At 35.1% G+C, this 71,782-nt stretch overlaps 6 protein-coding genes and 1 pseudogene across 6 annotated transcripts; 3 read left to right on the forward strand and 4 right to left on the reverse strand.

Moving 5' to 3' along the window:
* The first annotated feature begins 3,993 nt into the window (after positions 1 to 3,993).
* On the forward strand, positions 3,994 to 7,517 carry LOC113779385. Its single transcript, XM_027324954.1, has 5 exons — positions 3,994 to 5,005; positions 5,114 to 6,230; positions 6,319 to 6,627; positions 6,698 to 6,797; positions 6,876 to 7,517. Exons 1-5 carry the CDS (start codon positions 3,994 to 3,996, stop codon positions 7,515 to 7,517), a joined length of 3,180 nt encoding a protein of 1,059 aa, XP_027180755.1.
* A 269-nt stretch (positions 7,518 to 7,786) lies between these two features.
* On the forward strand, positions 7,787 to 9,262 carry LOC113779386. The gene is made up of 5 exons (XM_027324955.1): positions 7,787 to 7,898; positions 7,975 to 8,231; positions 8,326 to 8,529; positions 8,778 to 8,879; positions 9,008 to 9,262. Exons 1-5 carry the CDS (start codon positions 7,787 to 7,789, stop codon positions 9,260 to 9,262), a joined length of 930 nt encoding a protein of 309 aa, XP_027180756.1.
* Positions 9,263 to 27,976: 18,714 nt separating this feature from the next.
* LOC113779849 (glyoxylate/hydroxypyruvate reductase HPR3-like) lies at positions 27,977 to 38,295 on the reverse strand. Its single transcript, XM_027325595.1, has 2 exons — positions 37,784 to 38,295; positions 27,977 to 28,643 (listed from the first exon to the last, which is right to left on the reverse strand). Exons 1-2 carry the CDS (start codon positions 38,201 to 38,203, stop codon positions 28,119 to 28,121), a joined length of 945 nt encoding a protein of 314 aa, XP_027181396.1. The 5' UTR covers positions 38,204 to 38,295; the 3' UTR covers positions 27,977 to 28,118.
* An 841-nt stretch (positions 38,296 to 39,136) lies between these two features.
* Positions 39,137 to 42,916, reverse strand: LOC113779387 (cytochrome P450 CYP72A219-like). Its single transcript, XM_027324956.1, has 5 exons — positions 42,637 to 42,916; positions 41,930 to 42,150; positions 40,240 to 40,484; positions 39,723 to 40,086; positions 39,137 to 39,562 (listed from the first exon to the last, which is right to left on the reverse strand). The coding sequence occupies exons 1-5, from the start codon at positions 42,914 to 42,916 to the stop codon at positions 39,137 to 39,139; spliced, it is 1,536 nt and encodes a 511-aa protein (XP_027180757.1).
* Positions 42,917 to 49,411: 6,495 nt separating this feature from the next.
* LOC113779389 (disease resistance protein RPM1-like) lies at positions 49,412 to 52,486 on the forward strand. The gene has a single exon (XM_027324958.1). The coding sequence runs from the start codon at positions 49,601 to 49,603 to the stop codon at positions 52,484 to 52,486; it is 2,886 nt and encodes a 961-aa protein (XP_027180759.1). The 5' UTR covers positions 49,412 to 49,600.
* A 1,218-nt stretch (positions 52,487 to 53,704) lies between these two features.
* Positions 53,705 to 58,609, reverse strand: LOC113779390 (annotated as a pseudogene).
* Positions 58,610 to 61,950: 3,341 nt separating this feature from the next.
* LOC113779391 (cytochrome P450 CYP72A219-like) lies at positions 61,951 to 69,157 on the reverse strand. Its single transcript, XM_027324959.1, has 5 exons — positions 68,878 to 69,157; positions 68,165 to 68,385; positions 63,084 to 63,328; positions 62,558 to 62,921; positions 61,951 to 62,376 (listed from the first exon to the last, which is right to left on the reverse strand). The coding sequence occupies exons 1-5, from the start codon at positions 69,155 to 69,157 to the stop codon at positions 61,951 to 61,953; spliced, it is 1,536 nt and encodes a 511-aa protein (XP_027180760.1).
* Between the last annotated feature and the right edge of the window lie 2,625 nt (positions 69,158 to 71,782).

Genomic DNA, 71,782 nt, shown 5'->3' on the forward strand with positions numbered 1-71,782 from the left:
GAAGTGATCCTAGTATGTTTGATAGTCAGTTGAACTTGAGAATTGAACTTAAACATTTTATTCCATGTATATTATATAGTTCAATAACAAGCATATGGTTTATAATGATGCTAAATTGATTAATGAAATGTTATATCTTAACCGTAATAGATTGTATACTAAAATTGAAAATGTGCATGCATGTATGAGAGAGGGAGAGAATTGGTAGAGAGGAGGAATGGCTTGTGTATTTGAGTAGAGATGTAAAAGAAAAAAAAAATGTATTTATCTGTTTGAAGGAGATTGGATATGCGTTTGAGGGAGTGTGTAGGTACATCTGTGTTAAATAAAAACACAATTTGAGTAAGCATTTGTATTATACTTGTCCATGAATTTAACAAATTAACTCATTAATTGATTATACACTTTTAATTATTTAGAATTGAAGTGATGCTTTAATGTATTTAGATGTAGGATAATGTGCAGAAAAAAAAACACATAATTTATTAATTTTAATCATTACAAAGGGTACATGTCTTTCCAATGAAGAAAAACTCAAGGCACTACAAGAAAATTTCCCTATTATGGCATACTTGTTAGGGCACTATTAAGCAAATGCCTCAAATAAACACTTATTAAGGCATTAGGTAGTTTTTGCCATACTAACACTTATTAATTAAATAAAAAAAGACAATGTATAAGGGACAAATCTTATAAGAAAAACTGAAAATAAAAGAATATAAAGAAAAAATTTGTAGAGGCATTTTAGAGATGTGCCTCAACAACTAATAGAAGGAAAAACAATCCCAAATTATCCACGAAAAGAAGCGGCAAATTGTTTCATGAAAAAACAGAAAAATGCTCCAAATTGGCGCCTAAGAGCAGCGGCAAAATTGTCCCAAATCCCAAATCCCCAAATCCCAAATCCCAAATCACAAATGCCGGTCTTTCTCCCTCACTCTCCCTCTCGGTCCTCTACCAATCTACCATCTCCAAAACTTTCATTTTTCATTGACCCATCTCTTTCCCGCACTCACTCTCTCTCGGTCCTCTTCCCTCAAACTATCTCCCCAAAGCTTCGATCTTTCCAAAATTGAGGTCAGTCATTCAATCATGATATCAAGATGGTTTACTTGGTTCTGTTTGAGTTTGTTGTTTTTGGGTTCCATGTCAGAATTTGTGGTTGTTTCTGTCTCTTTTTTGTTTTCCTGTCGGGAACTGTCTCTCTCAATTTCTATCAAGTTTGGTAATACAATTCAGGAACACGATTATTTATTTTCTTGAGAAACTGAAAACAGGGATATGATGTGAGGTACAAAATTTTGGAATATGGATTGGTTATATTTATGGAACTGATATTTTACAGCTACGCAGGGTGAATAAGGCCACTCCGTAATCAAAAAATGCTATTGCTAGATATGAAAGCATCAAACTATCATAATTCATTTTGGTTTATGAATTAGAATATATTTTCATTTATGTGCTTCTGAAAGTTTTTTCTCGGATAAGTGATGCATTTTTGGTTCATTAGCAAAAGTAAGCTTGTTGTGTGATTTGTTAGTCATTGTACTTAAAATACGAATAAAGTCATTGTACCTGTAACAAATTCTTGATCTGTTTGATGTAAAAGGACTCTCGTGTGTCTTGTATATTTTCTTAATACATCTGTCTACATAATTTTCTATATCTATATATATGTATTTGTGTCTGTGTATGACCATAGTGAGTGTTACCTAGCACTGGTCCAATCTTAATTTTTAATTAATTAATGTACTGTAGTTATTGTAGTTGGAGAGTACTACTAAATGCAAAGGATGAAGATGAGAACCCAATAAACTGCAGAGAAAGAGTTAAAGAATGAACCTTTAGCATTCTTCATCTTTAGCAAAAAAAAATCCTTGGCATACTATTGTATATAATAGAAGTTAGATCAAAATTCTACCAAAATTAGTGTACTGAAAACACATAATACTGCAGGATCTAAAGAAGAAAGCAGAGAAAAGGCAATAAAGCGCACTGCTTCCACATTGGGTAGAATGCTAAGTAAAGCATAAAGACTAAAAGAAGAAAAGAAACAGTACAATAGGTAGATCTGTCATGCTTGCTAGTACCAAAATTAAGTACTTACGCTAATTTTAAGTAGTTCTTAGGTGCAAATGAGAAGGCTTTAATTAAGTGGGTAGACTATTAATTAAGTTATTTTTCAACTATTTAAATTTGTATACCAAAAACAGGAAAAAAAAAATTTATTCTTCATCGACCACAAGATAACAGCCAATGTTTCAATAACGCCACTCTTAAATTTTCTTTCTGTACTCTTTAGTACCTTTTTTCTCTATAAGGTTAGACATATGCCACCAGACTAATATATCCGAAAGGTGACACCTTACACTCTCCTCTTGTCCAGGTAAATTTTTTGCTGTGAAATATATTGGAAATCTGACTAGCAAACTAGTTGAAAAAATTTCTCCTTTGAATTGAGTCATATAAGTTCATATTGTCCTATAACTGAGTTTTATATCTAACTTAGTATATAACCATTTCCCCATTCCATACTAATAAAAGTTGTACTGACTGAGAGTGTTGTTGATATATTGCATCCAAGATTCCTACTGCTAACAAACTATTTCCAAGGTCTTTTCGAAGCATTTCATCTATTTCTCAGAAAACATGTCTGATACCCTTTGTTTAGTAGCCTTTGCTTGTCTTTTGATTCCGTTTACTTTTCCTCTTTTATCTTCTAGGATAATTGCATATATGTGGCTAAACTTGTACAATTTCTAACTAGATCAATTGAGTGAGATAGGAAGACAAATGCCTAAACAAGACAATAGAATAGCCAAGATTGTGTGTCCCTCCAAAGCGATAAGGGCTGCTGGTGACATCGATTTGTATTCAGCCCTTACCTAGCTTTCCATGATGACTAGCTTCATACAATAAAAACTTTTAAAAATCAGAATCAGCACCCAGAAATCAGTATAAACCTGGTTCAAGCAGTTGCTAATGAACTTAATTAGACTGATTTTTGTTAATCTTTAAGTGCAGCACTTAATGGTTCAAGATGTCGAAGATAATTGATCATTTTTGGTTTCCAAGTGGCTTATTTTGCGCATATTTAACGATCCATTTATGTTGGTTGCCATGATGTTGGTTTTCAAAGTAAACTTAAGATGTCTCTAGAAATTTATGTTGATGATAGTTTACTCTTCTTTAACAATCAGTTTGTAGCTCTCACTAGCTCTCTATCCTCCCAATCTCTTTTCTTTTGATTTCTCCCAATCTCAGAGATAATCACTAGCTCTGATATTTGTAGCTCACTAGCTCTCACTAGTTGCAGCACCGTTAAACATATGAAATAATAGCCAAGGCAACAGATGCAATGAATTTTTTTAATTCTATATTTGTTTGATTAAATCGACCTAAGAAATGGATTAATCAATCTAAAGAATCCTAAAGGGGAACGGGGAGAAGTGAGTGCTAGTATTTTCTTTTACTTTTTTCAATTTCTTTCTATTTTCCTCTTTTCTAAACCGTAATTAAGACCTCTATTATAATTTGTTAAAAGCTTAAGCAATTGGTGTAAAAATGCAATAGGTCCTATTTTAAAATTTACTCAAGGTAGTTGCTTTTACTTTATTTTGGACAGGTTTATATTTGCTGGTAAGTATTTGACGGACGAAAAGTGCTAGACTTTGGCACTCTTGAGCAGGTACATTCCTTTATTGGTCTAATTTTATACGTTCACATGCCTGATTAGTCTTGTTCTAATTTGCTTTTGAATATAGCAGTTGGTAATTTATTATTTGAATTTTGCTATTAAAAGTGTTCATACATTACAAAGGTTTGCTGATATGAAATTGAGTATTTAAGTCTAATTTAATCTATCTTGCAATAAATTACAAAATTATTGGTTATTTTAGCTGTTATCTCATATAAAATGCATTATTTCAGGTACTCACTCATTGACACTCCTTTATGTTGTTTGATGAGTAAATATTTGATTACTCTAATAATATGGATAAGAGTTGGATGTGGAAAGATAGAAGAAGTGGTGAATTTGAAAAGGGTTTGGAATTATTCTTAAACTATGCATTTAAGCATTCAAGTCATGGGAATGGAATGATTGCTTGTCCATGTTCAGAATGTAAATGTGGAGTATGTGTGTCTAGGGCAGATGCAAAAATTCATTTGAAGGTGTTTGGATTTCTTAAGGGATACACACAGTGGGTAGCTCACGGGGAATTTGTATACTCTTCTGCACCGATACAGACCTCAGACAATGTTCCTCATAACGTATCTGATATAGGTGATGACATGAATGGTCTAGTTCATGAAGCCTTAGGAATACCTCAACAAGATCCTGCTATGGCTGGTATATTTGAATCTAATCAGGAACTACCGAATTCAGTTGCTGAAAAGTTTTATAAGTTAATTGATGATTCTCAACAAGAACTCTACCCTGGTTGTAAAAATTTTTCCAAGCTTTCGTTCATAATTCGCTTGCTTCACTTGAAGTGTCTGGGTAAATGGAGTAACAAAATCTTTGATATGCTTCTTGATTTGTTAAGAGAAGCATTTCCTGAAGCCATGGAAAAATTGCCTAAATCTTACTATGAGTCTGAAAAAGTAATGAAAGAATTAGGACTTGGATATGAAAAGTATGATGCTTGTCCTAATGATTGCACTTTGTATTGGGGGGTAAATGCAAAAAGAACTTGTTGTGAAACATGCAAAGAACTTAGATGGGAAGCATCAGAAAATGATCCATCCGGTGAGAAAAGAAAAGTCACACGTAAGGTTTTATGGCATTTTCCACTAAAACCCAGGTTGCAACGTTTATTTATGTCATCTAAAACTGCAAAGCATATGAGATGGCACTCGGAGGGTCGTACTAAGGATGGTTATATGAGGCACCCTGCTGATTCCCCAGCTTGGAAAACTTTCGATTATCAGCATACAGATTTTTCTAAGGATCCTCGTAATGTTAGGTTGGGATTGGCTTCCGATGGATTTAATCCATTCAAAAGTATGAGCTCTACTCATAGTACATGGCCGGTGATTTTGATACCTTATAATTTACCGCCTTGGATGTGTATGAAACAGCCATATTTAATGTTGTCATTGTTGATACCAGGTCCACATGCTCCTGGTAATGATATTGATGTATATTTACAACCTCTAATCAAAGAATTGAAAGAATTGTGGGAGATGGGGATCAATACATATGATGCATCTTGCAAACAAAACTTTCAATTAAGAGCAGCATTATTATGGACTATCAGTGATTTTCCTGGCTATGCAGTTTTATCCGGTTGGAGTACTAAAGGAAAATATGCATGCCCTGTTTGTCATAAACACACAACTTCACAACGGTTAAGGCATAAGGATTGTTATATGGGCCATAGAAAAATTTTGGATCCGGCTCATACTTTTAGGAAGAATTCTCGAGCTTTTAATGGAAAGGAAGAACATGGGAGAGCTCCTGAAAAATTGATGGGGTCTACAATTTTATCTGAATTGAAAAATTTTCAAATCAGATTTGGAAAATTAGTTGATGATAATCCAACATTGCCATTCAGTTGGAAAAAGTTGAGCATTTTCTTTGATCTTCCTTATTGGAAAGATAATTTAATTCGTCATAATTTGGATGTCATGCATATTGAAAAGAATATTTGTGATTGCATTGTTGGGACATTGTTGAATCTGGATAAAAACAAGGATGATTATACTGCACGCTGTGATTTACGTGACATGGGTATAAGGCCGGAACTTCATCCAGTTGAGAAAGAAAATGGTAGATTTTATTTGCCTCCAGCCTGCTTTACAATGGACAGGAAGGAAAAAGAAATTTTCTGTAAAGTGCTAAAAAAAGTGAAGGTACCGGACGGGTATGCAGCTAATATATCTAGATGTGTGAAAGTGAAGCCAGTCAAAATTTATGGACTTAAGAGCCATGATAACCATATTTTGATGCAGCAGTTGTTGCCAATAGCTTTGAGAAAAACATTATCGAAGGCAGTCCGCTCTCCATTGATTAAATTGAGTAGGTACTTTCGAAAGTTGTGCTCTAAAGTCCTTTGTGCTGAAGATTTAGTCCACATGGAGATGGAGATTGCTATTATACTTTGTCAACTCGAGAGAATCTTTCCACCATCTTTTTTTGTTATCATGGTGCATTTATCTATCCATTTGGCCACCGAGGCAAAAATTGGAGGGCCAGTCCATTATCGCTGGATGTATCCTATTGAAAGGTATGTGTTCTGAATTAAATTAATAATCTTAATATTTATTTATTTATTTGGGCACCTTGAAGTCTTATGATATCATATTTCTTCTAAGGTACTTGGGCACCTTGAAGTCTTATGTTCGAAACAAAAGTCGACCAGAAGGTTGCATTGCTGAAGGGTATATAGCAGAAGAGTGCTTGACATTTTGTTCATTTTTCTTGGCTGATTATGTGGAGACAAAATTGAATCGATCAAACAGAAATGAAGATGTCGCTAAAAGTTCTTCAACTGGACTAGATTTGTTCTCAATGTCAACTCGTCCATTAGGCAAAGGAATTCCCACTAAATTCAGTGATGAGATTTTGAGAAAAGCACATCAATATGTCCTATTCAATTGTGACCATGTCAATCCCTATATCAAGTAAGTAAATAATATTTCAAAAATGTCCTATTCAAAGTTATCTAGAGCTCATTGAATATTGTAATTGCAGCCAGCATTATCAATTGATTCAAGAAAGGAATCCCCGAGCTGGAAAACATGTTATTGAACTCATGCATAGTGAGAATTTTGCATCTTGGTTTGCCAATCATGTATGTTATTAAACATTGCTAGTTATTAGCTGTGTTTGTACTACAAATTTGTCTCTAATGTTCTTATATGTAATACAGATTGAGCACAGTATAGAATGCAAGGGAGATACATTACTTATGGATTTGAAGCAGCTTGCTAAGGGTCCAAATATTGTTGGGATACAATACAAAGGACTGCTTGTCAATGGTTTTCGATTTCATACAAGAGAGTTGGAGAAAAAAAGAAAAACACAAAATAGTGGAGTCATGGTTAATGCCACAACCTCGAGTTTTGCAAGTGCAAAAGATAATAATCCAATTTTGAGTGATTTGGATTATTATGGAATTTTGACTAACATCATTGAGTTAGACTACAGAGAAGGTCGAAAAGTGTTGTTATTTGAATGTGATTGGGTCTCCAAAGGAAAAAGGCTAAAGCAAGATGAGGATGGGTTCATGTTAGCGAACTTTTCGAATGTAAAGCGGCACAATGAACCTTATATTCTTGCTGTTCAAGCATCACAAGTATTTTATGTGGAAGATCCTCTTGAAAATGGGTGGCATGTTGTTATCACCACAAGACCAAGAGCTGAGTACAACATGGATCATGTGGGTGATGTGGACATGTACTTGCAAAGTCCAATTTCAAACATACAGTTGGAAGATGACAATGGAGATGTTAGCTACATCCGTGATGATGTTCAAGGAGTCGGATTGATTCCAATTAGGCCAAATTCATGATATGCTTCCACTGTAGATGCTATGTTTTATTAATTTGTTGCATGTAGACTTATCAAATTATCTCTGGCTATGCCTAATATTGATGTACCATGTTATAATTTTGGAACAAGATGCTGTTTACTTAGCTAGTAATGTTGTTTAGTTATTTATTTATTTTTTCTTACTTGCTGAAGTTTCATTTTTACATTGCAAGTGCTGAATTTTAGTTGTAGTTTATTAACTTTATTAAATTGACTAAATGTTACATGAATTGAGTTTGTTGTTCAGACATGGCTAGGACTAAGAAGCGAAGAAATTCCAGCAGCAGCCGACTTATTGATGAACCAATTGATGAGCATATGGAAAATCAGTCTATAAGAGTGGAAGAGCTTCAGAATACAGGTATTAGCAAGAGCATTTGAGATTTTTAAGTATATTATTGCATATACACTAATAAATATTGTTTTTATTTTTTTAGATGATGAGACTGATGGTGATGTGGAGGCAAAAAAAACACGAGGGCCAACATATATGACAAGTGTTTGGGGTCAGCCTACATCTCATCGTTATAAAGTTAAATTCAACAAACTTGGCAAACCAGTGGGCAAAAATAAATCAAGATTTACAGAGTTTTTGGGTACAATATCAAGAAATGGTTCATATGCCCCAATTGACGTCCAAGATTGGCGAAAAATTGACAATTCTCGGAAGAAAGACATGTTAAAGATTGTCAAGGTAATAAAGCTTAAATCAGTTAATACTTGTATCAATATTTGTTAGTTATTTATGATATGATGGGTGGAATCTAAGCACATGAAATATATTGTAGGAAAAATTTGATGTCCCTCCCAGTGCAAAAATTTGGATTCTTCGTGCTTTGGGCAAGTATTGGAGGAATTGGAAGGCATGGATTAAAGCAACATACTACAAGCCAAATATACAAGTTGAAACTCAAATGCTCAATTTAGATGTGAGAGTGGTAAAAGATCAATATAAAGTCATTGCTGATTATTGGGAGTTAGAAGAAACAAAGGTATATGTATATTCCCTTTATGTAATAGTATATCAGTATTTTAGAGTTATTTCTAAATTATTTGTATGTGATATAGAAAACTAGTGAAAAAAATAAAAATGCAAGGGCAATGAAGACCACGAATCATAATACCGGGAAGAAATCATTTGCCCAGATTCGAGCAAACATGGTAAACATTTCTGGCTATTCTATTATGCTTTATTTAATATTATTTCAATTTGTTTAAACAAAAATTCTTTTTGATACAGAAGAAAAAATTAGGCCGCAATCCTTCACGAGTTGAAATGTTCAATCACTGCTACACTGATAACAAAGGAAACCCATCTAGTAGTGCAGCAGCTAATATTATGGTAAGTAAAATCTTTCATTATGCTGTTTACTTGCTTTAAAATATATTAGAAAGATCTATCCATTACTTTCTAATCTATATTAGGATTGTACAAATGTAATCATTGTCTTACTCTTTACCCTTTTGCAGCTTGCAATGAATGAAAAGGTTAGTCAATTGCCTCCTGATACTGAAGATCCTATTGGAAAAAATGATGTATTTGCACAAGTAGTTGGGCAAGACAAGCATGGGCATGCACGGATGTATGGTTTTGGTATATGTCCAACTGATGTGTGGGGTGATGAACCTAGTCGAAGTGGATCTCAGCGACTAGTGTTGGATCAAAAACATGAAATATTAGAGATGAAGGCAAAATTTGCTCGCTCAGCAAGAGGAACAAATTAAAGATCAAGCAAGAGAACTTGCTAACCTGAAAGCTTATTTAGAGCAACAAAATGGTCATAACTTGCTGAATCAATCAAGAATCACTTCAACATCATCTAATCATATCTCAACCTCAAGTTCCAGTCTTAGACCTCTTAAAGTAAGTTTTTTAATATATTTGTTCGGTAATGCCAGCCCTCTTTGCTTGATAATGATCTGATATTTAGGCATGTTGTGGTATTACAATATGAAAGCAATTTTAGTTTATTTATTTTTATTTTTATCTCATGTTACTCTTTGCATGAATGACCAAAGATTACTAAGATGATGCTGACCAAAGATTACATTTCTCTGTGCTGTGTTTATTACTTGAACTGTAATGTTGAAGCTTTTAATTTCTCCAATCTGACTGAAGCGTAGAGTTGATGGAAATATGCTAACTAAGTATCCCAAAGGCTATTCGATAGACATTTGATATGCGCTGCTGGCTGTATCAACATTAGTAACACTTTTGCTGTTTTGCTTGAAAGGGATTTCCTTGAAATGGTCCGACCATGTAGATATGTTTTGCTATTACAATTTGAAAGCAATTTTAGTTTAGTTATTTTTATATTTGTTACATGTTACTCTTGAGTAGTTGTGGACTTTTGTAGAAGTATGGACTGGAATTTTGATGTGACTAATTTGCATATGGTTAGTTTTCTGATGTTTCGAGTTTTGCATTTTCATGTAGGAGGGAGACTGGATTTCTCTTTTTAGCTTAGATGAGCCAACAAAAGTTGTGGCAATTGGACGGCTTCAATCCCTTGATCCTTCTACAATAGTTGGAGGCCAACCACTAGGTTCGAATTGGTGTGAAGTGCTAGTTCAAGTTGTGGTTGAACGTGATGAGCATTTGATTAGGCCTTATGTGCCTTTGCAGACAATTGCTGATTCAATTGGTGCTCCTATAGCTTGGCCAACAAAACTAGTATGTTTTTCCTTTTCTAGCTTTCAAATTATGTTAACTGTTAATATCTCATATATATGTTTGTTTCATTTGATAATTACGATAGATTTTAATACATAATATACTTATGCTATAGGTAAAAATTTGCGAAGATTGATGTGCTGAAATTCAAAAGTGGACAAGGTGTTGCAGCATATGGATACTTATCCACTTATATGGAAGTGCTCTAACTGTAAAAGGACAAAGTGTTGCTACACATATTACAAGAAGTTGGTCTACTAGTGGTTTAGTTGATTTTAATTTATCTAGTGCTATTTAGGTGAAATCGTGGCAAACAATTAGTAGGACATTCTAGCTGTTTGATGAATGTTAAAACAAATATTATGTTTTTTTTTGCAAGGATGAAAGTTTAATTGGTTGGTTGGAAAACTACTAGGAGTTATAAGTACTTTAATTGTAATTATTGGTTATGGTGATAATTTGAAAGTGGATTTTCAATCAAATATTGCTGATTTTGGTCATTGAATGTGAGATGTCGAATATGAATGTACGATTATATTGACACAATAGGAATGTTATATTCACAGCAGTACCTGTGGCTGGGCATAAAAAAGAAAAAAAAATTCCAGTCTATTGAGGCACTTGAAAGTGTCACGATAAGGGTTTTTCGTAGTAGAAATTTTCTTTTTACATAGCAGGTTTTTGAGGCATTTTAAAACACTTTTAAAGGTTGATATAGAGGCATTTGCCAGTATCTACATTAAGCTATATAGTGGCATACTTGCATGCCTCAATAACAACCATTTTGTGACAAATACTACTATCTCAAGAACGGACTGTTAAGGCATTTTTAAGTGTCAACTTAAAGTTAAGATGACATTGTTTTGTGCCTCTAAAAAGTTGAGTTCTTGAAAGTTGAATCCCAATTAAAGGCATTTTTTGGTGTAACCATTATAACCTTGTGTTGGCACTTCTAAATGTCTGCATTGTTTCCTGTGTCGTGGCACTTAATTGTGCCTTAAAAAGCTTTTGTGACATAGGTTTTACATGGCACACTAAGTATGTGCCTCAATATATTAAGTGCCTCAACAAAGCGTGACTTGTGACATTTTGATGCGCCTCTATAAGCAGTTTTTCTTGTAGTGAGGTCAGATAATACTCAAAATGTGCTCAACGAATAACTAATTACAAGTTTAACTACTATGACTAATCTTTCCATAAAGCAAGTTTAGTTCTTTAAGGCCATGAGCAGAAGAGATGGGTGAGAAATGCAATTGAAAAAAGAAAAAAATTGTTTCAAGTTATAAATCTTGACTAAATTATCATATGTTGGTATTTTTGGTTAATTACTAGAAGATTTTTAGAAATTTGGTTGATGTCACTGCAAAATTCTGAATTTACAACTTCCTACGTAAAAATTACAAGCAACATTTGTTACACCTGTTTTCATACATAAAATTATCAGGTTATGTACTTAAAAGCATTTTTTAGTGCTTGAAGTTGTGCTTTTTATTGATGGATCCACTTAATTTAAAGAAAATAAATTCTTGACTGTGAGTTACACAATTATTGCTTATAGACATTGTCGAATTTGAGTTGATCAAGATGGGATGAATGTAATGAAAATTGGAAATTATAAAGCACCTATGCACATTTTTTTTTTTGCCAGAGATAAAAAAAAAGGTCACAAAGACAAACATATATATATATATATATACTTATACAAGTTATATAGAGATGAAATGCGGTGTATATATAATTACATTCTAGGATAGAGATTGCGAAAATGACACAAATTTGTCTAAAAGATAGTGCATTTTTAATATGGAAAGCCACAAATTTGCCGGTATATAGTACTAATGTGTATTGCGTTATTAAGAGTTATGATAATTAGAGACTATATAATTGAGTTTCTTTTTATTAAATCTTAACCTGGTAAATGTTCATAGTATTTTTACTTCATTTCTTTATTTTTTTGGTGTGTTTATATTGTTAGTTCAGGTTTCCATTTCATGAAATTTTATGAAACTACAAAAGAGTTACGTAACATGACAACAAAACATGCTTACAAACTTTATGATATGATTCTTTAATCCTTATCCACCCCTTCTACCAACTATAGAACAGCACCGACTCAATGATGAGGAGCATAAAGACATGATGTTGGGGGAAGTTGGAAAGAAGCAATAAACTTTATTTTCTTAATTACTTTCCCCCAAATTCATTATTCATAAAGACCTAATGCTGGTGGGGAAAGTTGAAAAAGCTGAAGCAATTTTTGTTCTTCTTAGTTTACATTGCAACCAACTGAATGGTGCGTCTGAAAGCTAAAAGCTGTTAGTACAATACTTTACTTTGTAAGGCTTAAATTAAACTGCATTTTGTCTGGTTCTTTCATATTCTATGTTGTCCCTGTGATCAAACTTCATGAGAGAATAGGTTTTTACACAGCAGCATGATCAGTGACAGTAACCGGAGTACTGGAGTACAAATTAGCCTTGTGGTTGTCAAGAGAAGCCAAAGCATTTACTTTTTATTTCATTTTATTTATTTTTTGTTGTTGATAGTGGATATCAATCTGGTCGAGTTTTTTTTGAGAAAAAAGATTGGGTGAATTTGACTCTAATCATTACCATAGGTCAGAAGATGTTCTTAAAATCATCGGTCGTTTACAGAGATTTTTACAGATAGTCTACTAACATAGCCTTTACACTAACATCGGTAGTGTAATTTTAATACACGATTTATTGTAAGAAAGTGTTCTGTTCTTACCAACTGAATCAACGTGTATTGGCGTTGAGTTCTATGAGTGATATTACCATTCTCAACTTCAAACTTTTAATTTCTTCCGGTGGAAGAAATCACTTATGATCACAAAAGAAAAATAGAGGTTACTTTTCTATCTTTGTTTTTCGTTTGATAGAAGAATGGAGGCTTCCATGAAGTTATTTGCACGTCTAAGTGATACAACTATTCAAATGATGGGATGATTATCCTTATATTTTCAACATTTCATTTAATTTCCTGCGATCCAATTAATGATAGTTTAAGAAAGACTATCAATGTCCATCTCAGGGACATCAAACTAGTAACAGAATCATTGTTCTCTTGCTTTTTCAAGGATTTACTATTTCATTAAGCTAAAAAGTATCGCTTTAGTTTCATTTCATAATGGATTACACCAGTGGACTACGTATGGTCCTCCCAATGAAATTATTCGGCTTGGCCTTTCTTTTGTTTCTTCTTGGTCACTTTTATCTGAAAAGGACCAACATGATAAGTTAGACTTGCTAGTATGTGGCTCATGCAGTTGGTACTTCGATAAAACTTACATTCTCAAATCATTAATGTTATGTTCATTGAATCTCAAATGCTTGTAGTCTCAAATCAATGTTATGTTCATTTAATCTCAAATGCTGTTCAGATTTTGACACTTTAAAATTAATTTTGGACGAGCAGGAATATTTTCTCTAGTATATATATTTTTTCAAAGAAAAAAAAATTCCCATGACAATTTACATCACTACCATGTAATGTAAACCGTCCGAGGTACAACATGGGATTGAAGCCATATCGTAATCTCTTACTGATAAGCAAACCCCACAGCTAAAAGACGCATGAAGGACCCAGATATTGGAGAATCCGAGGCCTGACCTGATTGAACCTTCACACGAGCTATACAGTTTTCCACAAGATGCCAAGATATTGAGGATCCTGCAACTGTGCTAAGGAGGAGCAAAGTTTAGGTACTTGCAGAATTTAGGGAAAGTTAGGTCATCTTTTCACGTTTTGTATCGTAAAATTTGCCAAAAGAGAATAAATGCTTACAGCTTTACAAGTTTTTAGGTACCATATGCAGAAGTGCAACTTCTTATTTAGGATCAAGTTTCCATATATATCTATATATATATATAAGGAAAAATTCTATGGTCTTTGTAGAGAACCATTCTCTCAATTGGTATCCATTAACGATACGATGGTAATGGTCTATCTTATAAAATATTGAAAATGTTATAATTTAATGCTCAAAAACATATATTTTAACATCCAATGGTACATTTAATCTAAGGATATGATATGTAAAGGAGCTGTAGAATCTCTCATACAGTATACGATGTCAATATTTACCATCCATAAGAACCCAAAACAAAAAAGTGAAATCTATAACTCACAAAGTACTATGCATATGCATTTAAAGAGATGTTACAAGCATTTAAAAAAGATGTAGCAGCAGTATTTTTCAAAATCTAATAAGTCCTCAAATGCTTCACTTCGCCTAATAGTTGTCTCCAGAGTTTGCACAGCCACAAAAGCAACAGTAACAGGACTGGACTTTCTCCTTTTCTGCACACTCTTCAGTCTTCAACCGTCCATTTCAATCCAAGCATGAGAGTGGGGTGGAATAATACTGCTGAGCTTCTTTTGTGGCTTTTGCATTTACTACCCCACGTACGAGAGCAACCTCTTGTTGCTACTGTTATTGTCATTTTCAGATAATGCAAAGTGCTGATGATATTGATGATTTCTGTCATTTTGATTTACTTCTTGAGTTGGGTGGAGGTGGGACCAAAATCCCAACATACACAATCTGTTCTTGATGGATGGATACAAATAGTTGTTGCATTTGTTGGCTGGTTCTCGATTTCCTGGGGCTTTTTTTTTTTTTTTTTTTCTTGGTTTAAGTTGTCCCAATATTGGAGTCTACATGGTATACTTGCTATTAACAAGCACAACTATTTTAATATGATAGGGATTTCAGACCGATTACGGCATATTGTTAAAGAACTTTCATTCGCTTAAAATAGGAAAAGTCAAATGAAATATATACATGAATAACGTTTAGAGGTTAGAACTAAGGGTGCAAACGAGTCGAGTTTCGGCCTAATTGAACCGAGTTTCAACATAATTTCACCAAACAAGAATTCGAACTCGAGTTTGGCGAACTCAAAATGTCAAGATTGACCTCGAGCTCGGGTTTAAAAATAAATAAAAATAATAATTTTCTTAACAAATGATAAAATGTTAGGGATATATATGTACTTTTACTATTAAAAAAATATAATTGAGATCAAGCCAACTCGCGAACTAACGAATTTAGTATTTTTGAACTTGAGTTCGACTTGATCGAGTTTGACTCGAGTTCGATGTTGACCAAGCTCGAGTCGAGTTCGGACTCGAGCCGCTTGCGATGCGATTCGTTTGCAGCTCTAGTTAAAATTATGAAAATAGGGCTAGTTGGATCAAGCGCCTCAGTAAATTGAGTCCCAAGAGAATTATATCAAATTCCTGCTTTTTTTTGGTTGGGTTTATTTAGTGTTAATATATAATGCATGCAATTCAAATAATTCGCGAACCTAATTCCTAATCTCTTAACTATAAATAGTTGCAAAGATTTAAAGTTTCTTAACGTGCCATTTTGGTAACTGATTCTTGTTCGTCTACAGGGTCTTACAAATCTTGAATAAAATTTGCAATCTTCAGAGACAAACCATTTATGAAGAAGAGATATACGAACCCAAAATCAAGATTAGTTTGTCTTTGAACTCCTCCATATGTTCAGTGTACTTAACCATGATTTTAAGTTTAAATGGCATATTATTCCTCACAATGTACTTAACATCAGATCATATCTAAGTTAATTGTTCCCATCTGTAATGATGGACACTTCTGTAGACAACACTACTAGTTGACCGTCGAACCACCCTGATTCCTTGGCTGGTTACATGCATCTCCCAGTTTTCTGTATCCTATATGATTGATTCGACCCTAGAATGAAATTGAAAAGAAACAAAAGTAAAACGAATAAAATTTTTTTGGGTGTGTGGAGTTTTGGTGAACAGTAGGCACGCTTCGGCATAATTAACACATGCGTTTGGAGGTCGGACCATTACGAGATTGGATCAAGAATTGATGTAATTAAGTACTAATTTGTTTAGTTAATCTTGTCGGATTAATTGTTGATTAAACCGGCCATCAAGTTCAGTGCATCCGACCATAGCTTGAATGGTTGACAACTGGTCCGTACACATTAAAATGCATTCTTACTGCCAATAAATACCCTAATTGGTAGGATCATTATCCACGTTCACATGACTAGCATCAAGGAATGAGCCAACAGTACCTAAACATAAATTTTATTCAGCAAGCAAAGTCTACGTTAATTTTTCAACCCCAAAAAAGGAAAAAAGAAAGAAAGTCAAAGTCTACCTTATTCATCAAATATTGTGATGAAATCTAAGATACAAGTCAACATCCATATCTCACTTAACAGCTACAGAGAGATTTTTTCCTAATTAAATTGAAGTCATCAGACCGGATGCAGATGGTTCAACTATTTATTCAACAGCTCCCAAGAAATGCGGGAATGTGTGGCTGAGAACAACCACTACTGTCTACTCAATGTTTTCGACAAATCAAAGTTTTGACTCGTTTAATTATTGATGAGTGATCAAGCTTGAGATTCGGAGTTAGAAATTCAGGGTTCAAATCTTATTTTGCACGAGTTTGTTCTCCTACCCTTTTGAATTTAGTTGTAGAGCTATTGAATTGTAATAGTTGTAATTCTGAACTTTTGCGAGGAAGTTATTCGTCGGTCGTTGATTGTATTACTCCCATTAGTGTTGATTGTACTTCGACACAAGTGTGACCCGTCTCTCGCAATGGAAGCTTAGGAAACCTAATTCGATCTGAATAAGTTTTGCACATAGTCATTTTTACCGTAACGAATCTTCTGTCCAACATCCTGTGCCACTTTTTGTCTCATTTTTTATTATATTGTTATTTCTCTTACATAAATACCATATTTTAATTTTTTTTTACTTCCTTAAATATCACTGTTTACAAATGAGCCTGGAAATTTATGAAAAATCAGTCAAAGAAACTCCCACGGTATATACAGAGCATTTTGTTTGGTCCTCCTAAATTCAAAAAAAAAAGAAAAAGGAACAAGGTTTCCGCCATAGTGTATAACTCTTTAATTATAAGCCATTTTGGTCCCCACGTTTCAATTTTTGTGCTGGCGCTGTTAGAAATTGGCCTTGTAAAAGTTTAAAGAATGTGGTGTGTGGTTACTTGTTAATTCATCATCCTTTTTTTTTTTGGTTATTTTTTCTTTCTTTTACACTCGTATGATTACTACTCAACTGGGTTTGTGTTGGCAACAATAATTTACAATATTAGTTTGACAAGAAACGGGTGATTGGGCAGTTTCAACTCCAGAAAAAAAGTTGGCTTTGTCCCAGCAGCAGTACAATGCACCCTCTAAACTAAAGCCATCAAAAGTTCTAAACTAAAGCCATAAAGGTAATTAAAGTGGTCTTACCTCTAAAACTAACTGTCGCATTCCTTTGGAGTCCACTTCCAATGAAATTGACACCTTAGAATATAATAGATTTATGATCGCCTGATCTCCTTTCTGGTGAACATCAAATCCTATGCACTGTATATTTTCCTTAATCTGATCTCGGTCAGTCTTCTCCTTTGTCCCTCTAAAAAGAAAGGTCACATTTGTAGTGCCCACTCCTCTGTCCTGTTAGGCTGTTACTTTTATGGGAAAATCGTTCAAAATATCCTTCACATTTTGCAAAATAACTTTTTTCGTCCCTTGATTTTAAAAATATAATTTTACGTTCTTTACAAATTCATATTGGTCAAATTTCGTCCCTACTTAGGTTTTCGACTAGTTTTTTGTCGGAATTCACCACGTGCCTTGCATGTAATCATATTTTAAGGGCAAATTTGTCAAATCAAATTTTATATAATTCGATTTATAATCCCTCACATTTTATAACATAAATTTTTTCCTCTTTCACATTTCACAAAATGAATTTTTTTATCCTTCACATTTTTCAAAATGAGTTTTTTCATCTTTTATTGATCATGTGTGTGAATAATTTTTTTTAAAATTCATGTATATATTTATTTGATTTCACCTGAAGAGTACGAAAAGCATGTGAAATCAAATAGAGATATATTACACACTATTCGTATTGCTCAAGTGAAATCAAATAGATATATACATGGGTTTAAAAAAATTGTTAGTTTTTCACTTATATTCATTTTCTTTTACTCGAAATTTAAAAATAAAGAAGGCATTTAATCCTAAATATTATCGAGTGTTTATATCGAATTAAATTTGGATAGAAAAAGTAAACAAAAGAAAAGTATGACAAAAAGAAATAAGTGATTGGCACTTTCAAATTTTAACAAAATCACAAGGCAAATAATTCAACTGTTGGTCTTAAAAGTGCCGAATAGAAATTTCAGATTTAAATTGAAATTTGTTAGCACAATTATAGAATTCGAGTTAGGACCCATTAATTAGATGACCTTATTATACAACTCAATTAAAAAATTATTACCAAAAGAGAAATGTCACAAATATTGAATAGGTTCAAATGGTGAAATCATATAAATATATACATGGGTTTCAAACAAAATTATTGGTTTTAAACCCCTATATATATCTATTGAATAGCATGTGTATAACTACGATTAGTATGCTTAGATGAAATTCAATAGAGATAAATTACATGTTATTCATACTGTTCAGGTAAAATCAAATAGACATATACGTGGGTTTATAGAAAAAAAACTATTCACATACATAATCAATGAGGGATGAAAAAATTCATTTTGAAAAATATAAAGGATGAAAAAATTCATTTTTTCAAATGTGAGGAAAGAAACAACTCATTTTGTAAAATGTTAGAGACGAAAAAATTCATTTTGTGAAATGTGAGGGACTATGAATCAGATTATGTAAAAATTTGACTTGACAATTTTGCCCTTAAAAAAATGATCACATGTAAGTCACGTGGTGGATTCCGGCCAAAAACTAGTTGAAAACCTAGGTAAGGACCAAATTTGGTCAATGTGAATTTGTAAGGGACATAAAATTACACTTTTAAAAGTGAAGGACGAAAAAAGTCATCTTGTAAAATGTGAGGGACGTTTTGAACGATTTTCCCTACTTTTATTAACGTTGTTATCAATAGGATTTAAATGGGACAAATCAGAAAAGTTGAAATATAAAGTGTCCAGAATGAAGGCCTTGTTTGGCAGATAAATTTTTTGCCAAATTTGTCTATTACAAGTTTTTAAAAAACTTTAACTACAGTAATCTCAAAAAAAATTTCAAAATTTTTAAATTATACACTTCAAAATATTTAAAAAAAAACACACTTCAAAATTTTTTTTAAAAACTTCTACAGTGAGTTACAGTAAAGTTTTAGACAAACACCCAAAAAACTCACTTGCCAAACGGAGCCTAAAATTTAAGGTACAAATTTACAGATGCAGCGTGGATCTAGTCTTACACTGACAGTGTAGTGTATTAGATGAATGATAATTATGCAAAATTTAAATTTGAAATTCAACTTTTGAACACATGTCATGAATCCAGCGATGATAGTATATACACTATTAATGTATATAAGATTTACTCTTTTTTTTTTTTAATTACCGAACGTGTTTATCGAATATTAATTAAACCTTGGACGATCATAATGAACAAAAAAAAAAAAAAGAAGAGACGATGCGTGTAACTTTATTTGAATGAAATTATCTTATTGTTTGCTAAAAAGAATAAGAGTTAGAGTACTTGTCATGCATGAATTCATCATTTGATTGATTTACTCGAGCTCATAGGATCTTGAGGATTGCCGAATAGATGGAAAACACTGCACTCACACGTATCCAAGGCTCCAAATCTTTTAAAGAACATTATTGTTATGGATCGTGATGTTTTGATTCAAATTACATATACATTTCCAACAATTTGGTTTAGTCTGAACTGGCCAAATGTCCATGCATGACTCCCTAGGGATTTAGTCGAAATGAGCACAAAGTATTTAATTCAAATCGAAATCTGGCAAGGATACGGTGGCGATGGACCATGGCCAAATGGATTAATCTGTGCAAATGAGTGCATATTCACCTACGGTTACATATATAATAAAGATCTCATCCGAATCAGACAGTCTTAATTGATATCATATATAGTAAGTATTCTGTGACAACTATTGCTGTGTTGGAACTGGGCTTTCGCTCTCTCCCTCTTAAATCATTGCACAACATTACATTTTCTTGTAGTTGAACTGACCAGTTGACCAATTAGGATGCTCCAAAAGCATCATCAACTGGCAATTACTAAGATTTTGTTGCTTCTTTCACCCTTGATTTCTTACGTAAATTAGATCTGGTTTCGGTTCCCGAATCTTGAACTTTAGCGGATCTTTATTGAGAATACATCAGATGATTCGATTCTTTGTAGGTTTAGACAAGTTAATTCCGATCCTATGACTGATGGTTACAGAAGTTCTGGTGAAGCAAGATTTGCTTGGATTAGTTATTCTGATACATTTTACTACTAATAAACTATGGGAGACAGAAATTGATGGTCACGTCACTTCGCTCGATATATATATATATATATATATATATATATTCTCTTATTTTTTGCTGCAGTATTGTTGGGTTGCATTGATAAAGACCATTTGATCCGGTGATCCTTTTCAAGATTCTGATCCACTCTATACCATGAATAATAAGTCTTTCTGAAAATTTAAGCCTATCTCTTTTACTTGTACGTAACTGCCACTCATTCAAAACTAGAAGTTGAGTTTTAGAACCAATTATCAAATATTACGGCCATGTCTTTCTTCAACTAGGTGAGTTATAGTTGGCAATTAGCCTTTTCTTTTTGTACTATTTTTTGTTGGAAAAAAATTCCAAACCTTACGAGGGAGGGAGTTAGCCACTTTGGTAAATGTAGTCTTAAGGGCAGTTAGCCACTTTTCTAATGTTAGATCAAGTTGTTGAAACATATACATTATTGGGTTCGCCTTATTCACTTATTCTATCAGCATCAAATTCCAAACGAAACTGTTTGCTGCCCATCTCTTTTTTTTTTTGTCACAACGATAAGATCCCTATAATCTAATTTAACCTAATCTAGAAAGGAAGACTCGATGTGAGTAGAGACTCCATCGAAGATGGTCAGTTTGCTGCCCATCTCCTTTAGTCCTTTTTTCCTTCCTTCTATTTGGTTGCAAAAGTACATATCAACAATTCTTTTTCCAGTTCATGTATATACATTTATGGCTGCCTTGTCAAATGTGCTAGCACAGGCAGGATAAGCTATACAGTTTTAGTACCTACAAGTACAGTTCCATTTCTTGCAAGTAATGAATTCAACTATTACTGCAGACCTTCCATTCAATCTTCTGCTGTATTTTCTTGTACAATCTGAATACTACAACTACTATGGTGTCTGTTTCGTACAGCCGAACAATCTTTTCGTGTAAGATTTTTGAACTTACAATTTTTAATTTCTTAAGATAGATGTCGTGTGTTGACTGTCTTGATTCTTTAGCGTGGCTTGGGAGTTAGGAGTTTAAAGCGGTTCTGCCGTAAAGCTTGAAATTTTTCCTTTTTAATTTTTAAAATAATCTTACGTTTTTTGCAAATTCAAATTAGTAAAATTTAGTTCTAACCTAAGTTTCTGATAATTTTTTGGTTTGAAATCACCACATGACCTATATGCAATCATTTTTTATTTACAAAAAGATGATATTCCACTTTTTTAGTGGCAAAAATAAATATAAATTGATCAAATTCAACTTTTTTAAATAAAAAAATAAATATGATTCAGATCAGATCCTACTTTTTTAGAGACAAAAATTAATATTGGTATGAGCAAAAGGTCGTCAAGCCGCTTAGAAGAAAAAGGACAGAATCTTGGGAAATAACGAAGGATAGAGAAAAAAGAAACGGATTAATAGCCCAATACGCTGTATCATGAAGTTGCAAATAACTGTCCTAGACGAATTTTTGTCTTTTTTGAATACAGAATATCAGGCTACATCACAGAACAAATTTGGTGTCCAATAAAACTAATGAAAGTCAAAAATCCCAAATTAGTGTAATGACAAATCTGCATTTTTTGGCCTTCTAGAAAAGTGCCCGAGTGCCAAGCTCCAAAAATCCAAATTGAAGTACCAAATCTAACAAGATTACAAGAATAAGAAACTGGCGAAATCCCAATTGCAGCTGGAGGACGGTAAAGACGGTCGTATAATTGAATAACACTACTAATTCGTCGGACAGGTCACCCTTTACTGCTTGTTTTAACTAAAGACAAGTAGATTATTACTTTGTCTGATCATCTCAGTAAGAGCAACCACCGTCTTGCACGTTGACATAATAAGAGTTTTTACCTTGGGATATTTAATGTTATAATGAGGCTTTTGTTTTGTTTTAATTAATCTTTTTTACACGAAAAATGTATGCATCAGCAGTTTTGAATGCAACAATTCAATTTAAAATAGAGCAAAAAACCTTGGCGGTCACTAAACAATTTGTCGGGGCAAGTTTTGACCACCAAACAATTTTTTATCACAAGTTAATTACTAAACTAACTAACATGACCATTGCATCAATTAATACTCGTAATATATGGAATAAGTAGAATACGTGGCATGATTTTGCTTTTAATCGCATAAATGGTAGACAAAACTGCCGCTACACTTTGCCATGTGTTTTACTTTATTTCATAGATTAAGAATATTAATCGACGCAATGGTCATGGATATCCTTATACTATATAAAATTGAGTTTTGGTCAAAAAGGGGGTTGAATTTCAAATGCATGGATAGGGATTTTTTGGAAATGTGAGATATTGTGTGATTTTGTTTTTTAGAATTTTTGGTACAATTGAGGGGAGCATGTGTTTGGATGTGTTTACTGAAATGTCCTTATTTTGGTACATTAAAAGTTTTGATTTATGTAGACATCTGGGCATTTCTGGAAGGTGACATTATTTTGCAACAATTTTTGCAACGTGTACAACTCATATATGCTTATATGTTGGTGTAATTAATGGAATGGTATTGTAAACACATTTAATTGAAATGTGGCTTTTGTTATACAATTAAGACAAAGACACGTTGCTATGACTACTCGTTTGAGGTAATTTCTTTGTTTCAAACAACTTGTCTGATCATTTCCCAACTCATATGAGCTCAGGTCTAAAAACAACTCATTCCTTTTCCCATTTACATCTCAATTAAATAGCCAAAAACGTGGGTATTCAATGAATAAACGGCTGAGAATCTGTTATGGTTGTTTCAATGCTTCCCTTTTCACCTTCTTCGGTTTCTTCCCTTGGTAAGGCAAGGCAGGAGAACGACTAGGATCTTATTGAGTTGTTGGCTTTCAAGCATTTTCCTTGCTCGTTTCGTTAGAGGAAGTGAACGGTTGGCTCGAAGAGGGAAGAGATGTGCTAGCTACTTGCTTTCTTAGAAAACTAAGCGACTACTTTACTGTTGAGAGGTTAGGAATTCCTACAACAAACTCTTTCTTTTTCTTTTATTCTTATTCTTGCTTGTGAGACTTGACATGGTGAACCTTCTTGCTAAATTAGTAGCCAACGGGGAATATCCCTTTAATGGGAATGGGGCTACCTGCCTTTCTTCCTACACTAGCTAAGCAAATTAGTCCTCAACCGAAAAAGGAAGGTTCTACCACTGTTGGGGTTAGCCATTTCTGTTAGCCTTGATGAGCTCCTTTTTGCCTTTAGATAACTGTAGTCATTGGCTAATTGGTTATAAGGGTCTTATCCTTTTTTTTTTTTTTGTCGACACAGGAGGTATCTGGGCCTTTAGCCCGACTATTTCCCCTGCGGTCCGAGAGGAGAGGCCCATTTCTCTCGAACGCGTTATCTCCGGGACTCAAACCATGGTCGTCATATCTTAAAGAGGAGCAACGAACCACTTGAGTTACCCCGGGTTGGGCAAGGGTATGCTTATCCACCTTGACTCATTTTCATAATTTACACACTTTTGTATTGCCGCTTCTTACTTTATGTAGGATGAATCCGATTAACTTCCTGAACTACTAGCAGTTGACTCTGGGCATTGAGTCCTTACTCCTTCCGACAAGAGCGCTTACTTCTATGACATTATCGCCGGTACCGGCTGCTCCTCCGCACCGTGCGCTGGATATGCCATTTAACATTTGTACAGCAAACACGTTTTACATAAAATATCAAACTCTAGCTTCTTTAATTATTTCTTCTCAAATTACCTCTCTAATCATAGACACCATATTGATTAGTTAGTTGAGTGGTTAATTTTTGACGAAAAATTGTTTGATGGTCAAAACTTGATCCGACTAATAGTTTAGTGCATGGCCACTAAGGTTTTTTAGCCTTTAAAATATAAGTTTTGTATATGTAGCATCCATCCAAATGCACTAATTTATACATATACATACATTATATATATATTGCCAATATAGAAAAGATTTATCCTAAATTTTTTTCCCTCTACAGAGAATAATAAATTGGATACTCTGACACACTGGATAGTGGAACAATAAGGCATTTATTTGCCTAGCAAACAATGGATGATTGATTAGGATGCTAAGAATAGAAGCCTTTATCTTTTTTTTTTTCTTTTCAAGAAAACTCTAAAACGCTTAGATGGTGTTTGTTTGCAAGGGAAAGTGTGGGAAGGAAAATTAGTTATTTTTTCCTTCGTGCATGTTTTGATTCGCAGGAATGTCGTAAATATTTCTTGCATTTTCCTGCATTTTGTGTCTTACAAAACTTGTAGGATTTTGAAGGAAAATAGTTGGTTACTCACAAAAGTTTCAATAACTGCTACTAACCGTTATTAACTTTCTATATTCTCTCAATATTTTTTTTTAATAACCAAACACATGTGGCAAACTTATTTTTATTTTTCTTTATCTTACTTTCCTTCATTTCACTTTCCCATACAACTTTCTTTCTATTCGAGCTAAAGGGAAAAAAAGGATTTTATAGTCGAATTGAGAACTTCTATCGTACAATTGACTAGGCTTTTGGGGACAAAACGCTCTTACTAATCACAAATCCAAACTCGATTCATATTTAATTCAGACCTAATTTTTAGACCCAAACTCAACCTAACTCAATGATAGGTTAGATTCATTGAACTTTTTATCGGACCGAACAGGCTGGACTCGAGCTCGCCTGACCATATTGACAGTCCTACTTCTAGAGCGTTGGGTTCTTGATTTCCAATGGAATCCATCTTGTAGTGGCAAGAAGACAAGCCGTGTCCCTTCAAATCATCGGAACCTTTTTAGCCCACCAAATATAATGAAAAACTTTTAAAGCCCAACTCCTTCAAATAATAGGCAGGCCTGCAGTCAAAATGCCCGTTCCATTGCTTGCTAGTATGTGTCAAATAACATCAACCTAAACATTGTACAACTGATCACGGGGAAAAAGAAAACATACTAGTCCACATCTATCTATGCCTCATCTACAAAAAATCACCAAGAAGCCACCGGGCAGTTTGATCTTCCTCGACGTCTAAATGAATTTGCATGTTCAGAATTTACATGAGCAATATTGTTGCATCACACATGCCTACAAAGATAAACAAAGATCAGTCCTCAAGAATATTTGCTAGGGGAATTGTATGTCATCAATGATAGCAACACTTTTTTCATTCCCCTACACTAACTTTATCAATAGCTTCAATCACATTGTTTGCATCATATTTGCATCTCAATGTTTTCCAGTCCCCTACGCTGCACCAGCTCGAAAGATCTGCAAGTTCTTTGGTAACTTTGGTTGCACAAAGAAGTCCTCGGGGCACAACATCTAGCTTCCGCCCGCATCAGTGTTTGTGTTTACATATCTCGAGCAAATTTTGGGTCCAAAACCTTGCTTTCATTGCGACTATCATTTCAAAAGATTTTCTCAGACATTTAGGCCTTTTAAGCATACTGCATACTCTTTGTTGGAAGAATTATTTGGGAGAGAAAAAGTTTTTGAATTCATAAATTCTATGACAATGTAGTGCCTATATATATATATATATATATACAAGGTATTATACAGATAGAGTGAATCTAGACTAATATTATACGAGGTAAGTTTCTAATTGTGATCCTAATTGATGCTAATAATACAAGATAATATCCTATTTTGTAATCCTAATTGATGCTAATAAATACTAATTGATACAACAAAATATTTTATTTACATTAACACTCTTTTTGTTCTAGGAAACTGGTATCAGGTCTCCAAGTCCTAGTCTACCAATATAGTTTCTGTCGACAATGTGATGAGTTTCATTCTTGTCGACAATGTACTAAAGCTTTCATAACATTCTTGTCGACAATGTGATGAGTTTCATTCGTATATGAGCAGCAAAGAACAAGAATGTCACTCCAAGCAGCAAGTTCAAGAATATTTGCATAACAAGGAAAAGGGAAAACTGGGTTTTGGGTTCCTAGAGCTGTAGGCAATGGTGGTGCAGCCGAATGCCTCAAGCCTTTTACTTACTCTGATGCCAGTATTTCCAAAACCCACAATTCCAACTCGCTTGCAAGGATGTACAGCATCAAAAAATGACGGCAACAAAACAAGAAACAATAATGTAAGCGGGACAAAATGATCAGATAACATAATTGAACATTGATTTGGCAACTCGTAAGTTTGCAAACGTGCTCAGTTTGAATAGTAACAATAAGGCAATTGAGTATTGATGAGAGTTCTTCAACTGCAGATTTATAGTTGAAGATTTTGGACATCAGTGTATGCTGCTCTCTAAACAACATCACGACGTTAATAGGCAAGAAGAACATTCAGATTGTTGAATGCATATTCATTTTGATACTATCTCCAATCCAATGCACAAAATACATCATCAAAAGATACGATAAGATGTCTTTGCTTCATTTTTAATGCTATCTATTGGACTGCTATTACAGTGATAAAAAAAAGATTATATTTATTTCGCCTCTTAAAAGAGGGTAAGAACAAATCATGGTGGCAAGAATAAATCACAAAAGCAAATATAATTTTTTTTTTATTATGGTGGTAACAATCCTACATATAGCGTTGAAGAGGAGGTAAATATAAGCTTTTCTAAAATTTTATTTTTATTTCATAATTTTTTATGATTTTATAATATTATAGTAATTTTATTTGAAAAGTTTGACTATTCGAGCTTGACTGACAAATCTAACGAAAAATCTAATAGTTTCACAAGAGGTTATTTAAATTGTAGGTTTTTAAATCACAAGGAACTAAAGTTTACGTAAACTGAACCATAGGAGGCTTTTTTTTTATCCTATAAATTATTATATCTGACTATTTGACCAGGGGAAGTCATCAAGCAAATTCATTGGTCTAATAATTCAGTCTGTAAATTAATGAGCCATAGATGTACACGTAGCCAGCTAGCTTGTAACCTTTATTTTTTGGGTGTGATGTTTAAATGGCTAGAAGTTAGCTAGCTAAATTTACATCGAATGGGTGTGATATAGTTTTTGAAGTAAAAAAGAATGACACTTCTAGCCCAAAAAAAAAAAAGAAAAAAAATCATTAACAACAAATTCCTGGCCATTTCATTTTTGATATGCGTATCTATCCTTTATCTTATCTGCAAAATAAAGTTTTCAGGAAGGCATGACGTTGGGACACCAATTGTAGTGTTTGATGCTGCTTTTTCACTACGAACTTACTAGTATGGAGTTTACCTTTGTCGGAATAATGGGAAGGAAAATTGGAGTATTTGATAGTATATTTCAGCACTAATTTAATGAATTCAGATCTTAATATATTCAAATATTTGATAATCTAAAACTGAACATTTAAATTAATTGAATGACACTGAATTTTTTAGATAAAATTTATTTTCAAAATTAAGTGATAAACTATCCACTTATCACTGAACGTGATATGCACTCAAATGTATTAGATTTAATATTTAACAATTCAATAATTTAATGAATTCAAACTTCAGTTTTATCAAACGCACTTATTCTTTAACCAGACGCAAAGTTCTTTAGTTGCATAGGAGTATCAGATTCTCGTAACACAGACGAGATACAATGGAGTCCTAGGAAGGAAAGAATCCAAGATAATCATTCCAGCTCAATCTCTGAAAGCAAAGGCTTATTTGCAAAGAAAGCTTCGATATTGGCTATCATGATCTCCTGTAACCGTAATAACGATTCTGGGACTGCACCGCCTCTATGTGGAGACAATACAACATTGCCCAATGCATATAGCTCCTGAGGCACCACAGGCTCGTTCTCGAACACATCAAGACCCGCTCCTCCAATTTCACCCTTCACCAACAATTTAACCATTTCCTTCTCGTCAATGAGAGATCCGCGGCCAATGTTAACGATGATCCCTTCCTTTCCCAGGGCTTTCATCACGTCTCTGGTAATTATGTGGCGAGTCTCATTTGTCAATGCCAAACAAACCACTAGAATATCAACGTTGGAAGCCAGTTCCTGAACGCTTGCGTAGAATGGGAAAGAAATATTGGCTTTTGGCTTCCTAGAGTTGTATGCAATGCTGCACCCGAAGGCTTGAAGCCTCTTGCTGATTCTCCTGCCTATGCTCCCCATTCCAGCGATTCCCACTCTCTTACCCCATACCTGCCATCAACACAAAATTTTTTGTCTCCCAAAAAAAAAATGTCTTTGCTAATTGACTTGCGGACCAAATTTTTCTACATAAATAAACTAGCTGAGGTTATTCAGTTAGACCATCTTCTTGGAATTACTCGAGAATTAGGGCTGTCAATAACCTTGATGAGCCTTATGTTTAATAGGACCGGACAGATATTGGCCTAAATAATACTGCACCGAAATTAAATGTGAGCTGAATTTAGGCTACACTGGGCTTAAGCCCGATTAAGGTTTGGCCCACTCATATGTTTTTGTCAAAGGTCAACTTCTATATATACATATAATTGCATATTAAATGATACATATAATACATAATTATGCATATTATAATATTAAAATATTAATAATTCATATACAAATTTATAATAATTTATAAATATTAATCATGTGGTTAATTATGAGTTTGGGCCGAATCCAATATGGACCCAAAACTCATATTAAATAATGAGTCAAGGTTGAGTCTTCTAATCTAGGCCCAAACCCAAAAGTCCAAAAGCCCGAAATCCTCATTTAGTTTTGAGTTGAATTTAGGCTTGCCAAAATTAAGTTGATGAAACCTAATTGAAACTCTGAGAAGAATACATGCCAACAATTAATGGGTCATGAAGATAGTTCATTAAGTTCTCACTAATCAATTTGCCACGCATACACACACACAACTAGCCATTATGCATTGAATTTTGCATGACTAAGGCTCCAAACAAGCTAAGTTGAGTTAGGTTCGACTTACATTTACTATGTTCCATTTGGAAAAAAGGAGCTAGTATGGTTAGGGTTTTATACAATTTGTTGTTATACCTTTTACATTATTTGGTATACAATTATAGCATATTATTGTACTACTAAAAAAAGTGATGTATACGAATAAAATATTTAGCTTACATTCAGTATATTACTATAATGTAGTTGTACGTCACAAATCTGAACAGGTACACCAACTGCACCAAATTGCATAAATCACAACCGATTATCCTGAACGAGGAGTAAATCACAACTGCCCCAAGCTCCAATCTGAACGAGGAAAATTGGGAATTAGTGAGCTCCCACCCAATCTTCACTCCCACTTATCTGAGGGAAAGGACACTGCGTGGACATGGAACGAACCTAGGAGAAGTAGACTCAAGAGACATCTTGGGAATGCTACACATGTGGACAATTAGTACCCAACTGAGCATCACGATGGATCTGGATCCATTCAACATGAATGGACAATTGCAAGGGAACCCAAATCATTTACAAAGGACTGAAGACGGAAGAAATGGAGTGGAAGACCGTCAATTAGCGATTGAAGAAGGAAACGGAATGGCCCTTCCAGAAACGGAATTGGGTTCAAACAGACATCATTGAAGAAGATGGGCAGGAGAGTCTCTTTCTCTATCCCCTTTAACCTTGGGAATAGACTGGCGAGAAGAAGCCGGGAGGTTCATTTTTCCCACACCCGGAGTCACAGGAACAGAACTAAAAATCAAGATAGACAGAGAAGAGGAGGCTCACCATATGGATTTCATAATGAGAGCCTGCCAATATTAGAGAGGTTCAGAGGCATAGTAAGGTAGAGGAGAGTGGCCAGATCGTGGAATCAAGGGAGACGGACTCTCAGGCAGGTGATGCATATACCAGGGGTCAATCTGCTCAAGAAGTTTAGCCAAATGAAGATTATCGCATGGAATGTGCGTGGTACTGGTAGTACCATATTCAGAAATCACTTTTTGGATCTTTGTGATATACATCAACCGGCTATAGTTATAGTGGCAGAAACTAAAATAGGGGGACAAACAGCTGTTAACATGTGCGAAAGCCTACCTTTTAATGGGTATGAGATTGTTGATTCAGTTGGAAGGAAAGGTGGCCAATGGCTTTTATGGAACCAAAACGATGTTCGGGTCAACATTATTAGTAAAATAGAGCAAGAAATCCACGCTACAGTCCAGGTATCATCTGATGCCCCCTTTTGGCTTCTTTCTGCAGTTTATGCTAGTCCAAATTTTAGCAATAGGATGATTTTGTGGGATAATCTGAAATTTGTTGCATCCCAGGACTCCCTTCCCTAGTTATGCCTTGGTGATTTTAATGAAAAACTTTCCAATGTGGATAAGAGAGGGGGTAAACCCATTAATCAAAATCATGCTTCAATATTTCAGAAGTGTCTAGACTCTTGTGATTTGTTAGACATGGGGTTTTCTGGCCCAAAATTCACTTGGCTTAACAAGCGTTTTGATGCCGGTTTAATCCTTGAAAGATTAGATAGAGTGTTTTGCAACCCTGATTAGAATTCATTATTCCCAGATTCTTCTGTCCTCTAGTTAACTAGAACTAGATCAGACCATTGCCCCATTCTAGTTAATCTATTCCAAAGTGTCAGACAAACAAAAGTCTTTAGGTTTGAGAAGCTTTGGCTGTTGGAGTCTTCCTTAAAGGAGGTAGTCCATCATTCTTGGGGAGAAAGTAGTAGTTTGTTGACTTCTATTGACAACTTCACTGAATTTGTCCAATCTTGGAGCAAAGCCACCTTTAAAAACATTTTCAAGGAGAAAAGAACCTTGTTAGCTAGAATCCGAGGAATCCAAAATAAGCAACAGCTTAACTTCTCTCAATATCTTGTTGATCTAGTAGCTCAGTTATTGAGTGAGTATGAGATGATCCTTTCTCAAGAAAAAGATCTTTGGTGCATGAAGTCAAGGATCAATCACATCATCTGGAATGATATGAACACCAAATTCCTTCAGGCTTCAACTATTCAAAGGAGGAAGAGGAACCGGATCCATTCTCTTAGAAACCAGGCTGGGGATTGGATTAATGATCATAACCAGCTTCGGGATCATATCTATGTGTTCTACCAGAACCTTTTCTCAACAGATATGATTTGTTCCTTTATGGAGCTTGATGAGTTTCCTGCCATGAGGAGAATTCTGGACCCTGACACCAAATTGCTCTTAGGTAGAGTGCCCTATCCCATGGAAATAGACCAAGCAATTGTTGACCTGAAACCTTTCAAGGCCCCGAGCCCAGATGGTCTCCCTCCTGCCTTTTTCCAATCTTTTTGGAGTGAGACTAAGACGTCCGTTTACAAATTGGTCCAAGAAATCTTTGTCTTATCTGATATGCCTGAAGGTGCTAATGATACTTTTCTCTGTCTTATTCCAAAAAGTAGCCATCCAGAGACCATCCGTCAATTTAGGCCCATTAGTCTTTGCAATACCCCCTACAAGGTGTTGTCCAAGATTCTAGTCAATAGAATTAGACCTCTCATGGATTCCATAATCTTTCCTACCCAAACCAGTTTTATTCCTGGTAGAAGAGGTTCTAATAATATCTTCATTGTTCAAGAAGCTATTCATAGTCTCAGGAATAAGAAAGGTAGAAAAGGCTTTTGTGCTTTGAAAATTGACCTGGAAAAGACATATGATAAGCTGGAATGGAGCTTTATCAGGGAAGCATTAAATTATTTTGATTTCCTTCCTCTCTTGTCTCATGTTATTATGAAGTGCATTTCCTCTTCTAGAATGGCTATCCTTATTAATGGTTCTCCTTCGGAGTGGATTATTCCTTCAAGGGGCATTAGGCAAGGAGACCCTATCTCCCCTTATATTTTTCTGCTATGTATGGAGTATTTGTCTCTCAGTATTGAAAAGGCTGTTCAACAAGGGAGTTGGGAAACTTTAAAAGTTTGTAGGGGGGGCCTAGCAATTTCTCATTACATGTTTGCAGATGATATAATCTTGTTCTCTAGCTGTAGCAATGATTCCATTTCTGAGGTAAAATCCATATTGGAAAATTTCTATCTAAAATCTGGGCTCACCATAAGTCTTGAAAAATCCAGAGTCTCATTCTCCAAAAATACTGATCCTTCTAGGCAGGATCAGATCTCTTCTTTTTTAGGCATCAGTACCACGAAGGATCTAGGAAAATACTTGGGGGTCCCTCTATCACATACCAGATCCTCCCCAAGGGATTTTGCCTTCCTAGTCGATAAAATCAGGTTGAGGCTTGCTGGATGGAAGGCAAAACTCCTTTCGTTTGCTAGAAGGAAAGTTGTCATTCAGCAAGTCTCCTAAGCAATTTCTTCCTTCTATGCACATTGTGCCCTCTTGCCTAAGTCTACCTGTGAGACCATTGATAGGATGCAAAGAAATTTCCTTTGGGGATCTACTACGGAAAAGAGAAAGTTTCATCTAGTTAAGTGGGATGTTGTATCTACCCCCCGTTCCTTAGGTGGATTAGGAATTCGTAAGACTACTGATGTGAATAAGGCTGCCATAGCTGGTGTCTGTTGGAGACTAAGGCATAAAAAAAATCAACCTTGGGCTCAAATTCTGAACCATGAGTATGTCAACCAAGATGGTTCTAATCAACAAAGAAAACTCATCTTGAATAATAGGCAAGTGTCTATTAATAAAAGGTGCCTAAAAATGGGGATGGATTTCTATAATAGTGGAACAAATTGGACTATTGGGAATGGCAAGACTGTGAGAATCTGGGCTGATGATTGGACAGGGCTAGGGCCCCTTCGACACCTTATTGCTGGCTCACTTATTGAAGGGGAAGAAAATATGGTGGTTTCCCAAATGTTTGGAGAAAGAGAGTCTTGGAACCTTAACATTATCTCCATAATACTCCCTGATTTGTTGTCAAAGTTATTAAGGCTATTCCTAGACAAATTATCTCTCCTGTAGAAGATTGTCTTAAGTGGCACCTTACCCCAAATGGACAGTTTAGCCTTAAATCAACAGTAGATTTTATCTGCTCAAATAACACCCTTGTTGAAAGAACTGACAGGGATTGGATATGGAAGATCATGGCCAGTAATCGAGTAAGGCATTTTCTATGGATTGCATGCCAAGACAAGCTCCCAACCAAGAGCAATTTGCTCAAAAAATTCATTATCCAAGAAGATTGTTGCCCTCTATGCAATAATAATAGAGAAGACACCTATCATGTCCTGATTTTCTGTCCTAGAGCCAAAGTTTTATGGAGAAAGATAGCTGTGCCTTGGAATTTTTGGCCTTTTGCAGGGCAAAATCTCTGCTCTTGGTTAAAGAAGATATGCAACATGACAGATTTATCACCCCACTATGGCATACCATGGGGAACCATCGCAGCATTTGGCTGCTGGATGTTATGGAAGAATAGGAACATGGCTCTGTTTGAACCTCAATCCTGCCCACCAAATCTTCCTTCAACAACAATTGCAAAAGCAGCAGAATTCCTAAGCATCAGACCCATAAGTAATAAAACCATCAGACATAAGGATCTTGTCATGATTGCTTGGGAACCACTCCCTCTATATACTTTCAAACTCAACACTGATGGTGCTTCAATTGGAAACCCAGGACTAGCAGGGGCTGGAGGAATCATACGCAATCACCTTGGGGAATGGATTAGTGGGTTTAGTAGAAATCTAGGGTGGACTTCAAATACAAGTGCGGAATTATAGGGGTTAAGAGATGGGCTTCTGCAGGCTAAATCTCTTAATATTCAACACCTTCATATTGAGATGGATGCTTCTGTGATTGTCCATTTGATCTCTACAGGAACTAATGATACTTACACCTACTCTTCTATGATTCATGATTGCAGGAATATAATGAGGAGCTTTATCACAACTACTATTAATGTGACAACCCTACCTTCCCCTAAGGCGAACCAAAGGGTTTGGTGGACCATCTGCCCAACTCTCGCCGGGATTCACTCATACACCTCAAGTAAAAATGAAAATAAGACCACCAGAACAGGTGGAACAATAATTCCAAACTTAAAACAAAAGGGATACAATTCAAATATACAAAGGTTCTCAATTCCTCATACATCCAACCCTTACCAAGCGTTAGGGCGAGAACCATTACAAAAATTCAAAAGAACTAAACTAGGTTAGTCTGTACAGATCTCTTGTCCTTGCTCGCATCCTCTATTAAGGAAAGAAAAACTAACGGAATGAGTTAAAAACTCAGTGAGGTTTCAAACACATAATCAACTTAAACAAGGACATTAATCATGTAATAACAAGTAATCCAGGAACATTTACAATATGAAATAATGATAACACATTCATTAAAAGGATACATGCTCACGTGGAGTCTTTCGTTCTTTCCTTCTCCTTTCATTTCCTTATTCCTCCAATATTTAAAATTTCATTTGTAATTGAAAATCTCCTTTCGTTCATTCATTTTATTTCTCCTCCTTCTGGACATTGGCCAGACTCCACTCGACAACGTGGTAATACTCGAGTATACCAAACTTTCACCCACGATTACCAAATCGCCCGACCGAATCCGCTTCTGACTCGAGTCGACCGGCAACGAAGGGTAAGAGTCCAGTTCAGCCAAAAGGCTTATATTCATGCAGAACTATCATTTAATCACTTAAACATTGAAAATTTCACATTTCATTTAGGTCGAGTGCGATAAAGTACACACTCACCTAGCAAAATTCATTTTTAACAAATATTTATCATTTAATCAAATATCCACAACAAATCATATAGTTAATGGAAACATAACAAATAAAGAACACTCACCTATTTAAGCAAAATAACGTCCAAAGTATCCTTCCGGATAACACCCTCAATCACCAAGGAATTCTAAGAGTAACCAAGAAAACACATTACAGTTCTACTATCAAAGATTTAGGTGAATCGAAGAAAATCCGAATAATTACTAGAACAATGTATAAACATAATTTTGGAAGTGAAAATGGTACATTTAAACCAAAGGACATGAGTAAAATATTTATAAAACTTATGTTAGTTCGTAAAACTTTGAAATCTCCATTTGAGTCGAAGAAACGAAGAAAACGTATTTCTATTAGTCGTAAATTTCATTTTTCCAAGGGTACAAGTTTCGGTCAGATTCTAACTTATATACCTCTAAGAAAAAGACTTGAATACCTTTGATGATTCAAATTAGTTTCATCATCAACCCTTACTCAAGTCGCGAGTACATCTACCTAACTCTCGAGTGCAAATTTGGACAGCACGCCCTTTGTATTTACCTATTTTTCAACCATTTATGGCTTCAGTATTTTCCTTAATCAGCCCCCAAAATCACACACAAATAATCTCATTACAATAGCCATTCAACAGGCTAAAAGTCATTCTATCACAAAATCAAGCTAGAAAAGTGACCGAAAATAAGGTTTAAGGCATAGAACAAAAAGACAGGTTTGATGTCTTTTAGCATATTAGCCACAACCGAAACTACGCTTATCGGATTGGGGTACAATTTATACTTTTTCGAAACTAAATCAAATGGCTACAATTTTGATGAAGATAACTCAACCTATTTCATTGTTTATCTAGGTCAAATTTACCGATTACAGAACAGAATTCCACCGTCAGGCTGGTTAACAGCACTGGATTCAAATGACAAGAACTCAGGCTACAAAAGTTCGATTGAGGCGTTTTCGGATGCGTTGGAAAGCTAAAATATAAGACTACAACTTTTGTGTTTTGGTCAATTTCTGATTTAATACGGATAAGGTGAAAAATGAAGCCAGAATGATGAAATGTCAAAACTGTCTGCAAAACTCTACTTATGGCAGTCAAAGGTATTTTTGTCATTTCATATGCTACAATACTCCGATTGAGCTGAAATTTTACAGACAGTTATAAAACATCATTTCCTACAATTTTTATGTTTTGAACTAAGTTCAATTCGACCTCCATCATGGCCGAATGAAACTGGCCAGAACAGGGCTTCTTAAAGATTTAAAACTGGATTCAAAGTATTCAAGTGATAATCTTCTTATTCATGTAAACAACCACTACTACCGCTCCCTATCTAAGTTTATTCACACCATAATCTATTTAAACAAGAAGAAATATAGCTGAACACTTCAAAACCCTAACTCACAAATCCAATATAATCATCAAAACTACTTACATAGCTATCAATAACCAAGAATATGAGTTGCTACACAACTTAAGTAAGACTAAGGGAAAGAACCATGATGGACAGCCATAATACCTGACTAAGATGCTTGCAAGAGATATACACCACCTCTCCTTGTAATCTTTTAGCACACCAAGCTTTCCAAGTGCTCAAAGAAAGGATTAATCGGTTTAGATTCTTGATTTTTCACTCAAATAAGCTCAAACTTAAGATGGAATTGAAGCTCTTTTCTCCCTTTTTTTTCTCTTAATTTTCGGCCACCATAGCTGTAAAATGAAGATAAAATGAAGTCCAAGAAAGATAAGAACCTTGGACTTGAATTTGGTCAAAAAGGGTTAGATGTTCTCCAAGATCTTCCTCAATTTTTTTTTTTTCCTTTTCCTTGGCTTTCTTAGTCAAGAATTTTGGCCATCACATGCTGATTATGGGCTGATATTTTGGCTCTAATAACAATGAGATTAAGTTAATGAAGTGGTGGTCAAGTGGTGTATTCAATCGGTAGTAAACGATACCCGTCGGTTCAAGCCGATTTTCCTTAAATCGCGTATACTAGGGTTTTAACTGATAATTCACTAACTTATTTTTATCACTTCCAATCACACACTTAATATCATCTAAAACTCACTCTAAATTACTAAATTTGATATACACTCCGTACCTAATAATTATATTACAAAAAGGCGTAAAAACCCTAATTTACGATAACTTAAAAACGAAAGGAAAAACCCTTGATTCTATGTTTATTTGTACTTATTAGGGAGTAAATGAGTAGTAAGACTATTCTAAAGTAATAAATTCCAAATAAAAGAGAATTTTAAGAAAAATATAAGAAAATTTTTCAGTCGTCACAATTAAGCATGTCTTCAGGGAAGCAAATTGCTGTGCAGATCTTTTGGCAAAATGGAGTGCAGAAACAGAGGAAGAAGGCCTCAAGGTGTTCAATGACCAACCTGCACCCATCGCAAAACTAGTAGAGAATGATTTAGGGCATTTTGTTTGCCCCGTTTTGTAAATTCAAGATCTTAAACTCGATCTTTTGCTCTGGATCTTGTACTAACTGTTTCAATTTTAGTAACTTCTTTCTTACCAAAAAAAAAAAAAACTATTTATGATATAGATGGAATAGACAATTTACCGTAACTAATAGATAAATATACTAAATAAATAAATATTATTAGGTTCAGAGGAGTATTATTAAGACAATAGGGGTGAAATTTTGACCTTGTAGCTTAACGGGAACAGTCCCTTGACAGCCCAAGACCCGGCCCGGACAAACCTGTCAGCCGCCGAGATTCGACGAAGAGTGTCAATTAACAGCCCAACCGCATAGTCCGCTGCGTCATCAGCAAAAGCATCACCGGCATTGGTGACCCTTATCCCCCGGCGGCGACACTCGGCGAGGTCTATATGGTTAAGGCCGGTGGTCGAGCCCACAACACACTCCAGGGATGGATACTTATCCAAAGTTTCGGAGTTAACCGGTGAATTTGCCACACAAAGCAGGATCCGAACTGTCCCGGCAAGACTTGAAAACGATGAGTCGGAGCTAGTATTCGGATTCAGGAACTGAAACCGGTCTTCAAGCAGGGGAAATGTTATGTCTTTTGCCGAATTGTTGAGATATAGGACAATGGAGGCCATATGTTTAATCTATGTTTATGTTCTGCGTTTTCTGGTGTTTAGGAAATATGGAAACTATTTTTTTTTTTTGGTGTTTTTCGTTATCTTCTGTTGTCGAATGGAAGCTAATTAATGTTGTTTTTGTTTTTGGTGTTTTTCCTTATCTTCTGTGGTCCAAGGGATGCTCAATGCTGTTGATGTCGACTTTGCAGTGAATACTGTGGAAAGTGGACACAGACAACTCAGGATTGCAATTTCTGGTCCAGACTAGATTGGAGTTGTCGGTCATAATGTAATTATATTGCTACTTATGATCTTGTGAAGGACTTTTTTTTTTTTTTTTTTTTCTGGTTTTTGCTTTCCTAAAGAAGTATTTCGCTGCATGGCCAAGGGGCACTAGGTGATTAATTCAGGAATGTAGTGTTGTACTTGAGATGATGCTTTGGCTGTTGAAAGCCATGATTGCTACGTTCAGAGGAATTGAGAGACAAAAGATCTCCAAAAAATAGTCAACGAAGTTAGGCTGCAAATTGTGGGGTGGGAGGTCAAGGGTTCAAACCTTGCCTCCCATCAATGTTCCTCAATGTGAGGTTTGTTCTAAATCCATACGGGTGTGTGGTGTACCCGTCTGGTCAGATGGTGGTTCAGTCCCCATCAGATTCGAGTAGGAGTAGGTTAGGCTAGGTTAGATGTGCCGTTAAGCAAAAAAAAAAAGGTTAGGCTGCAAATGGAATTAATTCAGATTCGTGGAACGCTTTTAAACTCCTAAAAATGTGTAAAAACTTGCACATTATATGTCCAAGTGTTACTTTGATATCATTGAATCGGTTTGAATTTTAGTTCATGCCGCTACAAATATTTAGTGTAATTACCCTCAGAAATGCAAAATAGAAATCTCCACACGATCACTAGTCACAGAGTATTATTAAGCTCTTTTCTGTCCCGAAAGAATCCTCAAATGGGTTTCAATATAATTGGAGCTCCATGCTGTGGCTGAAGAGTAAATCCGGCACAGGGGGCATGAATATATGAAGGTGAGAGCTTGAATGAAAAATTCTGCAAAATCATAGCCAGAGCCAATTTTGCTTCTATCATTGCAAGGTTTTGGGCTATGCAAATCCTAGGTCCCCAGCCAAAGGGATAAAATGCCAATTGATCCCCTGATGCCTTGGAAACTCCTTCAGCAAACCTCTCTGGGTTGAATTCTTCTGCATCATCTCCCCAGTACTCAGGATCATGATGCAACAGCGTCGTTGGTACATAAACTTCAACCCCTGCAGGGATGGAAATGTCCCCTACCTTAGTTCTTTGGACGGTATATCTTGCCAGGTAAGTTGCCGGTGGATATAATCTTAGGACTTCAAACAGCACCATTGTGACCTACAAGAACAATTTAATTCGACCGCATTATTCATAGAGGTAAATTAAGCAATTCTCCCACCATAGTAGTTACTGGTTAATAGATAGCAGCAAACAATACGAGACGATGGGGAAGATGAAAAGAATTGGACTGACTCAACAACAACATATTCACACTTACAATTTTGAGCCGGTTCAAGATTTCCATATCAGGGGCTGTCTTTCCACAAATTTGTAGAACCTCTTGTCTGGCTTTCTCTTGCCAGGCCGGATGCATAGACAGGAGGATAAGAGTCCAGGTAAGCCAGATAGCAGTGGTCTCTTGGCCGGCAAAGTAGAACATCTTACACTCCTCTATTACATCTTCAATTGTCAGTTCATTTCCCTTTTCTTCTTTGCATTGCAAAAGCAATCCAAGTAGATCAGCATTACCCGCTTCGCCATCCTGCATTGCCTTTTGCTTCTTGCAAATTAGATCTCTTAACATTGCTTTGATCTCTGTATCCACCTCATATCTCCTTCTATTCTTCTTAGTTGGTAGAAACCTGAATAAGCAACCGTTCGAGCAAATTTTAGAGATAAAATAAATGAAGATTCATCTATAGACTGCATTGATTTTTTTACCTTATGAAACAGAACACAAAAAGTTGAATTCGAGCTATGATTTGTTTCTTTCTAGTTTACAAATGGAAATGTACCTTTGTCCTGGGAGGTACAAGGCCCGATATGCTTCAGTTGCCAGCACAATTTGCTCTTTTTGAAGTTCAAAGATCTTCTTTCCTTCTTTATAGCTACTTCCGAAGGCTACTCTAGAAATCACGTCTGCAGAGAGACGATGCAATTCGGAATTGATGTCAATTTCGCTTCGTCCATCGGCTGCAAGCAGCATCTTCCATCGATCAATGAGATTGCAACAACTTGCTAAAACCTGTGGTACCATTCCCTGTTTCCACAATTACACTGGCATGAAGTTCACTTCAATTAATAGTTAAGTGCAAATTAAAAGTTTTGGACGAAGTGCAAATTGGAGATAATTCACAACTTGCTAAAACCTGTGGTACCATTCCCTGTTTCCATAATTACACAGGCATGAAGTTCACTTCAATTAATAGTTAAGTGCAAATTAAAAGTTTTGGACAAATTGGAGATAATTCATCAGTGCCCAAAATCCTAAAGGTTATTCTTTTCCCTATCTGTTTTATTTAAATATTTTAGAAGCGAGTTCAAGCGTTGTTAACCAACCCAATACGACTGAGTTGGTCACTTGGGAGTAGAGGTGTCAAAATGGGTGACTTGGGTGGGTTTGAATTGATTAAAATGGGAGATAGGTATGAGTGAATCAATCCATTTACACCTATTTAATTAGATGGGTATAAATGGGTAAGTCAAAAAATGAATTGAGTAAAACAATTATCCATTTATAACCCATTTATTTTATCTTTTTGTAAACTCATTTAAATCCATTTTTGCAAACTAAGTTATCAATTTATACTACATTTTGCACCCATCATTAGTTTTAAATATTTACTTATAATGCTCAATAAGCCTAATTACCAATTTTTTCCCATCTGTACTCTATGTCGCATAATTATAAACTATTTAATAATTGAACAATAAGAATATAAAAATTTGAACTAAGTACTATAAAATTTAACATAAAAACTTAATCCAAAAATTTTGAATTTCTAGTATTTTTTTCGTGTGTAAATTTAAAATTTCATATAGAAAGGTAGGAAAAGAGGCTACAACTTGTCGTAAATTAGTAATGTTGAAAAATGAGCAAGTTAGCAAACTGAGAAAAAATAAAATAATAAGATAAAACCAACAAATAATAATAATAATAATGAAATAAAAGTAGTTAATATCATGACAAAATGAAGAATCCGAAAAAAAAGAGTAGGGGAAGAGAGGAGGTTTGGAGGAAAACAATTTTAAATGGATTAATTGGATTTGATGGGTTATCCAACAATACCCATTTAATTGGGTTTATTGGGTAACCCATATATACTCATATACAAAAACTTAAGATACCCATATCCATCTATTCATGGGCAGGTATGGATAAATTTAATTAAATGAATTTGTTTGCCACCTATATTTGGGAGGGACTTTGGTGTAAATTGAGCCCGTTGGGGGATCTGAACCCCCGACTTGCATTTTAATTCAAGATTTTTTGAAATTTAATCAGGATGCATAGCATACTCATTTGGTTCGGAGGCAATTCAGTCCCCTTTGGATGCACCGTCCCATTTGCGTATGAGATTTTGTTTTTTGATAGTTTATTTTGTTTTCCTCTCTCCTAAGACCATTGCACATACAATGGAACAGTAAATTGTTAATTTTGTTGGAAGAATAAATCCGTTGCTTGTATCAAAAGGCAGAAACTACCTGTAGCTTCTCGTGATGGAATGCAGGGGTAATTAATCTTCTATGCTTGGCCCATTTCTCCCCTTCCAAGGCTGCGAGTCCCAGCGCCAAAAGCTTCACAAGAGAGTTCTGTGGAGATTTTTGGAAGTGACCATTCTTGTTATTCAGCACCAGCCTCACCAGCTCTGCCTTCCCCAGTATCAATCTTGGCCTTGTTCCAATCCAACTCAGACATACCTTTCCTATTTTCACAATTTAAACCCATGCCACCTTGATTGTTTACTCGTCAATGATGTTACAAAAAGTCAACTTAGCCATGATTTCTACTTTTGGTCGGCAGAAATATTTTTTGAGCTATTTGTCATAACATGCCGAATCCTACGACTATTTTTCACATGAGGTAATTTTTACTCATCCTCCATATAGTCAGTAAATACTTTGTTCTTGACCAGTATCATGCATGCATCAGATAAAACTAAAAACATAACAGGATAAATCCCTTATTTTCATACGTTCTCTTAACATTTATGCGTCACTTGATCACCCATAATACGTTTAGAACACATTCCCGATTTGTTCTCTTTTAATTATAATTATATTATATAAATCCTTATATGTTGAAATGGGAAGATCCATGAAAGTATCTCCAAGAGGCTAGAGAAGAAACTGAGTACCGGATGATTGAAAAAATCAGAAAAGAGTGCAGAGATAGACAAAGTTGATCTAACCATATGTCTGCACAATTTGATGAATGAAAGGATCGACACGAGGTATAATTTCGTGGTTTGAACTCATGGGGATGGACCATGCTTCTATCATCAGCTTCTCGATAGCTAGCTTATCTCCATAAAGAAAATTGTAAGAGGTTCCTCCAATTCCTTGTTGCTTCAATTCTCGCTCAATCAATTTGGGTCTCCACCAAAGAGAATAGACAAGTTTCAAGATACACAGAGAAGCTAAAAGAGCAGAAAAGGAAGCTACGAGGACCATCAAAGTGGGCGCTTCCATGGTGCTAACTACTTTGTGGATGCTGAAGCTTTGGGCGTTCTTGAGGGAATTTATAGAGGTTAATTCTAATTTGTATCCTTCAATTATGCCTCAATTCCTATTTGGTCCCTAAATTATATATTGGGATACTTTAGTTCTTAAACTATTTAACCGAGGGATGGCCTTGCAGACGGGATCCTTTATCTATTATACCTATCCACTTTTTCTATTCAATGCAAAACTACGTAGTTCCACTTTTTAATACTGCTGATCTGGCACATAATATTGAATGCATATTTAGGGGATGTTTAGTAAATGGGTTTCAAATTCAATAATATCCCAATTGTGCCCATAGTCTTCTACTTTGGAATTTCACGTCGCATGATTCAGATGAAATTAGGTAAGCATTTGAGGACGAAATCCTTGAGTTTGTCAGAGTTGCAGTTACGTGCAGTCATGGAGTTAGGGGTAGGGCGAGGGGGATTTTTCTCCCCTTGCGGGATGGGAAGAATACCCCGGCCCCATGCCTCGCCCCGTCCCATGTATTAATAGAAAGTTTTGAAAAATAAATATCGATATAATTACATTTATACATATACACATTATAATTACATATCAATAATGTATGCATACATCATAATTTGTATGATAACATGAGTATTTGATTATTTTTAATTTACTTGAAACTTTTTACATATTGTAAGTTATTTACCAAAAAATAAAAATAAAAATAAAAATGATGGTTGTGAGTTTGGATTTGCTATATACATTATAGTTATAGTCACTAATATATGCATATCTATCATAATTTGGGAGCCAAAAAAATCATAATTTTTAGATAATATGATGATTTGGTTATTTTTAGTTTACTTCAATTTTTTTAACATATTGTAAGTTGTTTAAACAAATATGATGATTATAAGTTTAGATTTGCTATTAAAAGTACATAAATGAATTAATAAAGATCAAAAATGCTTTTTAACCTTGATTTCACAATGAATATTTAGCTAAGAAACTAAAAAAGTGATTTGTAATATTATTATTTAGGTTATATATATAATGAAATATAATTAAATAACCATAGGGGCACTCACAGAGGTATGGCATGGGGCAGGAGACAAGGGATCTAGGGATTGCGCCCCATCCTCACCCTCTTGCCATCCCTAATTAAATCAGTACCATTTAAGTAAAATCGTTAACAAAAACTCCAAAACTAATGGAATACAAGTCATTTGAGTAGTATGATTATGTGTTGCAAGGGCATAGAAGGAAAATCAAACTAATAAAAATCTAAGAAAAGAAAGAATTTTGGGGATCCAAAATGGGAATTAGGGTGTAGTTTAGGTATTAAAGTGTATACATTTAGAATTTAGGGATTAAAGTGAGAATTAGGACATAGTTTCAGAGCTACAATACCCCAATTTAAAATTTAGGAACCAAAGAGTAAGAATTGGGGTAGAGTTGACGGCTACAAAATGGAATTAACTAAAATTCATAAGAGGTTGGTATATAAAAGGAAATTTTTCAAAATCCTCGTCTAAGGTTTTCAAAAAAATTTTCTCAACTCCCTTGAGAATTCTAGAATTATATCTACCCCCTTATTTCTAATACCAATGTAAAACAATTTCAGCTCAATTCCAAGAAAAGACTCTTTGAAATGCTAACTGGTATTCCGTTACCAAATTATCAAGTTAGCATGCAGTCTCCTAATTAGAAGAACAATCAAACATACTATAATAGATCAAATCCTAAGACATATTCTGCACACAATTTTCTCTCATTTTTCTCTTTGGGTTTTTATTCTTCTTTCTTTGGGTCGTTGGGAAAAATGCCAAGGGTGCTCGGGACTGCATGCTTAGATTGTTTTACTAATCGTTCATATGTTCGAGGAACCCAACCATGAGTTCAAGAACTTGAAGTTTACAATCTTGGAGTACAGTTGAATTTTAAACCTTTATTTCCTCAATGCACTACATTATATGATTATGATTAAGCAACATTTAAATTCGTTATTCTGATTGGCAATGAAGAAGGTTTCTATACAATCGTTCATCGTTGAACCTTGAAACACCCTACCGGCCCACGCTTATTCGTTTGTTCGCTGGTTACATCATCGCCATTTTTCTACATCATATGTAGTACAGTCTCTGAGGCATAAAATTAATATCCCACTGGTAAACAAGTAATGTTGTACTACACTTTATTGTTTTGATAAACGTTTGTATATTGGTGTGAGTGATTTCTTCAACCTACCATCCACTTCAGTACATGCATTTGACCATTACCCACCCTGCATTATTGGATCATTATTAAACTTCAAATAAGTTAAACGGCCAGTTGCCATCAAATTTAACTGCTTGTTCAGTAATTCAAATATATTGTCAACAAATGAATTTAGCGGACAGATACCATGGGAATATGGAACCTCGAAGAAGCTGGAGGGTTTGTATCTTGCCCGGAACAGTTTAATAGCTGGCTTCCATTTGGAGGGAAATTCACTTTCCTCCGCATCACATGTTCCTGGAAACTCATAGCTGGCTTCCATTTGATTCAGAACTGTCATTTTTGTCATGAGGAGGAGGAGGAGGAGGAGGAGGAGGAGGAGGGATGCTGAGTTGCTCTGAACTGGAAAACTTGGTCAGACACTACTGCTTTATGCCTTGTTAAATAATTCGACATCATTGATTTTGCACGATGCTTCGACATCATTGCCCTCGTGGTCTTTCCTCTCTAACTACTAAAACACAGAGGTATGTTTATACCAAAAATTTGGTCAGACACCGTATTGGAGTGGTTTGTTCCTAAAGTTTCCATCCATTTTTATTACAAATACTAATATTGTGTTTGGATTGTATTTTTCATGATTTTTCATGAATTGGATTGCATTTTCCGTCATTTTTCATGGAAAAATTACTGTAGCGATTTGATATATGTGAGGGAAAAAGGTGATAGGGAAATGTGATCACAGAAAACGACAATATTTTCTGACGGAAACAAGCAATCCAAGCAGCGATTTGATATATGTGAGGGAAAAAGATAATAGGAAAATGTGATTACGGAAAACGACATAATTTTTTGACGGAAAACAGCAATCCAAACAAGGCGGGGCAAACCAAAAAAAGGAAAAAAAGAAAAGGCAGTTAGTTCCATGGAAGAAGGAGGAGGTTATAGATGTCGGCAGGGGGAGCGGAAGACCCTGTTGTAGTTTTATTTCTTCGTCAATGAAATCAATAATGTCCAGTCCAACTAGGGGTGTGCATCGAATTCGAATTCGGTAATTCGGAAGTTGAATTCGGAATTTTTCGGAAATTTGGCTTCAATTTCACCGACCGAATTCGATTTCGAAATGGCAACTTCCGAATTCGAATTCGCTGCCGAATTGAATTCGGAATTCGGTGAATTCCGAATTCACCGAATTCTTTTTTTTTTTTTTTTTGGCCCTCTCATTTCTTTCAAGAAACCTGTTCAAAAACAGTCGGAATAAAAAACAGAAACCTGTTCAAAGTAAATGCAGGAAATACAAAACAATTCCAGGAAATAATACAAAACAATTACAGTCCAAATCAGAGTCACTATGTAAATTCCAGTCCAAACAATTACAGTCCAAACCAGTCCAAACAATTCCAGCAATTACAGTCCAAACCAGTCCAAATTCCAGTGGTTTTCTTTGAAGGGACGACATCTAAAGCAACACACAGAGTAATTTTCTTACCCCCTAGCTTGTGATTTCTTTGACACCAAAGGATGATGCGAGCGATGCTAACTCCCTGACCACTTCTTTGCCAAATTGCTATGATTTGCTTCTAGTACTCGGTAGACCTTCTGAAAATTTTTTCGAAGTTATTTAGCTCCTCGTTGAGGGCATGGATTTGATCCTTGCTGGAGACCTTGATGACAGGGATAGTATTATATAGTAGTCCCTTGAGCAAACTCTCTACCTCGAGAAGCCAAATCTTTGCCAGTGACGAAGAGGAAGGTGATGAAGAGGCTGAGGCGATGAGGAAGGTGACGAAGGTGATGGAGAGGCGATGAGGAAGAGCCGAAGAGGGCGGCGGAAGAGCTAAGGTGACTGGTGAGTAAGTGAAAACTGAAAAGATTAGGGTTTTTGGCTTTCAATTTTAATTTCAATTATTAACTTATTTTATGTTATATAATATTATAATATATATTATATATGTATTGTTAAAAATTATTATATTATATATAAATATTATTCTTCGAATTCGATATCGAATTTTCAATTCCGAATTCCGAATTCGAATACCAATTCGAATTCGGTAATTCCGTTTTCAAAAATTATAGTTTCGAATTCGACCCGAATTCGACATATTCGAAATCGGAAATACCGAATTCACTACCGAATTACCGAACTTCCGAATTCGAACTTCCGAATTCAAATCGAAATCGATTTCGAAATCGAAATTTTTCGACTTTGCACACCCCTAAGTCCAACCGCGTTTTAACTTTATTCCTTTATCCGACCAAAGGACCCACAGTTGAAAGAAGGTCTGGAAGTGTGAACACCCAACCAACCAATTGCAGTCTTCTTAATAGCTTCCATGATTTTGTATTGTAGCAGGTAAGGCAGCTTCGTCTTTCAGACCAATTTATTGAAATGAATTCCTAACAAAATTTTAGGAATGGGTTCAAAAAAGTATAGGAAAAACACTTTAGTTAAAATGAATTGGAAACTAAATGTTTGTTTGGACAGCAGATTATTTGGTCAAATATATTTGTTTACATTCATCATTACAATTTCCAATACACCTTTTTATCTTTCTAATTACCTTTTTATCTCACATACATCACATCACAAAAAATGCTACAGTAAAAATATTTCAAATAATTTACAATCCAAATTTAGTTAAAAAATAAGTTTCCATATGAAAATATGTGATTCTTAAGAAAAAGAAAACGGCTCATGGCTATCTACATGAAAATGATAGGTGCAAAGTGTAGCAAGTTGAAATAAATCAAAAAATGACAAAAAATTGAAATTAAATGAAGGTAAGAAACTCATTTCTTTTCAATAACAATACAAAAGGATGCCAAACATCTAGGATGTTGGAAATTTTATTTTTTATTATTTTTTTCAACATTAAGAATAGCACTGTTCTATACTAACAGGACCGAATTGAATTACATAAGCAGCATCATCTAAACTATATAGATGCCTTGACACATCATCTAGATTTTTTTAATTATAGGTTGTGGGATTTGAATTCCTAACCTATAATCCGAGATTCTTGTGTGTAGTTTCTAGATCTTTAATTTACTTTGCATGATCTTTTGACTTGTGAAGTTATGAGTAGGATTATTTGCTTAGTAAGTTTGTTTCGATAGAGGATTATTTGCTAAAATTTATTTGCTTACATCATTATTATAATTTTCAACACACCTTTTTATTTTATCAATTACCTTTTTAACTCACATACATCACATTACAAAGAGTGCTACAGTAAAAATATCTCAAATAATTTACAATCCAAACAAAGCACTGAGTGTGTTTGGATAGGAGATTATTTGCCCAAATATTTTCAATACACCTTTTTATCTCACATATATCACATCACAAAAAGTGTTACAGTAAAAATATCTCAAATAATTTATAATCCATAATTTTCTTAATTAAGAATGATTTTTTTTTTCAAAAAAAATGAAGAAAACGAAAATAATATAGCTGCATACTAGAGTAAAAGAGAAAAAGAGGGCTTACATGCTCGTGTAGTATTATTTTTCTCTATTAATAGGCTTGGACAAATATTGATTAACAAAGTAAAACATCTCTACTCCAATATTTGAATTAGTCTGTGTCTAGATAATATATTTGAACATTAAAAAATATGTTTACATAGTTTTTGTGTATGTTTTAATGAGGATACACAGATACAAATGTCATTATGTAATTAGGATTAAAGTTTACAAAAATTAGTCCTCTGAAATCATTTACAATAATTGAAAAAATAAAGTTAGTTTCCAAACTAATATACTTTTAGGTCGTATAAAATTTTATTAGGCATGTTAGTTTTTAGACTTACAAGACATTTTATTTTTTAATTTCCAATCAAAAGATATATTAGATTATCAAATAATAGTTGATACACAAGTAATGAGACTAAAAAATTCAAGTGATACTCAATGGATTCCCTTTATTAATTGATTGTTTTGAGATACCACACTTTAGAGCAATATGTTTGGCACGAATCACCAAAATAAATAATTGCATAGTGGAAGGAAGGAAAATGCCAGCAGAAATTAGTCAGCAGAAGGGGCAAAACATTTTGCAGTAGTTTTATTTCTTCGTTAAAAGAAATCAATAATGTCCAGCCCAACCGCGTTTTAACTTTATTCCTTCCCCTCGTAAAGAACCCACTGTTGAAAGAAGGTCCCGAAGACATGTGCAAACACACAGTCTTCATGTGCAAACACACAGTCTTCTTAATGGCTTCCATGATTTTATATTGTGGCAGGTAAGGTAAGGCAGCTTCGTTTTTCACAATCATGTTTCTTGCTTTAGTTTCTTCTAATTGGCTAATTCTTTCTTTTTCTTTTTGATAAATACTGCACCATATAGCATCGAAGTTCATCAGCTTATGAATCTATAGCCTCCTCTTCCTTCTTCCTTTCAAGATACTGCAAGTGGGCTGTCCTATAAACCAGAAGCCGCCTTCCCCAACGTTCTTAAGTTAGAAAGAAAGACTGAAAATGGCAGAAACAGTTCTCTCTTTTGTCCTGGATCAACTGTCAACTTTTCTGCGCGAGGAGGGACGACTACTGGGAGGGGTTCGGCAAGAGGTTCAATTCATCAGGGATGAGTTGGAGCAAATGAGAGCTTTCCTGCAAGAGGCAGAAGCAAAAGAAGAAGATGCTCAACCCACGCTCCAACAATGGATCAAGCAAGTGCGAGATGCTGCTTATGACACTGAGGACATTCTTGATGAATTTTTAGCTCGCTTTGCTCGGCATCGCGCAACAGGATTCTACGGCTCTGTTCGGAGAATTTTCAGCTCCATCAAGAATTTGAGAGCTCGTCATCGAGTTGCTAGCGAAATACAAAGCATCAAGTCCAGAATCAAAAGTATTTCTGAAGCTCATCAAAGATACCAATCCGAATATGGTATCTCTGCCCCAGCGTCCAACTCACTTTCGGCTGTGAACAACACAACCTGGCGCTATAGCAGAGATGACGCACTGCTTGTGGAAGAAGCTAAATTAGTTGGCATTGACCAGCCCAAGAACCGTCTTATTTCTGAGCTCCTCGAAGGGGATGATCACCAACTGAAAGTTGTTTCAGTGGTTGGTATGGGAGGACTCGGCAAAACTACCCTAGTGAAAAGAGTCCACGAGGATCCTGAAGTCAGAAGGCATTTCCCAGTTCGTGCTTGGGTGACTGTCTCTCAAACATGTGACTTTCAGTACCTCCTGAAAGACTTGATTCGGCAGTTACACGAGGAAGGGAAGAAACCAGTCCCACAATCGATCGAGTCTTTGAATACCACTGGGCTGAAAAAAATTGTCAAAGATTTTCTTCAACAAGCTGGAAGGTATGCAATTGTTTTTGATGATGTATGGGACGTGGAATTTTGGAATACCATCAAATTTGCACTGCCCGAGAGTAGTTACGGCAACCGTGTCATGCTAACAACTCGGAAAGCTGATGTAGCCTCTGCCTCTTGTACAGAATCTCTAGGTTATATCCACAGAATGGAGTCATTGTCCTTTGAAGATTCGTGGACCCTGTTTTGTAACAAGATCTTTAAGGGAAATAGTTGCCCTGGCCATTTGATGGATGTTGCCAAAGGTGTATTGGATAAATGTGAGGGCTTGCCCCTTGCGATTCTTGCAATCAGTGGGCTTTTGGCTTTGAAAGATGTAAACAGAACAGAGGAATGGGAGATAGTTCGAGGCAGTCTTGGGGGTGAATTAGAAGGCACTGGTAAGTTGGACAGAGTTAAAAGGATACTCTCTCTTAGTTATGGTGATTTGCCTTGGCATCTAAAGACATGCCTGTTGTACACAAGTATCTATCCAGAGGATTATGAAATAGAATGCGAAGGACTAATTAATTTGTGGATTGCTGAAAGGTATGTCGAACGGAGAGAAGGAAGGAGTATTGAAGATGTAGCTTGGGGTTATCTCACTGAACTCGTCAATAGAAGCCTAATTCAAGTGACTGGTGTGTTTTACGAAGGAGCACCCGACACTTGTCGAATCCATGACCTATTGAGAGAAATTATTCTTCTCAAGTCCAGGGGACAAAACATGGTCACAGTTACTACCGGACAACCAACGATGTGGCCGTCTGAGAAGGTACGCCATCTAGTAGTTCATAGTAGTAGCAGTAACAACACCCAGCACCACCAACAAAGACCAAATTATTGCTTTGACCACTTTCGGTCATTCGTTACGATTGAATCCACGAACCAGCTACTATTCAAAACGCTGTTATCGGAAGTTTCAAGGAGTAGTAAGCTGTTAAAGGTTTTGGATTTGGGTGGTCAAGAGACCCAGGAGGAAATACCAAATGAGATTTTCAAGATGTTTCATCTCAAGCATCTGGATCTAGGTGGCACAGGAGTGGAGAGAGTCCCGAAAGCCATTGGAAAGCTTCAACATTTGGAGTATCTGGATTTGGGTCACACCAGAGTTAGGGAATTGCCCTTGGAAATCCTAAAGCTGCAAAAGCTTCGAGTTCTCAGAGTATATCAACCAGTTGATACTTCAGATGATGATTATGGATTTCATGGATTTAAAGCTCCCTCAAATATGGGAGGGCTTCTTGCCCTAGAAGAATTAAACTGCATAGATGCAAGTAGTGGATCCACAATAGTTAAGGAGATAGGAAAGCTGACCCAATTAAGAAAGCTATATATTACAAAGTTAAGAAGAGAAGATGGAAAGGAGCTCTGCTCCTCCCTTGCCAACCTCACCAGTCTTCGGGAATTAAGTGTTGATTCAATTGGAAAAGGTGATGATCATGATATAATCGATCTAAATCATCATCATCCTTCTCTTTCTTCTTTGTTTCTTCAATCTCTTCGTATGCTGTTTTTGTGTGGCCGCTTAGAAAAGATGCCACAATGGGTAGCTCGTCTTCACGGCTTGGTAAGAATAGATTTGGACTGGAGCAGGTTAAGGAGTGAGGAGGATCCGCTTGAATCCCTCCAACATTTGCCCAATTTGGGTGAAATTAATTTCTGTGGATCTTACCAGGGAGAAGAGTTGTGTTTCAAGGTTGGAGGGTTTCTAATGCTGAAGAGGTTGCACCTAAAGAGGATGGAAGGGTTGAGATGGATGAGAGTGGAGGAGGGTGCATTGCCTCGTCTGCATCTACTATTTCTGCAACAACTTCCATTACTAGAGGAGTTACCTTTGGGTATTCAGCACTTGAGCAATCTTCAGCGCCTGACTTTGTATGAGACGAGTTCTCAATTGAGAGAGAAGCTGTTAGAGAATCAGAAGGAAGAAAGTGAAGATTACACAAAAATCGCACACATTCCTGAAATTCTCATTGGTTACTATACAGATGATAGGAAATGGAGAGACCGCTGGCTGTGGGCCGAGAAGAAGAAAACATATAATCTTTCCTAGCAAGCAGCAACAGCAGCAATAGACGACATTGCATCTTTTTCCTTTTTTTTTTTTTCTGTATTTTACCTTATTTATTGTATACTACGTCGTGTATATTGTGTGATGTTGTTAACGACTTGATGTACTGTATATTACTCTTTTATTTTTATTTATTTTTTGTTTCTTGATCTTTTCTATAATTGATTTGGCAAACGATCAAGAGGACTGAGGGAACGTTAGAAGGAAAATAGTGTAGCATGACTCTAATTTTGAAACAATGAAAAAGGTGAAAAAGTGATTTGATATGAACAATGGACCGAGGGAATATATGACTCATTTTAAGTGATAGGCAGCCCCCAATCTGTTCTTTTCTGTCCAAATTTGCCAATGTTTCAATTCACATTTTGCATATGATATGAAATCATTCATTATTGACTAGTATAATTACTCCGTGCAATAAACTTACAATGTGTATCACTGTTTCTTAAAAACATTTTTACACTGGAATTAAAATTAAAAACTTCTTCTATTATTGGTAATTGAAATTAAAAATTACACATTTACACTTATATTTAACAATCATTTTCTTCATCTCCAATAATTTATGTTCTGCGTTTTCTGGTGTTTAGGAAAAAAAATGGAAACTAATTAGCGTTGTTTTATTTTGTTTTTTCCTCATCTTCTGTTGTCGAATGGAAGGCTAATTAATGCCAACGAGCAAAAGTGGAAACAAACAACTCGGGATTGCAAATTCTTGTAAATTAATGCATGCACATAATTTTTTTTTAACGCATGGATTAAATTTTTAAAAATCTCCGTTGGTAGAACTGACAATTATGCAAAACCAGTTTGGTCTAGATAGACCTGTCTTTCCTCTAACCCCTTATATTACTCAGTTTGGCTCCTCCGCCTTGTAGAATAGAATAGTATAGATGTTGTTGATTGACAAGGAAAAAAAAAAAACCAAAGAGTAAGAAGTCGTGATCAAACTGAAAGTTTTTAGTTATTTTTTAAGACTTATAGGTGGGACGAAAGGAATGGAGCCAATGTATGTGCATGTGAATTTAGAAATATTTGAGATAGGTACTCTGATATTATTGAATTGGTACCAATATTCAATGTAATTAACATGGCAAAGGGACTGCTCTAATTGACCCACAGAAATGCAAAATCCAGCCAAATCTCCACATGATCAGTAGTCACAGTAGTAATAAGCTCTTTTCTGTCCTGAAAGAATACTCAAATGGGCTTCAATATAAGTGGAGCTCCATGTTGTGGGTGAAGAGTAAGCCTGGTATAGGGAGCATGAGTGTATGAAGGTGAGAGCTTGAATGAGAAGTGCTGCAAAATCATAGCCAGAGCCAATTTTGCTTCTATCATTGCGAAGTCTAGGCCTAAGCAAATCCTTGGTCCCCAGCCAAAGGGATAAAATGCCAATTGCTCCCCTGATGCCTTGGAAACTCCTTCAGCAAACCTCTCTGGATTGAATTCTTCTGCATCATCTCCCCAATACTCGGGATCATGATGCAACAGCATTATTGGTAGGTAAACTTCAACCCCTGCAGGGATGGAAATGGCCCCTACCTTAGTTCTTTGGACGGTATATCTCACCGTGCAAGTTACCGGTGGATATACTCTTAGGACTTCAAACAACACCATTGTAACCTACAAGAACAATTTCGACCACATTATGCATAGTGGTAAATTAAGCAATTCTTACACAGTAGTAGTCCCCGGTTAATAGATAGCAACATTAAGAGACGATGGGGAAAGTTTCATGCTACCTTTTACTAATGAAATAGAACACATCAAAAGATTTCTATGTATCTTGGCGATCAAGCTCGCAAAGATGAAAAGAATTGGAGTCAACAACATATTCACACTTACAATATTGAGCCGGTGCAAGATATCCATCTCAGGGGGGGACTTTCCACAAATTCGTAGAACCTCTTGTCTGGCTTTCTCTTGCCAGGCCGGATGCATAGACAGGAGTATGAGGGTCCATGTAAGCCAGAGAGCAGTGTTCTCTTGGCCGGCAAGGTAGAACTGCTTACACTCCTCTATTACATCCTCAATTGTCATGTCATTTCCCTTTTCTTCTTTGCATTGCAACAGCAATCCAAGCAGATCAGCATTACCTGCTTCGCCATCTTGCATTGCCTTTTGCTTCTTGCAAATTAGATCTCTTAACATTGCTTTGATCTCTATATCCACCTGATATCTCCTTCTATTCTTCTTAGTTGGTAGAAACCTGTATAACCAACCGTTCAAGCAAATTTAGAGATAAAACAAATGAATTGCTCAAACATATGTGAGGAGTGACTATTTTTTGCTAACATTATAAAGATTCGTCCATAGATTGCATTGATTTTTTTACCTTATAAAACAGAACACAAAAAATTGAATCCGAGCTATGATTTGTTTCTTTCTAATTTACAAATGGAAATCTACCTGAGTCCTGGGAGGTACAAAGCTCGATATGCTTCACTTGCCAGCACAGCTTGCTCTTTTTGATGTTCAAAGATCTTCTTTCCTTCTTTATAGCTACTTCCGAAGGCTGCTCTAGAAATCACATCTGCAGAAAGACCATGCAATTCAGAATTGATATCAATTTCGCTTCGTCCATCGGCTGCAAGCAGCATCTTCCATCGATCAATGAGATTGCAACAACTTACTAAAACCTGTGGTACCATTCCCTGTTTCCAAAATTACATAGGCATGAAGTTCAATTATTAGTTAAGGCATGCAACTTCATCGAGATAATGCTCTTGTGCTTTTCCTTCGCATTACTTGCAGAATTATGATAAAGTTGTCCCCGAATGACAATAAAGTTAATAGTTGGCCACCAGGGAGAGTTTTAAAACTCTCCTTGGATATACATCAAGAGATCAAATCCCTTAACCTGTATTATTGTCCAGGATTTTGTGAAAATTTTCGTTTGGTCTTGTGGTGATTTAGTTACATTCGAGTTCCCTTTTGACCCTCTTGGATCCACTTTTTCCCCTTATTGTAGAGTGGGAGTAGGTTTGGAATAAAATTTATCATGTTCGGAAAAAAAAAATGGCAATAAAGTTCATGCAGGTTTTTAACATTTGATGAAATTTTTGAGGAACATGTATCGTTTGATGAATAGCTATTTTGACATCAGATTCAGAAATGTTCTTTTTAAGGTTAAGTAGATCTACCTCTTCTAAGGTTTAACCAAATTACTAGATAAGCCTTGTAGTTTGACCAAATTACAATTGCCCCCTTATGAGTAACAATATTCAAACCTAATTGACGGTAGTAGAGAAATGACAAAATTGCGCTCTGCAAAATCCTATATATTATCTCCTTTGAGGTTTGTCCGAATTACGAAGAAAGACCATAAAATTTTAATGCCCAATCATTTTTTATTGAAAAAAGCCTCTTAATGTGATCCAAGAAAAAATAAAACTCAAACTAAAAGAAAACAATCAATTACTAACTCTTATGAAATGAAAACTTAAAAAAAAAATCTTACTTCTCCTCTTTTTCTTCTATGGTTTATTTCAGCCACCACTAGACTTTCTCAACCCATTATTCTATATATCAATTATCAAATTTATTTAAAAGTAAAATCTAGAATGCAATAATAATTTTTAGCTAGAAAAATGTGGTTTTTATATAAAATATAATTCAAAATTTTATCCTTAATATTTGATGAGTATCTTTGTTGGATTTTTACTTCTAACTAGGTATATAGAGGTGGATTTAAATTAATATTTATTTCCTTCTATGGAAAACAGAACTTGAGTATTTGCCAATTTACATGAAAAAGGGTTTTTTAATAGAAAAGTAGTAATAATAGTGTTTTAAGAAAATGTATCAATGACCAAAATGCTATGACTTACACTTATTGTAACCTAATGGTTGGAAAAAACTTGTAACTAATGAAAATTTTTAGAATTTTGCAATTTACTAAGACAGAACGCTAATTTAATAAAATTTTGGCTATTTAAAGCATTCGACTAATTTGTATAAACTGTAGCATTCATTTTGTCATTTGGACAAGTCTCAGAGGGTAAATATCATTTGAGAAAAACCTCAAGGGAGGTAATTGTAATCAACTCAATTTACAAAAGGGCGATTCGGTACTTTCAGACATATATTTTTATTGATGTAAGCATCATTTTTAACGACAATTAATAGGGGGAATTTGTGGGATTTGACTGTAATTTGGTCAAATCACAGAATTTATTTGGTAATTTGGTTAAATTTTAAGAGGGTTAGATGTAATTTACCCTTCTTTCTATTGCAATGTATTTAATGGAGAAAGCCTGATAAAGTTTCATATTCTTTTTGTAAGAAAAATTTTGAAACTCTTTGTCAAAACCAAAGGGCTAATTGCTATTTGCACCTAAAGCTATTATTCCTTTACTTTGAACCCTAAGTTATCAACAATAGCAATTAACTAACTTATACACGCAATTTATTGTACATTTATTAAATCAATCGAAAATCAGGAAACTTTGATAGCATATTTTGAACAATAAAACTTTAATACCTCTAATGATCTTTTTTTGACAAATATTTTACAAAAAATTATTAGGTTATAGTTGTGTTGAATAGTCCGCAATATGTTGATAATATAATGCACCAAAGTGCTAAAATTAAAAGTTTTGGGACAAAGTGCAAATTGGACATAATTCATCAATGCCTAAAATCCTAAAGGTTATTTTCCTCCCTTTCCTTTGGTTCAAATTATTTATAAGCCAGTTCAAGCCCTGCAAACCAACCCAACCTGACGGAGTTGGCCACTTGGAAGGACTTGGATGTAGGTTGGGGGGTTCTAAACCCCCAACTTGCATTTCAATTCAGAATTTCTTGAAATTTCACTAGGACGTATAGTACACGTGTCTGGTTTTGTAATGGTTTAGTTTCTTTTAGTCCACCATTGATTCCTTTGGATTCACCCGCACCCTTTAGTTTAGAGTCGGAGTAGGAGAATATTAGAAATTATATTGTCAACGGAAAAAAAAAAAAGAGTTCAAGCTTCTTTTTTTTTTGGTGGTACATAGTTCAAGCCTATTTCCTTTTCCTCTTTCCATTGCACATACAACGGAACAGTAAATTGTTAATCTTGCAGGAAGGCTAAATCCCTTATTTATAACAAAAAGCAGAAACTACCTTCCAAGGTTGTCGTGATGGAATGCAGGGATAATTAATCTTCTACGCTTGGCCCATTCCTCCCCTTCCAAGGTTGAGAGTCCCAGCGTCAAAAGATTAAAAAGAGGGTTCGGTGGAGGTTTTTGGAAGTGACCATTCTTGTTGTTTAGTATCAGCCTCACCAGCTCTGCCTTCCCCAGTATCAATCTTGGCCTTGTTCCATTCCAACTCAGACATACTTTACCTATTTTTGCAATTTAAAACCATACCTCCTTCAATATATCACAAGTCAACGGAGCCATGATCTCCTTGCAGAAATATTTTTTGAGCTAATTTTTATGACATGCCAAATTCTATTACTAGTTTTCATATCCCATGTAATTTAAAATCATCTCCATAGAGTCAGTTAGGCGCAGGTATGACTAAAAATCTCACAAAACGGTAAATGCATTGTTCTTGATAAGTATCATGCATGTATCAAATAAAACTAAAAACATAACAGGATAAATCCCTTATTTTCATGCGTTCTGTTAACATTTATGCGTCACTTGATCACCTGTAATACATATACAATACATTCCTGATTTGTTCTCTTTTAATTACAATTATATAAATCCTTATACGTTGAAATGGGAAGATCCATGAAGGTTTCTCCAAGAGGCTAGAGAAGAAATGATCAGTACTGGATGATTGAAAAAATCAGAAAAGAATGCAGGGACAGACAAAGTTGATCTAACCACATGTCCGCACAATTTGATGAAGCAAAGGGTCGACACGAGGTATAATTTCGTGGTTCAAACTCATGGGAATGGACCATGCTTCTATCATCAGCTTCTTGGTAGCTAGCTTGTCCCCATAAGGAAAATTGTAAGATCTTCCTCCAACCCCTTGTTGCTTCAATTCTTTCTCAATCAATTTGGGTGTCCACCAAAGAGAATAGACAAGTTTCAGGATACACAAAGAAGCCAAAAGAGCAGAAAAGAAAGCTAAGAGGACCATCAAAGTGGGCGCTTCCATGGTGCTAACTACTTTGTGGATGCAGAAGCTTTGGATGTTCTCGAGGAAATTTATAGGGGTTACTTCTATTTTGTACTCTGCAATTATATCTTAATTTCTATTTTGATTCCTAGTTTATACATTGGGACACTTTAGATCTTAAACTATTAAAACCGTAGCAAGTAAGTTGAATCGTTACAAAAACCCCAAAGCTAACGGAATAAGTCATTTGAGTAGTGCGATTACAGGTTGTAAAATCAGATTAATAATAACCAGAAAGAATTCTAAAATTTAGGGAAAGAAAGGATTTTGGGATACAAAGTGGGAACTAGGGTATAGTTTAGTTATTAAACTGTCTGTATTTAGAGTTTATGGACTAAAATGGGAATCAGTATATAGTTTCAAAACCAAAATACCCCAATTTAGAGTTTAGGAACTAAAGTAAAAAATGGAGTATAGCTGAAGGCTGCAAAATGAAATTAACTAAAATTTATAGAGGTTGGTATAAAAAGGGAAAATTTTCAAAGACCTCTTCTAAGGTTTTCAAAAAATTTTCTTAACTCCCATGAGAATTCTAGAATTGCATCTAGCCCCTTATTTCTAATACCAATGTAACAATTTTAACTCAAATCCATAAAAAGTCTATTTGAAATGCTAAAAGGTGTTTCATCACAAAATTATCAAGTTAGTATACAGTTTCCTAAGAAGAACAATTAAACATACTAGACCAAATCCTTAGACATTCTGCACACTATTTTCTTTCATTTTTCTCTTTGGGTTTTTATTCTTCTTTCTTTGGGTCTTGGGAAAAAAAGCCAAGGGTGTTGAGGACAGCACATCTAGAAGCGTTCATATGTTCAAGGAACCAATCATGACTTCAAGAATTTGGATTTACAGTCTTGAAGTACATTTAAATTTTAAACCTTTATTTCCTCAATGTACTACATTATATGATACAACAACATTTAAATTTGTTATTTTGATTCGCAATCAAGAAAGTTTCTATACAACCAATCAATTACTCATCGTTGAACTTTAAATCACAAGAGATGGCAACGGAGACGAATACCCACGAATATAGAAATGGGACGGGGGTCGAGGGGCGGAGGTTGGAGGATTTTTCTCCACCGCCTCAAATGGGGTGGGGGATGGGGGGAACATACCCCCATTTCCATCTCCTGTCCCCTGCAGCACCTAAATTTCAACATAGTACAACATTCATGTATATTTTTATATGTACAACATGAAATAAATGCTATATTATTGTTTTTATATAATATATTTGCACGAATTAAGTAATATGTTATGTTGTTATGATAAAATGATGTAATATTTTGATAAAATTTTAAAAAAAAATGATTAATAAAATTATTATTAGATCTATATAAATAGAAAAAAGTTAAATCAAATAAAAATTAATAATGATAGTGAGACGGAACGGATGCACCCGGAGAGTATGGGTAGGGACAGGAGTTGGTGAGCAGGCGAGGGGAAGGGCGGACGGGGGAAGGCTTTTTCGGCTCCAAAACCGCCTGTTGCCGTGAACGACCCTTATTCGCTTGTTCGCTGGTTACATCGATCCTCGCCACTTTTCTACATCATATGTAGTACAATCTCTGAGGCCTAAATTAGTATCCCACTAGCAAACAAGTAATATTGTACTACACTTCATTGTTTTGATAAATGTTTGTACATTGAGAATTATTCATCTGCGAATTTTATTTACGAGTAGGTGTGCTTTGGCATAAATAACGCATTCATTTGAATATCTAATCACAACGAGGTTGGATAAAAAATTGGTGTGACTGATTTCTTCAACCTACCATTACTCACCCTGCATTATTGGATCATTATTTAACTCATCAAGCTAATGTTGAACAGAACCTGCAATCACGATGCTGTACAGTACATATGGATAGAAAAATTTGTACTGATCCATTCATAGCTCGTGGATAAAACAAAGCATTTATTCTCTTGATAAGTAGTTTCGAAACGAAATTTAGAAGTAATGTTTGGCCCTTGGGGTCGTTTTGAAATTTGATCCTCAATGAGTAGGGAAATTTGATGAAATAGTTGTTGTTTATGGTCCCTTTATGCATCTCTCTTTCTCTTCTCGTCGCCTTTGGGTCGGTTTTTGTCCATTTGAAGAAAAAACTAAATCCTCAAAAACTAAATGAGCATCAAAGTTTAGGTAAGAAGTCGTGATTAAACTGAAAGTTATTAATTCTTTTCTTAGGACTTAGAGGTGGGACGAAAGGAATGCAGCCAATGGATGTACCTGTGAACTTAGAAATATTTGAGACAGCGACATTTTCCGACTTATTGCATTTGTTTTTGGAGATAAGTTAAGTTCAACATTAAGAGCAACTCCACTGTGGCCGTTTAATGAGTATCACAGGCATCATCAAAATGATGCGTATAAACGCTGTTGAAAAAGAGGAGATAGTATACCATTTTTTTTTGCAACAGATAAATTTGGTTAAACATAGACAACGACAAAAATTTCATGGTTTAAGTTAATGTTCTTTTTTTTTTCAACGGTCATTTTTTGGTTCTCTTTATATGAACACACAAGACGCTTTTTTTTTTTTTTTCATATCTCACTGTTCTACTCTATTATTTCTCTTGCTCTCTCACTCATTTTGCTCAACCTCTTTGCACAATTTTCTAAAATTTCAATATATTGTTATTATGGATGAGAATTTTAGTAGTTTTAGAAATATATTAAATACTCCAAATATAGAAAATTCATCCTCCTCACAAAATCAAAACCACCAAAATTTTCCAAATTACTACATAATTATTTTTCAAAAAATAACAATATATTATTTTTTGAGAGATAGAAAGAGACATATTGTTCAAACTCAGAAATTTATAATAATTTTTTTTTAGAAAATAAAAAATCCAAAAGGTAAAAAATTAAACAAAGTTAATAGTTTATTTTTTAAAAATAATGAAATTATTTTTAAAAAATTACTTTATTTATTTACGGGATATGAGTTGTGCATTATTAAAATAAATGTTTGATTTGATTATGGACCCATACTATTATATCGTGTGGAATGTAATACATTGTGAATGAAAATATAATAAAAAAAGAAATGGTGGAATGCAATCCACTGTAGATGCCCTAAATATGTGCAAAAACTTGCACCTTATATGTCCAAGTGGTACTTTGATATTCTTGAATTGGTCCGAATTTTTAGTTCATGCGGTTTCAAATATTTAATAATGTAATTGCCATGGCAAAGGGACTGCTCTAATTGACCCACTGAAATGCAAATTCCGGCCAAATCTCCACATGATTATTTACCAATGTGTAGTCACCGTAGCAATAAGCTCTTTCTGTCCTGAAAGAATCCTCAAATGGGTTTCAATATAATCGGAGCTCCATGCTGTGCCTGAAGAGTAAATCCGGCACAGGGAGCATGAGTGTATGAAGGTGAGAGCTTGAATGAAAAGTGCTGCAAAATCATAGCCAGAGCCAATTTTGCTTCTATGATTGCGAAGTCTTGGCCTATGCAAATCCTTGGTCCCCAGCCAAAGGGATAAAATGCCAATTGATCCCCTGATGCCTTGGAAACTCCTTCAGCAAACCTCTCTGGATTGAATTCTTCTGCATCATCTCCCCAATACTCAGGATCATGATGCAACAGCATTATTGGTAGGTAAACTTCAACCCCTGCTGGGATGGAAATGTCCCCTACCTTGGTTCTTTGGACCGTATATCTCACCGTGCAAGTTGCCGGTGGATATAATCTTAGAACTTCAAACAACACCATTGTGACCTACAAGAACAATTCATAGAGGTAAATTAAGCAATTCTCCCACAGTAGTAGTCACTGGTTAATAGATAGCAACACCAAGAGATGATGGGGAAAGTTTCATGCTACCTTTTGCTAAGGTAATAGCGCACAGCAAAAGATTTCTTTGTATCTTGGACTGACTCAACAACATATTCATACTTACAATTTTGAGCCTGTTCAAAATTTCTCTGTCAGGGGCTGTCTTTCCACAAATTTGGAGAACTTCTTGCCTGGCCTTCTCTTGCCAGTCCGGATGCATGGACAATAGGATGAGGGTCCATGAAAGCCAATTAGCAGTGGTCTCTTGGCCGGCAAAGTAGAACTGCTTACACTCCTCTATTACATCTTCAATTGTCAGTTCATTTCCCTTTTCTTCTTTGCATTGCAACAGCAATCCAAGTAGATCAGCATTACCCGCTTCGCCATCCTGCATTGCCTTTTGCTTCTTGCAAATTAGAACTCTTAACATTGCTTTGATCTCTGTGTCCACCTGATATCTCCTTCTATTCTTCTTAGTTGGTAGAAACCTGTATAAGCAACCGTCCGAGCAAATTTTAGACATAAAATAAATGAAGACTCATCTATAGACTGCAATCACTGCATTGATTTTTTTACCTTATAAAACAGAACCCAAAAAGTTGAATTCGAGCTATGATTTGTTTCTTTCTAGTTTACAAATGAAAATCTACCTTTGTCCTGGGACGTACAAGGCTCCATATGCTTCAGTTGCGAGCGCCGCTTGCTCTTTTTGAAGTTCAAAGATCTTCTTTCCTTCCTTATAGCTACTTCCAAAGGCTGCTCTAGAAATCACGTCTGCAGAAAGGCGATGCAATTCGGAATTGATATCAATTTCGCTTCGTCCCTCAGATGCAAGCAGCATCTTCCATCGATCAATGAGATTGCAACAACTTGCTAAGACCTTTGGTACCATTCCCTGTTACCATAATTACACAGGGATGTGGTTCACGTCAATTAATACTCAAGGCATGCAACTTTCATCGAGATAATGCTCTTCCTTAGCATAACTTGCAGAATTATGATAAAGTTGGCTGCCGAATGACAATAAAGTTATTGCATATTTTTAAGATTTCATGAAATTATTGAGGAACATGTATCTTTGGTGGGTAAGCATTTTGACATCAGATTCACAAATGTTCTTTTTAAGGTTAATTAGACCTACTCCCGGGGTTTAAGCAAATTACTAGGTGAACCTCGTAGTTTGACCAAATTACAATTGCCCCTTTATGAGTAACAATATTCGAACATAACTAACAGTAGTAGAGAAATGACAAAATTTCGCTCTGCAGAAAACTGCATTATCTCCTTTGAGATTTGTCCAAATTACAAAAAGGACTTTATAATTTGCCAAAATGCAATTTAAGATTTTAATAGCCAACCACTTTTCTTTTTTTAAAAAAAAGCCCCCTTAATGGGATCCAAGAAAAATAAAACACAAATAAAAGAAAACAATCGATTACTAACTCTTAAGAAATGAAAACTAAAAAACCTCTTACTTTCTCCTCTCTTTTTTTTTCTATGGCTTATTTCGTTCACCACTAAACTTTCCCAACCCATTATTCCATATATCAATTATCAAATTTATTACAAAGTAAACTCTAGATTGCAATGATAATTTTGAGCTAGACTATGTGGTCTTTTACTCATAATATAATTTAAAATTTTATCCTTAATATTTATTTGCTTTTTTAGAAAAAGAATTTGAGTATTTGCAAATTTACATGAAAAGGGTTCTTTTATAGAAAAATAATAATAATGGTTTATAAAGAAAATGTATCAATAACCAAAACACTATTATTAATGATGTCATATGACTACGGATTTTGTTACACTTACAGTTGTAACCTAATGGTTGGAAAAAAATTATTAATTAATGAAAATTTTTAGGATTCAAAGCATTAGACTAATTTGCATAAGCTATAGCATTCATTTTGCCATTTGGACAAATCTCAGGAGGTACGTGTAATTTGGAAAAACCTCAAGGGAGGTAATTATTATCAACTCAATCTAGAAGGGGTATTTTGGTACCTTTGGACATATTTTACTGATGTAAGCGTCCTTCCTAACGACAATTAATGGGGGATATTTGTGAGATTTGACTTTAAGTTGGTCAAATCACAGGATGCATTTAATGAAGGATGTCCGGTAATGTTTCACTTTCTTTTCTTAAAAAAATTTTGAAACTCTGTGTCAAAACTGAAGGGCCAATCGCAATTTGCACCTTAAACTATTATTCCTTTACCTTGCACCCTAAGTTATCAACTTATACAATCAATTTATAGAACATTGATTAAATCAGTTAAAAATCAAGAAATTCTAAAGGTTATTTCTCTCTCTCTCTCTCTCTCTTTTGTTCAAATATTCTAGAAGGGATTTAAGCCTTGTTAACCAACCCAAACCAATTGAGTTGGCCACTGAAAGGGCTTTAAGTCCCTCGTGTGTAGATTGAGGGCTCTTAACCCCCAAGTTGCATTTCAATTCAAGATTTCCTAAAATTTTACTGGAATATATAATGCACTCATTTAGTCGGAGGGGATTTAGTCTCCTCTGGTCCACTATTGACCCTTTGACACTTATCTCCCTCTAGTGTAGAGTAAGAGTAGAATTATATTAGAATTATTGTGTTAAAAAAAAAGAGTTCAAGCCTTTTTTTTTGGGTGGTAGATAGTTCAAGCCTATATGTTTTCCTTACTTCTCCGACCAGTGCACATGCAGTGGAACAGTAAATTGTAAATCTTGTAGGAAGAACAAATCCCTTACTTGTGTTAAGATATGCCAACTTTTCCTACAGATTTGGCTGGATTATGTTTGGTATCAAAATAATTTAGTTATTAGAAAAGTAAGGATATTTGTTAACCAAAGATCATGTTGGTTTGTTAACAAATATGTTAGCTAAGATTTGCTGGTAGAAAACGATTATATTTTGTTAAGAATTTTAGGATAATTGTTAGTTGGATATTTTGCTAGTTTGTTTTATGTAATCACTATAAATGGTGAGTTTATGAATGAATAACATAAGTTTATTTTCTAGTTTCAATATAAGTCTCTTATAAGCCTTTTTGCAGCACTAACGTGTTGTTTCTTTCTTAGTTTATGTCCCAAAAATCCAACAAAGTGGTATCAAGAGCCTATATCTTAAGGGTCTGAGTCTTTTTTTTTTTAGAGTGAGTACATTGGTGAGGATCCTTTATAAGTTCAAAACCATGATAGGAAAGAACTTTTTGTCAAATGTTTCAACTTTTAGTGGTGAAACTTACCAAATTTGGCCCATAAAATTTTGGACTTATTTGGTAGTCAATGATCTATGGGATATGGTGGAGACGAATTTTGTTTTGCCAGCATTTTGAAGAGCTGATGGATACACAAATTAGAGACCACAGAATTGCAATTGGACAGAGATTCAAGGCCAGTATTCACATATCAGTTTTTTATGCCGTTTTCACAAGGATAATGACTAATGATTTGATTGAGAATAAAATTATTCTCAATTAAAATAAAAAAAAAAGTTCCACTATGAATTGGTCAGATTTTGACAATTCTAAAGTGGAACATGATGATGAAATCAAGAATTCAGATCCTGAAAAAAATTCAGGAGGAGATCATTGATAAGTCAGGAGGTATCAAATTGATTCCTGATATTTATCAAGATCATAATATTGCTGTTTTTGAGTCTACAGGTTTTGATGGTGATGACAAAATGAAGAACCATGCAGAATTTCATATTTTCTGTGCAAGTTCAAATATTGTCGAAAGGTGTTTCACTTTGAATCTATGAAAAAGTTATTTGTAAACATAAAAAAAGCTATCTTTTATTTGGAGTATGACATGAGAAGACAAAGAAGTAGTTTGTTGCAAGACTAATATTTAGCTTGTATAAAAACCTAAAAGAAGAAGTTCATTGCAAGTCTAATAATCAGTTGCAGAATTTCTTACTAAAGTCTTGTCCAAAACAAGATTCAAAGATTTGAGAAGACAATTCAAAATCTGCAGCAAAAATGGCAAGGAGGAGTGTTAAGATATGCCAACTTTTTCTACAAATTTTGATGGATTATGTTTGGTATCAAAATAATTTAGTTATTAGAAGAGTGAAGATATTTGTTAACCAAATATCAGTTAATTTGTTAACAAATATGTTAGCTAAGATTTGCCAGTAGAAAACGATTTTTTTTTTTTTTTGCTAACGGAGTGGGTGTCCGGGTCAATTCTTATGGGACCCGACTAATCTCACTCCAACCCGGGAGGAGAGGCCCCTTCCCCCCGAACACGGTAACCGCTGGGACTCGATCCCTGGTGGGAAGCAATGTTTTAAAACCCGGACCGTCAATTGAACCGGTGAGGTGAAAGGGTCGAGGTTCAACCGGTCGGACCGGTTCAACCTCGGTTCAATGAATTTTTTTAAAAATAATTTATATAAATATATATATGCACAAAATAAGACATGCAATGGACTAATTTAAAACTTTATATGATGAAAAGTTCACTATTTTTGAATAATTTGGATTTTCAAAAATAAATTTTTAAAATTATAAGTTAAAACAAATAAATTTCATCTCAATTTCAATTATATCTACAAAAAAAATCTTAAATCCAACCCAAAAATATCACAATATTTTGAAATTATACAAATTCACGTCTATGAGAATTTGATATTGTGAACTTAAATTTTAATTTACGTCTTTGAGATTTAAAGATTGTAATTTAAAAAAGAAAGTTTGGAGTTCGAAAGAAGTTAAGAGAATTGAAAATATAAATGCAAACTTGATAAGAAACAAAAAATGAGATAAAAGTGAGTGGTTGTGGCATTAAATAATTTGGGTTAAAGAAAAATAATTCTTTTTTAACTTTTTCCAATTTAATGGGCAAAAACAAAATTAAAAGATAGAAGAAACCATCAATAAATTAAAACTAATGAGGTTTGATTAAAAATGGAAGTGACAAAAGAAAAGATGAGGGAGAAAAGAAAGAGTTGAAGATTAAAAAGAAAGAGTCATGAGAGGATGAGATTTTGTAAGAAAAATGGAAAAATGAAATATAGATGTTTGTTTTATATAAATAAGTTATCAAAAAAAGCAAATAAGATGTGATGGTGCAATGGTTACTACATTGGTCTTCTATTACAAAGGTTTTGAGTTCGAATCTTGATAGAAGCATTTTGCCAAAAAAAAAAAAAAAAAAAAAAAAAAAAAAAAAAAAAAAAAAATTCAAAACCGGTTCAATCCGGTTCAACACGGGTCACCGGTTTTCCCGGTTTTTACCGGGTTTGACCGGTTCTCTGGCAAAGTCAACCAGAGCATAGAACCGGACCGGTGCCATGGCCGGTTCGCGGTTCAACCGGTCGAACCGGCCGGTCCGGTCCGGTTTTCAAAACATTGGTGGGAAGCTGGACAACGACTTCCAAGGGACTGTCGTGACCAAACGAGCTGTCCAAGAGGGGCACAAACCACAATTGTGGCAAATTGGTGGGAGGCAAAGTTTACCAAAGCCTTTAAGGCTTGGTGGTGGCCATCAGTCTAAGGCTGATGGTTAGAAAACGATTATATTTTGTTGAAATTTTTAGAATAATTGTTAGTTGGATATTTTATTAGTTTGTTTCATGTAATCACCATAAAAAATGAGTTTATGAATGAATAACATAAGCTTATTTTTTAGCTTCAATATAAGTTTCTTATAAGTCTTTTTTGCAGCACTAAGGTGTTATTTTTTAATTTATACCCCAAAAAACCAACAACTTGTATCATAAATCAGAAACTACCTGCAGCTTCTCGTGATGGAATGCAGGGGTAATTATTCTTCTATGCTTGGCCCATTTCTCCCCTTCCAAGGTTGTGAGTCCCAGGGTCAAAAGATTTACAAGCGGGCTCTGTGGAGTTCTTTGGAAGTGACCATTCTTGTTATTCAGTATCAGCCTCACCAACTCTGCCTTCCCCAATATCAATCTTGGCATTGTTCCATTCCAACTCAGACATACTTTTCCTATTTTTGCAATTTAAACCCATGCCACCATCAATATATATATGCTCCTCAATGATATTACAACACAAGTCAACGGAGCCATGATTTCTGCTTTTTCTGGGCAGAAATATTTTTTAAACTAATTGTCATAACATGCCAAATTTTACTACTATTTTTCATATCACATGTAGTAAGTTTTACTCATCTTCCATATAGCAGTCAGGCGCACATACGACTAAAAGTCTAATAAAACAGTAAATACTTTTGTTCTTGACAAGTATCATGCATGCATCAGATAAAACTGAAAACATAACAGGATAAATCCCTTATTTTCATATGTTCTAATGACATTTATGCGCCACTTGATCACCTATAATACGTGTAGAATACATTCCCGATTTGCTCTTTATAAATCCTTATATGTTGAAATGGGAAGATCCAAGAAGGTTTCTCCAAGAGGCTAGAGAAGAAATGATCAGAAAAGAATGCACAGACGGACAAAGTTGATCTAACCATATGTCTGCACGATTTGATGAAGGAAAGGGTTGGCACGAGGTATAATTTCGTGGTTCAAACTCATGGGGATGGACCATGCTTCTAGCATCAGCTTCTTGGTGGCTAGCTTGTCTCCACAAGGAAAATTGTAAGTGGTTCCTTCAATCCCTTGTTGCTTCAATTCTCTCTCAATCAATTTGGGTCTCCACCAAAGGGAATAGACAAGTTTCAGGATACACAAAGAAGCTAAAAGTGCAGAAAAGGAAGATAAGAGGACCATCAAAGTGGGGGCTTCCATGCTGCTAACTACTTTGTGGATGCTGAAGCTTTTGGGTGTTCTTGAGGAAGTTTCGTGATGCTAAATACTATGAAGAACGTTTCTATACAATGGCTCATCGTTGACCTTTGAACCACCCCACCGGCCCACCCTGATTCCTTCGCTGGTTGCATCATTATGTATAGGATTTCAGAGGCTTAAATTAATATCCCACAAGTAAACTAGTAATATTGTACTGCATTTTTGTTGTTTTGATGAATCTTATTAAGAATTATTCATTTAGTACATGCATTTGACCATTACCCACCTTGCATTATTGGATCATTATTAAACTCATCAAACTATTAATGTTGAATTGAACTAATGTTTCGGATCTGTCTTCAGCTTATTAAATTTTTCCAGTTTTCTATCAATAAAAAAGAGAGCTAATGTTGACTTGAACCTGCCATCAAGATGCTGTACAGTACATATCCTATTAAAATTTAACTAAGTGTGCTTATGCTTAAGTAAATTCTGTACTATAGATACCCTATTCAATGGATTAATTCCGTTTTGTCCCCTCAAACTATACACGAAATCCCACTTTAATCCTTAAATTTCAAAATGAGACACTTAAATCCCTAAATTATAAAATCTAATCCACTTAAATAAAATCTATGACAGAATCCAAAAAATTGACGGTAGCTTGAGGATGTGGGGGGCACGCTCCATTAGTGTGTATGTGTAATTGTTATAAACCAAAAAAGTAGGGATATAAAGGTATTTTCACACATTTTTTTTCATTTTTTCTTTTTCCTATTCTTCTTTTTCTCATATCTGCCGCCACTGACATCTCCAATCCTATGCTTTTGTTCAATGGCCTCCAAGCATTTTTCATCTCTTATTTACCAATCCAAAACTATTTCCGTCAAATCCCACTTCATATTCCAAATCTGCAACCGTATTCCAAAAATCGTCGAAGTCTCACAAAATACGTGTCTAATCTAACCACTAAATTTCTTGTGAAATTCACTTCCATGAAATTCCTTTTTGTTGAATTCGAATTGTTCTTGGGGCGGCTGTGATTTCTGCGACATCTGCAGTGGTACTCCTAAGGGGCTAGTGGTGAAGTGGAAGATAGACTTAGCATTTGCTATCTTCATCCTGCTATTTGCAAGAACCCTACTTCATTTCTTACCAGAATCCCACGAAAATGTTGTGGTCAAAGACTCCAAGAAGCAAGGTGGGCTTATTGGTGCTGGTGGTGAGCGGTTGATGCAAGATAATTAAGGGATTTAGTGTCAGTTGATGGAAAGGCAGTCAAGATAATTAAGGGATTTAGTGTCAGAAACTTTTCGAATGGAAAGGCAGCCATCAAATACTAGTATGAGCCATTTCTTAAGCTGCCATAATCTGTATTTGTGATGAGGAGGGTTCTGATAAGGTACAAGCAATATTGGGTTGGTGATGGGTAACGAAGATGATGATCTCTTGGCAGCTAGAGCAGCTTTTCAAGGGGATGAAGAAGGTTTTTGGTGAACCTATAGCAGAATTGTTAAGCAAGAAGAATTGTGGAAGAGTCTCTAAAAACTCCTCCACGGGAGGTTGCAGGATTGGAGTTTCCTGGAGGAGCTTCGGATCTGTCCTGGGTTCTCATCAAAACTTGCTCCACCATGTCCTCATGTACACTAGCAGACTAGCTCACCTAGTCCAACATTCTAAAGCTGCAGCCATGGCTTTTGTACAAGTAGAACTGGAACTAAAAGCCTAATAGCATCAGTAAGCATAGACATATAAGAATAGAAGCTTTTGAAGGTTGTTAAAGCTTTGTCTTTTTGAGATATCTTGATAATAGTAGCAATAGGATTGGAGCCATCAGTGGTGGCGGATGAGGGAAGAAGAAGAATAGGAAAAAGAAAAAAAAGGAAAAAAAAAAAGGGGATAAGGGAGAAGGGAGAAAAGGGTGTAAAATTACCTTTATGTCCCTACTTTTTTGTTTTATAAGAATTACACGTACACACTGATGGAGCGTGCCTCCCACACCTCTAAGACACCGTCAATTTTTTGGATTCCGTCACGGATTTTATTTAAGTGGGTTAGATTTTGTAGTTTAGGGACTTAAGTGTCCATTTTAAAGTTCAAGGATTCAAGTGGGATTCCGTGTATAGTTTGAGGGGACAAAGTGGAATTAACCCCTATTCAATAGAAATATTTGTTTAATTTCGTCAAAAAACATTAAAAAGTAACTTCTACACCCCTTACCCCGTCATTCAATTTTTCATTTCTAATGTGAGGAGCATAAAATGAAAGAACAATAGGGTACAGACCGGTATTCAGTTTATAATTTGATCACAGCTCCGAATACCTGCAACAGATAGTCAACTTAACCTTATTTTTTTCAAACTAGTAGTCATTTCTTCCTTTCTGGTTTGATGCTAGTGTAATCTGGTTAAAAAGAATAGCACTCTAGACTCAATTTGGTTTAGCAATTTTTAGTAATAGACAAATAGCACATTACGCTCCCAGGTTGAGAAAAGATCCCTCATGCCAGGGCGTGGAACTCAGTACCAATATAGAGTAAAACACCATTTACTCAATTCTAATTGCAAGCTTCATAAATGACACAACTCTTTCTCTTTTCGTCTGATTTTGAGTCAGTTTGCGTCC

The sequence above is a fragment of the Coffea eugenioides genome, chromosome 8 (assembly GCF_003713205.1).
Source record: "Coffea eugenioides isolate CCC68of chromosome 8, Ceug_1.0, whole genome shotgun sequence".
NCBI classification, from domain to species: domain Eukaryota; kingdom Viridiplantae; phylum Streptophyta; class Magnoliopsida; order Gentianales; family Rubiaceae; genus Coffea; species Coffea eugenioides.

What these genes read in the sequence shown, in the direction of transcription:
- LOC113779385 (XM_027324954.1), top strand. Translation starts at nt 3,994, where the DNA reads ATGGATAAGAGTTGGATGTGGAAAGATAGAAGAAGTGGTGAATTTGAA. An exon ending in TGGATGTATCCTATTGAAAG is followed by an intron (nt 6,231 to 6,318) that starts GTATGTGTTCTG and finishes ATTTCTTCTAAG; the next exon opens with GTACTTGGGCACCTTGAAGT. An exon ending in CATCTTGGTTTGCCAATCAT is followed by an intron (nt 6,798 to 6,875) that starts GTATGTTATTAA and finishes TATGTAATACAG; the next exon opens with ATTGAGCACAGTATAGAATG.
- LOC113779386 (XM_027324955.1), top strand. Translation starts at nt 7,787, where the DNA reads ATGGCTAGGACTAAGAAGCGAAGAAATTCCAGCAGCAGCCGACTTATT. An exon ending in GGAAGAGCTTCAGAATACAG is followed by an intron (nt 7,899 to 7,974) that starts GTATTAGCAAGA and finishes TTATTTTTTTAG; the next exon opens with ATGATGAGACTGATGGTGAT. An exon ending in GGGAGTTAGAAGAAACAAAG is followed by an intron (nt 8,530 to 8,777) that starts GTATATGTATAT and finishes TTTTTGATACAG; the next exon opens with AAGAAAAAATTAGGCCGCAA.
- LOC113779849 (XM_027325595.1), bottom strand. Translation starts at nt 38,203, where the DNA reads ATGGCCTCCATTGTCCTATATCTCAACAATTCGGCAAAAGACATAACA. An exon ending in TGTTCCCGTTAAGCTACAAG is followed by an intron (nt 28,644 to 37,783) that starts GTCAAAATTTCA and finishes TGTTGATGGCAG; the next exon opens with GTATGGGGTAAGAGAGTGGG.
- LOC113779387 (XM_027324956.1), bottom strand. Translation starts at nt 42,916, where the DNA reads ATGGAAGCGCCCACTTTGATGGTCCTCGTAGCTTCCTTTTCTGCTCTT. An exon ending in TCAAATTGTGCAGACATATG is followed by an intron (nt 42,151 to 42,636) that starts GTTAGATCAACT and finishes TTGTGAAAATAG; the next exon opens with GAAAGGTATGTCTGAGTTGG. An exon ending in TCTTGAACCGGCTCAAAATT is followed by an intron (nt 39,563 to 39,722) that starts GTAAGTGTGAAT and finishes TTGTTCTTGTAG; the next exon opens with GTCACAATGGTGCTGTTTGA.
- LOC113779389 (XM_027324958.1), top strand. Translation starts at nt 49,601, where the DNA reads ATGGCAGAAACAGTTCTCTCTTTTGTCCTGGATCAACTGTCAACTTTT.
- LOC113779391 (XM_027324959.1), bottom strand. Translation starts at nt 69,157, where the DNA reads ATGGAAGCCCCCACTTTGATGGTCCTCTTATCTTCCTTTTCTGCACTT. An exon ending in TCAAATCGTGCAGACATATG is followed by an intron (nt 68,386 to 68,877) that starts GTTAGATCAACT and finishes TTGCAAAAATAG; the next exon opens with GAAAAGTATGTCTGAGTTGG. An exon ending in TTGTACGTCCCAGGACAAAG is followed by an intron (nt 62,922 to 63,083) that starts GTAGATTTTCAT and finishes TTGCTTATACAG; the next exon opens with GTTTCTACCAACTAAGAAGA.